This window comes from Labrus mixtus, chromosome 19 (genome assembly GCF_963584025.1).
Source record: "Labrus mixtus chromosome 19, fLabMix1.1, whole genome shotgun sequence".
Lineage (NCBI taxonomy): Eukaryota > Metazoa > Chordata > Actinopteri > Labriformes > Labridae > Labrus > Labrus mixtus.
Genome location: NC_083630.1, coordinates 19,215,041 through 19,281,883, shown reverse-complemented (window position 1 = coordinate 19,281,883; position 66,843 = coordinate 19,215,041). Strand labels below are relative to the sequence as shown.

Genomic DNA, 66,843 nt, shown 5'->3' with positions numbered 1-66,843 from the left:
ATGACAAAATCCATCGATCATGTCTTCTGCCATCCACTAATTTACATAGTTTTACATGCAGCAAATGAGCGCACAGACGAGCGGTTAATAATTTACACGCCGTTCTCCCTTGCTATTGCTGATTCAAGGTGTGAGCATGCCGGGTTTATTTTGCTAATAAAACCGAATGGCACAATGAGAGGATGGAATTATCCTGGTTGTATTTAATTGAGTTTGACCAGGTCCCTGCTCAGTGTCGGTCTAATCTCCCCCCGGCACTGTAGTCTCTCTCCCGGGGAGACAGGGGGAGGCCGATAAACTTTGAAGCCGGCGCTGAGAACCTGCTCACTGCACCCTCTGCATTATTCATGATGCGGGGACTAGAGCATCTTCAAATGGCCTGTCATTTCCTTTTACCCTCCATCACAATGGCCATATGCTGCACACACAAGAGGAAAGGAAAGAGGGGGGTGGGGCGAGGGGGGGGGGGGGGGGAAGCAATCTCCAGCTAAGCCTGGCCGAACAGGAACACATACATACTAACGGATACATTCACAGGTAAACCCACACACACAAGCGGAAATGTACAAGTGGGAAAAGCTCAGGGAATTCAAAAGCGTAGTGGCATATTTCAATCTTGTTTTGCCGTTCAAAAACTAACCTCCTCCCACGGCTTCCACCCCACGCAGCTACTACTGCTGCTGCTCAAGTAAACATGATGATAGTCCCGAATCCCTGCCAGACTGGAGTCAGCGGCGGAAAAGTTCCAAAAGGACAAACAAAAGGAAAACTTTTCAGGCAGATCTTCAAAGATCCTTGACATGTTTTTTTTTTTTTTTTTTTTTTAACTTTTCTTTCTTGAAAGGTAAGATCTGTTGATAGAACTGTCCTCAGATGTAAATCTCTCACACCGCCGGGCTGTTCGTTTTTTTTTTTGTTCCTAAGCTGAACAAATTGTGGAGGCGTAATCAAGGGTAGTAAGTAACACGGTCTCCAGTTTCCTCCGTTCTTCTCTCAGCTCGGTGACACTCTGTCAGCCACCCCTGAGTCCTTTCAGCCGACGTTCCGCACCTTATTTGTGTTTACCGAAGTTTGTTTGCGTGACAAAAAACACACACACACACAAGGCAGGAACGTCCCTCGGAGGTAATTGGGATTGCCGTCATTTGGTCTCCCTAACGTCTGCCATTCAGCATTAACATATCATTAGCTCTTTCTGGGACCGTTCACTCAGAAAATGAGAGGTCTCTGTAGACCCACAGCTCCATCAGTATGGCACAAGAGCGGTTGGCACCTTTCTCTTTGTAGATCTCTGGAGAGAGAAGCGGAGCAGAAAGACACGTGGGAGTCAGAAGGATTTTTCAGGTGCGTCCTGATTACTCTGATTTGGAAAGACTCACATTAGAGGCTGCAGTTTATGCAGTATTATTTTATTTTTTTCCTCGATAATTCATGATCTGATTTCCCCTGACCTTCACCTTGAAATCGAAACACGCAGCTGACAGATTGTGGAACGTGATAAAATAAAAAAACGAAACATATATGGTTCCCGGGGGTTGACGTGCCATTCTCTTAAAATACCATCAGCCTTTTAGTGATTCCTTAAACGAGAAGGAGAAAAAGATGTCCTTGTTGACTGTTGGAGATGCACCGCGCTGCCTCGGAAAAAAAACCTTAATGACAAAACATCTGGCTCATAGTTTTCCTGGCCGTGCTGGAATGGCGACAGCTTTAGCATTTAGTCTTCGTAAATACCTTGTTTTGACACCTTTAATGGCGCGAGGCTTAAACTGTTTTTGTTGTCGACTCACACGCTGAATGGGAAGCTGCTGTAAACCGAAGCTGCTCTTCCTTCCAGGTAATTAAGAGGCTGAAATGAAATGCAAATACAGACGCCAACGTGCAACGCAACAAATAAACGGACTAATAGGAGAAGTGAGGCTCAAGGTGTGCACGTGTGCACCTGCAAGGTCAGGTTTGGTTTACCTGCTGCCCATTTTTCCTTCTGCTGTTATGCATTCAAAATAGAAGAAGACAACAAGTCAAAGCAGAACAAAATCCATTAAGAAGAACATTGATGATCACCAAAACATGACACTTGTTTTCCTTTTTTTTTTACCATAAAATACTTTTTTTTCTCCACAGCATGGCTAAAGGATGCTTTAAATGCCCTTCCTGCATAAGAAAAGCATTCTGTATTTCACAAGTAAGGACCACACCACATCCACATGCGTATTAGATATTTAATGATATATCCTATGAATGATGAGCAGAGGCGCTGCTTGTCAACAGGCCAGGCAGGCAACTTCTCGGGACAACAGACCATTAGGGGGCCCCAAAGCAGCGGCCGAAAATGTGCAAATTTTGCAACGATGGTAGGAAACCTTCTTAGGGGATCCCCATCTGACATAACTCACTCTGAGCTGAACACTGGTTGGAGGGCCCCCCCCCCAATTGATGTTTGCCTAGGGCCCCCCCCCCCAGACTCTAGAAGCGCCACTGATGATGAGACAGATGAATGTATGTTAAGATAATGATGACGATGGAAGAAGATAAGATAAGATAAAGATAAGATATACTTTATTCATCCCAGCAGGGAAATGTAGGTGTTCCAGCAGCCAGCATACATACAAACACACAACACAACACATATATACTTACATATCCCACCCATACAAAAAAAACATGAGCCCACAATACATAGCCAGGATAAAAAAGTGGTATGGTTGTCAGTTTGGCTGGTCTGGGAGGATGGACTGACTGCAGGGCAGAGGGAGACTCAGGATGGGGGTTCAGTCTCGAGCGTAACTCTGCCTGAGCTGATTACAGCCCAGACTGTGTCTATTAGACGAACGAGGTGAAGGGATAAGGAAGGAGGGTGAATGGATGAGCGGAAAGGAAGGGAGGGTGGGTCGAAGAACTGAGACAAACAGAGTGTAGCGGGATGGCTCAGTATAAGTTGGCTTGTCAGGTGATTGAAGGTGTTGTTTGGGTGTTGCCCCAAGTTAATACATTAACTTCATTTCTTACACAGACAACACAAACACAGCCATTCTCATCTGACTCCTTTTAAAGCAGGAAATATACCAAGAAAGATTTTAAAAATCATCTTTCTAGTTAACTTTATGCCTGATGTATTTTTTATTCCACTTCAAAAATGGAGGACTGGGAGCTGGAGACGGATTCTTGACTCTTAATCAACAATACGAGAGACAAAAACACCTCCAAATCTCTGATAACCCGATAATGAACTCGATAATTGCTCCCTTTAGTCATTTAGGTATTCATTTACTAATGCTTTCCTCTCTGCCTTTTTAATGCCTCCTCATCTTCCACTTTTTGAGAAACTGCTGGAGTGGAAAAGTGAGAACAGAAGCTATTTGGTGATGAGTATGGAAAATCTCCCTGGAAGGTAAATTAAAGGGCGGAGGGTTTTATTGGGATCATGGTTTATATTGTGATTTTATATATTATCTTTAAAAATCAATCAGAAAATCTTTATGGATCCAAAAACACAGAAATGACATAAGCTGTGAGCCTAAATCCTCGCAGAGATGTTCTGATGTGGATTAAACAGAATCCATTTCAAGCGAGGGGATTTATGTCCAGTAAGACTCTTTACTACTGTTAACAAATGTATTTCTTATTCTCAATAAAAAAATCATCTGAATCAGGAACATGATCATGACACATTGCTTTATTTTGGTGTTGTCGTGTATCAGATGAGAAAGACGAGTTTCAGCAGCTCAGTGCTCCTTGTAGGAATCAAATAAGAAAAACATCCTCCATGTTGCTTTGTAGTTGGCAGCTAAATGAAGCCATCAGTCCAGGGGACACGTTTGCTGCTCCTGATGGGCGTATCAACACATGCGAGACAGTGAGTAAATATTTCCCGTGGCCGGCCATTAGAAAGTCACTGTTCGGTGGTAAAGGCTGTCTAATCCCTGCTGCTATGTGTTTCAAATTCAGCAGACAGAAGGAAGCTGATCCAATTCCCCGCATCCTGCAGGACACAGATCTGCATTTCCTCTGCACTTTGATGAAACAGCAGCCAAGCTGTCCGCCTCCATTAACAGCCCCTCTGATTTTACACCGCGCTCTGACAACTCCGTGTGTGTGTGTGTGTGTGTGTTTGTGTGTTTGTGTGTGTGTGTGTGTGTGTGTGTGTGGGGGACTCTGCCTGAATGTGTGTCTGCGGGTGCATATAATAAATATGTTTGAGTGCATACGCCTGTGATGTACGTCTTGGGATGCGTATGTTTATGTTGCTTTAAAGCTCAAAGCTTGAGGTATCATGACCGGGGCAGCCTGTGGTTATTTTTAGAAAACCTGGACAGCCTGCAAAATGTTGGGAGACACAAAAATACGATCCAGCAGAACTTATATGGGTAAAGATACAAGTTGGAGCCTGCAGCATGCAGAGGAACTCCTCTGACTTTATGGCAGAGTGTTTATTTCTTATGATGAATCAGAACAATTCGCATAGTAACAAAGGGAACTAGCTTTGACGTTGGGGAAAATAAATGTACAGAAAGGAATCTAAAAGGAAGTGTTACTGGATGTTGCATGCTGTAATCTAAGGAGTTAGTATTAATTCTTTAAAGACTACAACATGTTCCAATAAGCTTTATCAAAGCTGTTTCAAAGTCAGGAATTATGGACCTTTGTTTCTACCTCCTTTGCTGTATTTGCAGGCTTATAGTCACAACATGTCTCAGCCTTGCATGCCATGTATTCTTGTTTTGAAGTCAGGCTACTCAGATTGTCAGTTATGGGGGGGAGCGGGAGGGGGTGGGGGAGTGGTTTTGACGTCATTTGCATTCAGAAGGCTTTAGGGTAACGTGTCCCTGGATGGATGCTTGATAGAACTTCAACTTCAGAAAACATGCAAATGAAAAAAAGCTTAAGAAAAGAAATAGAACCAGCTACACTAATGTGAGAACACACGACCTGTTAATAGACAAAAAAACGAAATCAGGCACTGCAAAAACAGAAAACCATACGGGATAAGGTTGGACTGTTTTAAGGGGACAATGAAAAGTGATGCACACAGCCTGGACACTCCTTGTGCTTTAAGAGTTATGGCCCATAACGCCTCTAAGTCAGCTCTCTTTAATTGATGTTGGAAACCAAGCTTAAGTTCACCCACATTTTTTTTTTAGTCCAGGCAATGCTGGTCACATGCAAACTATTATCTTTGTGCAACTTGCCATGTTAATGATTTTTTTTTTTTCAATTTGCATGTAGTGTTCCCTTGCATTGCATGCACCTCCAATGGCCGCCCCTAGGGGTGACCTCGCATTATGATGTTATACTACTAGCCTATATAATGTTGATCGATCAATCAATCATTATTTATATGGCACCAATTCATATCAGTGTTATCTCGAGACACTTTACAAAAGATCATATGGGATAATATGCAGGAAGGATTTCTCCTTTGTATTCCTCGCATTCCTGTTGTCCACACTTCCTTGCAGCTGAGGTGGAGGTCGGAGCAGGCCGTGCATGAACGAGGACGGGAGTGGTTGTGGGATGACACAGTCTGATGGTGGTGGCTGGGCGTCAGGATGATGGAAATTTGAATTTGTGTTGTATTTTATTGTTAGTAATTATCCAGAAAGTTCTTTGACGAGACCTGGCCAAGAGGAACACGAGTTCATGTTTAAATGCAGAAAAACACAAAAAAAAACAGAGACCACAACAATCACGCTTAAATTGAGATGCATGCCCGTTTAATGGAGCCTTACTTTTTTCAGAGTGAATCAGACAGTTTAGATGTCGAATACTCTGCAAACGATGCAAAGCGGCCTCCTGGTGAGGAAGTCACTTTGGAGAAGAAAGCCAAAGACTGAACGAGATCAGGGTCGGAAGATTAGATACAGTTAGTGTGAGGGCAGTTCTCCCAGCGTGGCTTCGTACACAATTATGTACACTGAGAGATGGCCAGCCTACTAATTCTGAGGCTATTAAACTGTAATGAGTTTTGATTCTTATGTACTCCTCTTTTTTTGTGCAAGGTCCCACATCTTCCTCAGATGCTTCCACTTTGTTTCTGCAAACACCTGTATGTAAAGAGCAACAAAGTCACAGTGAGAGTTTCAGTTTAGAGCAGTTAAAGATTAAAGCATCACTAACTACAACTCTGGCAGCAGGAGGCTCGGTGTACTAACAGAAAACAAGGCTGTGTTTTTGTCACGTGCTGTCACCTTTTACTTCACGTGTTATAAGACAGAGACAGGCTAATGTAAAGCAGCCCTCGTGTTCTTTTCTTCTTCAGGCCACATCCTTTCAAAGCTGTAAGAGTACAAACATGGCTGCTGGCTCCAGAGCTCAGACTAAATGCCAGGCAGGCCCGTCGTCACGGTGATGCAGAACAATGATCCACGCAGCTTGAAGGGCAGGAGTACCAAAGGAAAAAGGGCATATTTTTGTTCCACCGCCATGATGACGTGTACACACAGGATGGTTAAGTACGATAAATTGGCCCGAAATTGGCCAATGAGTTCAGACGTGCTTGTAATGTGGCGTAAATTGTGTGCCCTTTCAGGCAGGGGGAACAAACCTGCTCAATGTCAGCGATCTCTCCCACATGTTGAGTGCTTAGTTTGCCATGCAGTACAAGATCTCCAGGCCTGTTTAGTATTCACCCACTTGAGTTTCCTAAAGGTTACCAAACCTAATTAGACATTTATGCAGGATCTTCAAAGGTCCCCCCGTTATTAATGATGTGCTACTTCTGAGGACTGCATCGATGGCTTTTTTTCTGACTCGGAGAGCACGCGCCTCACAATATGTGCATACACAATGGAGACACACAGACATCCAAAATGCAGCAGGAGGCTGGTGGCTGGCGGCTGGCGGGTTGTGATTACTAAAATTGCTTGCGTTGAGAAGCACACTAAAGTGCACAGACACACAATCAGAGTGTACTCATTATGTTCCCATGCTGTGGTTAAAAACAGGTTCAAGTGCACCAAAGGAAGGCTGATCGACATGAGCCAAATATAACACAGAATGTTATGAAACTCGGCCTGGTAAAGCCCCCTTCAAAATAAAAGCATCGAGTCTCGTTCATTTGTTCTATATTTACTTGTTTGCACTCCCAAGAGTTAAATCCTGAACAATGACCAATTCATGACAACTTGTGTTTATGGATTAAATTGGCTTTGAAATGCTTAAAAAAAGGCTGTTTCTGGGCTGTTAATCGGCTAGTCTGACGCCTTTTCCACGGCAGGGGTAACCCCTAATTTTCTGCTTTACTTTTTTTTTGGTCATAGAAACACATCATACTTTATTTCAGTTTCATAAACAGCTGAAAACTCCTCACAGGATCATTGTATCAAGACAACTAAAAACGCCCATTTCTTTAAAACGTTGAAAAGAAATGAATCAACTATTTGTTTCCGATTCAAAGAAATTGTTTATCTGTTTTATTTTAAAGTGCACACAGCAAAAAACACACTCAGGATAAGAAAAACTTCAACTTCAATAATTATTCTGTTTGCATTCTTCTCATGAAGAGGTTAAAAGATCCTTCAAAAATGGTCAAATTTAAGAGTTAAATTTTCAGTTCAGCCTGCAGAGAAGGAGCAGGACCCTGGTCCATCCTCTCCTCCCGGCCTGAATAAAAAGTAGATGAAAAAGTTTGATAAATAAAACCTTCTCCCTAAAGCCAACAGACACCTCCAGCTTCTCTTTGCACTTTAACACGGTTAGGGGGAGTGTGTGTTTGTGTGTGTGTGTATTTCACAATTATGCAGACATGTTTACATCCAGTCTCAGCGAGGTGAAAGGTAGATGTAGTTGACAAGACACCCCAAATAAAATCCAGTTCCCATTTATTATTTACATTCGGACTTTAATCAATTATGAATGACAGCTAATTAGTGGTGTGCAGAGGCCATCGCTCTCTGCAATGTCAAAGTCGACGAGATGTACTGTACGTCACCGAGTGTGGACATTGACGGAAAACCTCTCAGCACTTTACAGATTTGGGTGTCTTTCTGCTGAGGAGACTTCACTAATCATCTGTGAAAGCGTGGAGCGGCGTGCGAGCGCGTGTGCATGTATGTGCGAACGCCGGTTGCACACGTTTGATAATAATAAGGCAAGTGAAAATGAAGAGGAGCTAAACTATGTAAGTCATTTCTCATTTCCTTGCTTCGCTGCCTGTCAGAAGAAAAGCCCTGCATTTTGAATGATGGCTCCGACAACAAAAAGTGAACAACAAACCCTGTGGCTGTGAGGAGAGAAATGAAGGGAGGAAAAGTAAGACGGGAAGAAAGAAAGATACAAGAGCACTAACATCAGTGACTAATATACTGGTTTTAAAAAATGACCAAACCAGCAAATAAACAAAGCCAAATCCTAATATCAATGCCCTGATAATACCACTGGTCATGCCCTGAGAGTGAAACATGATAGAGAAAAAAATATCCTACAGTTGGCACTGGTGGAGTTTTGGAAGGACCTTTCAAGGGGCTGATTTAATGTTCGAGCATCAATCCTTTAGCAGCACCAGGGCCTTGACAGCAAGTGAAAGTAATCTCTTCTTTATTAATGGGACTTTTCACTTTGGACCCGAGGCCTTTTGGTATTCCATAATAGTAGTTTCATAGCACAGAGCTAAGGTAAGAACAATATGAAATCAGATCAAGTGGATGTGTTAGGTATGATAAGTGGAAAGCATATCTTTCAAGATTTTGCAGAAGAAGAAGACGAAGAAGTAGGAATAAAAAAAGATGAGAGAGTATTTTGATTCGATGAAGGAGTCTCGTGCGCAGATGTGTAGAGGGAAGACCTTTCCTGTGATGAGTCACAACAAAGAAAAACACATTATTAGGTGATCCAGTTGGAAATGTGTTGTTAATTTAGTTTGTGTTTTGTGTCAGTTTGACCACTCTCTTCACACAAGAACTGCTGTAGTGTCCTTGAAAAGTAATAATGTACAGCGTTCAAAGCCAACAGATTCAAATCGTTCATGACTTTTTTTTTCCTGTGATCGATATCACAGCATTGACAAAGTGATGGTAACATACTTCAACCATAGATTCGACATATGACAAACTTTGTTAAAAGCTTCTTCTTTTGACCCATGACTCACTCCTTTCTTTTCATGCTGTTTCCTAGAGTTTTTCCCTCACAGCTTGAGTCCCTGAGATGTTCAGTAAAGAACATTCTTAGGATGTTAGAAAGCTCATACCCACACTCAATGGATTGACCCAGATACTCAGCTAAAGAGACTCCAAACTATATCAAGCAACTTGTATAGTCGCTAAAAGCTCTCTTGCAACCTCTGACCTAAAGTCCCTGAAAATGTGGCTATACATCTCAAACGCTGCCATAATCAATGCTATGTACAATAAGATGACCTTGATCTATTGAATGTCCTGTAAAATGTATTCTTCTTAGTAAAGAATATATATGCAGTTACCACCAGCATCTGAAGTTCCTCTTTATCCAATGCAGCTTCTTTCAGCTCCTTGTTTTGGTATTCCGATGTCGATTTCACAGTTTTGGTTGTTTTCAGCAACATCATGCAGATACCGAACATTAACCCACCATGAGCAAAACACTTGGCGTCCTTTTCACAGGCAAAAACCTTGAGCACAACCAGGCTGATGTTGAGCATCCATCTGCTGTGACTGTGGGTGCGGCTGTGGCTCAATGGTAGAGTCGGTCATCGCTCAACTGGAAGTTCAGGGGGTTCGATCGCCGGGTCCTGTAACCACATGCCGATGTGTCCTTGGGTAAGACACCAAAATTGCATCCGCTGCTACTTCAGGGGCGTATGAAATGTATGAATTGATTAGTTAATACTGATGGACACTTTACGTGGCATCCTTTGCCATCAGTGTGTGAATGTGGTGTGAATGGATAGGTGTGACCTATGGTGTAAAAAGCATTTTGAGTAGTCAGAAGACTGGAAAAGCACTAGACCAGCTCAAGTTCATTTACAATTGGCTTGGAAGTGGAATAGAGGGAGATATGGATGCATTGTGATTGTTTAGGATTCAAGGAGAGTGAGCTATATGAATATTTGGAGGGTCTTTTCAATGGAAACCAATTCAGCAGCTCCACCATCTTTGATGAATTCTTCCGCCTCATTAACATCAATACTAACTTTGAGGCCGAACAGCGCTTGGACGACTCATTTATGTGAATGATTTATCCAAGTACAGAGCTAGTTACTTAAATAAATGTGCTCCCCACATAACAAACAGGAAATTTGAGAAGCGTCGTGAGTACCAAGGACACTTTGTCAGAGATAATATTCACTGTGATGGGGATTGAAGAGTCTTTAGTAGGAGGATGACCGCCATCCATAACGCCGCTCTATTGCCACTTGAGTAGCATCATGAGCCGTGCTGAATTGCAATCTAATTTGTCAAAGGAAATGCCAGGGAAATGATGGCAAAGTAGATGTTGATGTGTTGAGGCGGTGGGGTTATCTTTTCGTTACTGGTTGGCAGTGTAATTACTGATTAGTGCTGTACAAGCGTCCACACAGGCTAGCTTTGCCAAAATGTTTCTGTTGCTCAAACATAGTAAACCTATGTGCCTTAGTCTGAAATAAAAACCTTTAAGGACGTCTATGTGTGGCCAACATCATTACGACATCACTCAGCATGATTCAGCTGATGCCAACAATGTCTCTGCTGTTTGAGTAGAACAAAGTTTGTGCTGACTTGATGGACAGTGACACACTCTGGTGTTTCCAGAATGAGCTAACACATGGACCCAACTAAGCTAGCTATCATACTTTTGGACCGTCTCGAACACTGCTAGCATTGTTAACCATTTAGCTAGCTGGTTACAACATTTTGACTGTTAGCCTTTGCTTATAAGCCTTTGTTCTCATTTTCGTCCCCCAACAGAGTTAAGAAACAATAACCCCATTTTGAATTGCATCGCTCATTCATGCTAGTGTTGGGATGGGTTTAGAAAATGGTCGATTTTAAATTATTGTTTTCTGCCAGATCAACTTATCCCTCCAAAGACTTTAAATGTGTTAGCTTTGCCAGTTGCAATTTGTAACAAAATATGATGCTGTTGGTACTATGTCCTCTAGCTTATTGTTTTTGTGGTGTTGAAGTCAGATGATTTAAAATGAAGAGCACTGAAGAGAGGACTTTCTTAAAGGTCACAGGGATTTCTCATGAAATGGGGCTCTGGAGAAGGGAAAAACGTGATAGTCAATGTTTACTTCTTTATGTCTTTTTAAGGTGTCTCATAAAGAGTATGTCAGGTAGGTTACCTTGGTAAGTTATGTAACTAGTGTACTGTACACAATTTGTTTTGTTGAAACCCAAATCATTGTGTTTTTTTTTTGGAAACTTCACCAATTATTTCTAAGGCATGGGAAAGACCTGCTCAATTATCCTCATGTTATAGAGTAGATTATTGTGCGTCAATGAGTCGCAAAATGTGAACTATTTGACTGCCAGCTGTATTTTTAAATGCAACTGGATTTTGCCTGTTTATTTTCAATCACCTAAAATTCACAAAGTAACTCTGACGTTTTAAATTTGATTCAGTCTTTATATTATTTTCACGTATACAGCTCTAGTTCAGCACTGGTGCCAGAGTGGTATATAAATGTTCATATTTGGAAGCGTTGTGCCACCGACTCAGCTGCCCTTTCAGATTAGTTGGGAGTTAAAGGGGTTGGCCAGGTGAATCAACCCTGAGCAAAACCTTGAGCACAAATGCTCCTGATAATAATTCACTTGCCTCAGGCATCACAACAACTGTATTGTAAACAGGGTTGCCTATTAGCCTCCAAAACAGCCACCAATTAGCCTCTGAAGGGCAACAAAACAAGTTTCCAAAGTTTTTGCATTATTACTTATTAATTTCATTTCAAAGTCTGACAATCCCCAAGTCTCATGGCAATGAAGGAAAGCTCATTAAAGGACCAGAATAGAGAAGGCTCACATGAAATAACTTGCAGGAAATGTATTCTGTAAATCCTGAAATATTAAAGTTTGCATAATCTTTTAACACATTGGCTGTCAGATTTGACTCCAGCACACATGGGGCTCACATTTGGAGGTAATTGCTGCCAGTGTCAGTGTTGCTTGCATCTTTTACTGCCTTGGGTGTGTTTTTAGATTGATTATTGGGATGTTTAAGCACACTTTCTTCATCCTTATATAATGTCTGTCACATTCCCATTCAATTGCTTGTTATTTGACATTATTGGGATCGCTGATTGATCGATATAGAATTTAAAATATGAGATGAATCATATTTAGAAATGCATTCTACTGTACAAGATATTATATCTCCATCTTCTCAAGCAGCTTATCCTTCTTTATATTCAACAATGTGTACAGAATTGTTTTCATGTGAATTTCTAATGCTCATGCTCCCCAAGCATAAATAAATTAGAAGCAGGACACAAGAGTATAATTTCCATGAGAATAAAAAACAAATTTTGACTATGAAAACATTGGGGTTTCATTCAAAAGTTGAGGCAGCTTTTCTTATTCAGGAAGTCTTATTGAACATCAAGATCAATACAAGTTAGGCCTGAAAAAAATATGATTAAAAAATCAAGAAGTAAAACTTTAATGCCCATCAATGAGTTCAGTTTGTTCTGGAAGCTTGTTCCAGTCGTGGGAAAAAAACACTCAAATGAATTATTGATGATTTGAGATGTGAGGTGCCTTCCGCTGTACAAAAGCTTGTGGGTCTGGTTTTCTAAGGAAGCATGTTTGCTTGAATTCTGCAAAATGCTTCCAAACCTGGTAGATCCTCCTACCTCCTCTTAATGGTCTCATGAATTTGATGCATCTATTGGGAGATACTTGATCTTTTTCTGGTATACTAAGTTATGGAAATATGGATATTGAATTAGACACTTTGGTAATGCAAAATGACTTCACTACCAGAGCTGATTAACTCAGATCTGCAGAGTATCTCTACCTGGGTCAGATTTAGGTTAAATCACAATTCCAAACCCTAACAGAATGTATTTGTGACATTGTCAAGACCATATCCTCGACATTGATTTTGGTAAGCACCAGGCTTTGATTGGTTATAAACCTATACTGGAACTATCACACCAATAAGGTCAATGAACCAATCCAACCAAATGGACCATGTGGGTTTGAAAACACCCAGACGCAGGGCCATTGGAGGGAATTTCAAGTCCTATGAAAAGCCATTTGACGAGTGCCAACTTGACTCTACTGCTATACAGACTTGCATGTTTGATGTCCTTTCACAAACGAGGGCCCAGTTTTCTCAGTTCTGATTTTCCTCCCCTTTTACTCTAAAAGTTCCTAGCCCTGAAACCCAAATAATTTATTCAAGAAGTCCTTACTTTTTTAACTTTATTTGAAATTGCTGCAAATACGAATTACCATGCACAATTATTGTCTAGATACACATTCACAGACTCTTGAGTTTGACCGATCAAACACTACTGTGATACTCAGAACAACGTCCAGATCTTTCTCTGTTACAGTCTATAATTATGTTCACGATACCAAATGGCACATGAAAGATTTGATCGCTCTTCAGCCAAACCTTAAGGCATACATGTTCCTAATGATTTTTTTAAATGGCTTTCAAAATCCTTTCAGGCATCTTTTCAATCAGCTCTCTGTCGGCCAAATGAGAGCCCCCTCTCAAAGACCCTCTAGTGAGCATTGTGGTGCTTTGTGATGAGTTTGGCACCAGGTTTGAAAGGAAGAGCTGAATCTATAACCTGTGCGGGCGAGCGGTGGACAGAGACAGTTGACGGAGTGGAATCCTTCACATTGCTGTAATGGGTATAATTACACAAAGAAAAAGGCTGTTAGGTTAAATTACCCGTGATATTCACCATGGGTAATGACAGAAATTCAGAAGGTTAAATGACACCAGGAGCTGAATGACTTTTGACTTTAAGGTTCTTTTGAAAAGGGAATTAGAACAGAGGCTTTATGGGCAAATCCAATACCCTATGTTGGACTGTGGAGATTGCTTTGAAAGAACTTTAAAAAGGCCTTTTTTGTGAACACCTGTGTCTTTAGAAGCCATTGTGAGATGATTTAGTCTAAAAAGTGCTGGCCGGATAGATTGTTTCCAACAGCGGAAGCTATTTGAAGCTCACTTTGAGTTGCAGAGATGTCTGGAAATTGTCCTGCTGTGTGGCACGCCTCCTCATACAAGTAACCGCGGCAGCAAAGAAAAAGCTGAATAGACTCCAGCAATTAGTTGTTTCCTGCATATTGTCTGTTACTTTTGAGGCATTCCAGCTACTTTCCAAGTCATTTTTTTCCTATTAATTTCTTGAGTTTTTTCATCGCTGAGAAGTACTTTCCTTGTGGTTCAAACACTGACCTTGGCAGACAGCAAACAGCCCAATTAGTGCATGAGAAGGTGAAGGGGGGCTGGACCTGTTCCCCATGCAATTACCTCGAGTCACCCCTCGAGCAGCCACCCACACAACTAACTGTGGGCATGTAGTGTTTGCCAATAAAACTGTAAATGACCATGAAGGAGGAAGAGAGCCAGGGACTATATATTATTTGTTTTCTTCCCCAGCACTCAAGCTGTTGTGATTCTGAAGAGTTTCAATTCTTTTGTAAATTTCCAATCATGCCTCAGCCAACATATTTCTCATTTCCTAACCACCCTCAGCTGGAGATTTGTTGCCAGTCACCCTTGTGCTCTTTCAGTTGCTGATTGGCTTACTTGTGTACTCTAGTGTGATGTGCCCTGTGGTGATTTATTTAAAGAGCAGAAATCCATATCACACGGTATAGAACATATCAAACAGCTGATTTTTTATGGATATCCTACTTTTCTGTATATGAACTTTGATATATGTGTGAATACGCCTAATCAGGGAATAAAGTCTATCCATACAGAGGGAAGTACTGTAAACATGCATGTGTATAATTTCATGTTATAAATACAGCACACACACAGAAGGAACGGATTGGAGCTGACAAACCACATAAAAATGTTAAAACATGGAAAAGTGAGTAATTCTACAAAAAGTAAAACCCTCACTTACATTGATGGTATAATATACCTTCAGGAGTACCCACTTTGTCCGTAGGTGCCATCTCTAAATCAGCAGTGACTTTAACAAGCTTGTTGCTCAACAAATGAGTTGATACCTACCTCAAACTTGGGGACAAATCTTAGCAATGTTGTAGCAAGATATTGGCGTACAGTAAACGTTGACCAAGTCAACATTAAATGAAAGTTTCACGTTAATGTTATTGACTTCTAGCAGAGTCCAAACCACCTGTTTTCCAGCTGGTGTTAGTGGAAAACTAAAGTAAATCTACCCAGGACAACACAGCAGAGGAAACTAGCTAATCATAGTGGCAGAGCAACCAGTTAAAAACCCATATAATTGCTCCACGTGCAAAATGTTCTCTCTTTCTAACTCGGTTTTGTTCTCCACCAATGGAGAACTGAATCAGAGCTGATTAACTCAGATCTGCAGAGTATCTCTACCTGGGTCAGATATAGGTTAAATCACAATTCCAAACCCTAACAGAATGTATTTGTGACATTGTCAAGACCATATCCTCGACATTGATTTTGGTAAGCACCAGGCTTTGATTGGTTATAAACCTATACTGGAACTATCACACCAATAAGGTCAATGAACCAATCCAACCAAATGGACCCTGTGGGTTTGAAAACACCCAGACGCAGGGCCATTGGAGGGAATTTCAAGTCCTATGAAAAGCCATTTGACGAGTGCCAACTTCACTCTGCTGCTATACAGACTTGCATGTTTGATGTCCTTTCACAAACGAGGGCCCAGTTTTCTCAGTTCTGATTTTCCTCCACGTGCAAAATGTTCTCTCTTTCTAACTCGTTTTTTTTCTCCACCAACGACAGATAAAGGACGATGTTGCATCAAAAAAAGTAATGTTTTTATGACTTTTATGACAATTTGCCATATCTAATAAAAATGTTGCATTGTTACGTAAAACAACAGGAAAAGATTGCAGAAATGTTTGCTATACCAATTTGAAAAATTTGACTCACTGTGTTGTCAATCATGTCGCCATGCCCCAATTGGTCAAACAATAAGTTGCATCAAACAGAGAATTGTGAACGGAGGCAAACTGCCCATTTTAAAACCGATGAATGATACAGGTGAGATAGCATGGATGACATTGGTTGTTCCATATGAATGAGTACAGAAGAGAGATCCTTTCATTTTAATTTAAGGCACTGACACAGTCGAACTTAATCTTCAAGCAGAGCTTAAATTGTTATAAGTGCACTTTAGCGTAATTGTAGATAACATACTAATGGTTTAAATTATGTAATTCATGTTTAAACAGAGTAAAAAAAAATCACCAGACAAAATGGATACATGCCATTATATAAGGGTTAATTATAAGCATTACATTGCTTAATTGCTGAGTAACTTTGGAATACTGATAGCGCTCCTTCTCTGTATAATAAATATGAAGCTCCAGCCAGTAGCCAGTTAGCTTAGCTTACCATAAAGATTTTGAAAAAAGGGGGAAACAGCCAAAAGGAAGAACAGCCCTTCTATAAGATAACCCCTTTTAGAAGATGGTGTCCTCCTCTCCTCCCCCATACCAAGGGGTGAGTCTCACCAAGCAGGGTCTGGAATTACGAACAGGTTGCTCTGGTAAAAGCTCCAAAGAGTCCAGCGAGCTCAGGGACCCAGTGGGAGAGCCTGACCCCTCGTAAGCGTAGGTTCTTAAGCAGTCGAATGGGGGAACGTAGGGATCCTGATCTGCATCTGCCAGCCTGTCCAGGATAAACTGCCTGAAGACATCATCCTCCGGCCCGATGAGGTGCGACTCCCGGAGGGACATCCGTATGCTTGCTCGGACGTCCTCCCTCCGCAGCCTCCTCTCCTTCCTCCTGGGGTGGGGGCGCAGCGGAACCACAGGCTGGCAGAAGTCCAGGTTAGCTCTTCCTCCCCCGAGTTCCCCGTAATACAGCACCTTCTGCGACACCGTCTCTGGCAGCTCCAGCTCCTTCACCTCCACCTCCAGGCCCTCCTGCTGCTTCCGCCTGTGTCTCCTCAGCATCAGCATTAGAACTGACAGCACTGCAGACACAACACAGCGGGAGATCATTACAGCTAAACACCAGGGCATGAGCTTTGTGAGGGAAAAAGCAGCCCGGGTGTCGGAGCATGGGTGGAAAATAATAGCAGCCAGATTTGTTTTTCTGTGCTTGTTGTGGATGCATAACACAAAACGAGTGTTAATTAGGCTATGAATTATTTTTTTAATTTCACCTTGCACACAAAGTTTTTTTTTTCTCTCCATGTGGCACAGAATGCTGAAAGAATGCTTGATTGTTTTCACGGGCTTTTGTGCTCATCCGACACAATGTTAGCATAGCAGGTATTGCCATTAATCTTTCATGTGATGGGCATAGGGAGGACACAAAGCAGCCGAGGTCATAATAAAGCTCTTCACTATGCAAACCCATCAATGTCCCAGGGTGGCATTGCTGCTGATGTATTGCAACCAATACGCTCATTACCCGACATCATTGCTCTGCAAGCGTTCAGCATTTTAAAAGTGTGTGTTAAAGGCACACTGGTGAGTTTTTAAAACGGGGAGTCAAATGAAAGTGCAAATTTGTTAATGAAGAATCCTGCTGTTCAGCACACGTTTTGATACTTGCCAAAATGATGTGAGGCTGGAACTGCTTAAGCTCAACAGATCCGCTGAAAAAGAACGACCTTCTTCTTAACAACAAATGACAGTGAGAAAAGCATTGTTTTATTATCTCTCTAACTCCAGAACTCAGAGAGACATAAAGTAACTCTTCAACACTGGATAAGTTGGTAAGCTCAGCCGTCAGCGTCGTGGTAAATCATCACAGATGCTTTATTATTCAAAGCTAAAAGTGTTTGTCTTTTGGAAATATCACTCTACATCACCAGGGAAACTACTTCTGAAGCCACAGTGCAAAAAAACAATCATCTCTCTAGTACTCTTCCAATGCTCTTGTAAACAAAACAAACTACATTTGCAACATGCCTCTTAGAGGGAATAATCATGTTCAGCCAAACGTCAGTCTTGTCAATCTCCCTGACAACCCTTGCCAAAAAGATCAGCAGAACAAGATCTTTGGTGTTTGAAGATGCAGCTCTCCAGGAACACAACCCTCTGGATAATTCTCTGTAATTCTTTTCTTCTTCTTCCGTGTTACCATTGTTTCAACAACCATCTGTGTATCTGCCTTTTACTCTCGGATTGTTCTGGACCTTAAGAAGTTGTTAAAGGTCTAGCCATGTATAATTACAAAAAGAAATCACCTCTCGATCTGATCTGATAGTTTGAACACCCTGTCATCTGGCAAGCCTGTCGGGTTTATAAATGGAGCCCAGAATAGAATTAAAAGATTGGAAAACATCTGATATGAATACATCAATAAATAAAATGAAAATTAAGTTAAAAAGAAAAAGAAATCAATATGAAAGCTCTGTTGACAGTAGCTTTAGCCGGGGTGCTAACACTACAAAATGTGAGCTGGGACATATTGTTTAGAATTGTACATAAAGTTGTTGTCGTCATCTTCAACTTCCTGTCTCTCTTTTCTATCAATGACCAGAAATTCATTCTGCTCGTTGACACTAACTGATGACTGATGTCTATTTTCTAATTTAAAAAAACATGCAAATACTGTATACTTCCATGTAGCATTAGCAAGCTAACTTTGATAGCATTAGCCTGCCAGATGATTTTACTGCTGTAAGACTTCATGGAGCAACAGTCATACAGTTGATTCAAGGTGTAGCAGCTTCTGGAGTTTCATTGAGGAATTAGGTAAACAAAAATGAGGAAAATAGAAAAACGATATCAATGGGGAAAGATGGAAAAATGAGTAAAGTACGTTTCATATTTCTCAAATTCGGTTTCTTACTTTATACACGTATAAGTTTTATTTATTGGTTCCATGATGGCTATGTGGTTAGGTCCCGCCCAATGTGTGGAAGATATAATCCTTCAAGTGTGCGGCCCAGGTTCAAGTCTGACCTCTGTCTTCTTTCCTGCAGGTCATTCCCCACTCTCTCTCCCTGGTTTCCCACTGTCCTATCAAATAAAGGCAAACCCCCCCAAAAAAATAAATATGTAAAAACAGTATTATTTATCAATGTATTCATTCACTTATTCTTGTATTCAGTTTAGTTTTGTGACCCTAACAGTTGTCAGTTTTGGGCTCCATATTTGTACATTTTTAATTAAATGCACTAATCTGCAGCCTTAGTTTTTCATTTTCTTCATTATAGAATCTTCGATGATAACAGATGGCTAAAACTTCCAATGGACAAATCTCCAAAAATAATTCTCAGCTTTATTTTTAAAGATCTCAATTTTATAGGCTAATCATTTTGATTTGTGGACTTCAGTCGGACAAAAACACAAATTAAGAGCATGCTTGCATACCTGTGAGAGTGACCAGGCAGACCAGAAGCCCTAACAAGGTTTGCAGGCTGACACCCATAGACAGAGCGAGGGCCTCCACCCCCCCTGTGGGACAGTGTCCGGCCGGCTGGCAGCTGCACACGCTGATGGTTAAAGTGGTGGTGCTGGAGAGGGCTGGAGAGCCGCTGTCCGCCACCACAACAGGCAGGAGGTACTGGGTTCGATCCTTGCGGGTGAAAGTACTCCTGCGTGCAACAACGCCGGCTGTATTGTCTAAAAGTGAAGTGAATGAAAAAGCTTTTCAGAATACTTGAAAAATAAATGAGCACACTGACTCCAATGTCTGCTAGATTTTTACGCCCCCTGTGGACAGAGTGACACCTCTTTACGCTGTACATGTGTAAGTTGTTTACTTTTCAACGAAAAAATCAAATATTTTTTAGAAAGTAAAAGATATGACTCATCAAATATGTTTCCAGTTTGAAACGCAGATAGCCTAGCGGTTATGTGTAAGTTTGAGTCCGACCTCGGCCCTTTGCTGCATGTCCTCCCCCACTCTCTCCTCCCAACATGTCATGTCTCTCTTCAGCTGTCCTGTCCACTAGAGGCAAAAAGGCTAAAAAATTTTAAAAAAATATTCTGCAGTGTGCTGTTAGTGACTGAATGAAACCTACCCAAACCGGCTGTTTCTGGTATTAAAAAGAATCATATAGAAATAGTCAATCTTGTCACTAACAGTCTTCCTCGCTCCAGTAGCTCATAAAGTGGCATTAATATTAATATCAGTGTTTTTCATAACCTGCAAAGAACTCCTGGCAGGCTGACAGGAGCTTTACGAAGAAATTTAGGTAGATTGATACGTGATGTGACAAATATAATGTGATTTAAAACACAACTCGAGCTTTCTGAAAGTTTGTCGAATCTCATTTTCTGTGTAAAGCAAATTAAGGAAAACTGTTTCAGCTTTGGCTTCATTTGTAAGACTTCTTCAGTCCACTTAAATTTTTAGAAGTCTAATTTGCCTCTTGGCGTATGGAAATGTGTTTTAACAAATGTGTTCCTTTTTTTTTTTTGAATCGTTATTCTTCACCTGGTTGCTGACTTGACTGTTGTGCCTGCGTGGCTAACCACCCATTCAGTACACCTGCATACGTTTCATTCTAACGTATTGGGACACATTCAAACATCCCTCTGCAGCACACTTTAACAACACTGTTCGATTTTTACTGCCCATTTTCATTATACACTTGGAAAAAAAGGGGGTTGACTGATCACTGACTACAAGGCAAACACACTCAGATCACTCGCTCTAGAGGCTGTCAGCCACAAAAAGTGCAACCTACTGAGGCTTTTTCTTACAAAATGTGCCACATTTACACTTAAACATGCAAAGTGTTTTAAATTAAATTTGTGTTTAATAAAAACAATTCAAACAGTTGCAAAACTGCTCATACAGGTTGTGTTTTAGACACAGTTTATCATCATCATTCCAGCCACCAAATGAGACTTTTGATGTGGCTTTATCTTTTTTTCCCCCTCCATAAAACTTCAAATAAGTAATATGCAAATGACAGTTCTTGGTCAAACAGAACAAATGCACAAACCAAGGTCATTCACAAACTGGTTCATGGCTGTGAGAAGAAAACAACGAGATGTTTTACCTCTTTTTATACAACAGCTTTGCCTGCTTTTTGACAGTGAATCTCAGACGGACTTTGTTGTCGTATCATTATCGCTGTCATATTAGGATGATAGCTGTCGTAGCTTCCAGCCAGCTGTTTAATCATTCAGTGTCTATGGAGTTACTGTCATCACCTCCACGTTTGTCAGTATCGGTGGTCTTCTTTTATTCTTTGCTTTTGTGTGTCTTAAACAAAAACTAACACCGAGGGGGCGCAGGGGAGGCTGTGGCCCAGTTGGTTGAGTCGGTCGTCTCTCAACTGGAAGGTCGGGCGTTCGATCCCCAGCTTCTGCAGCCACGTGTCTGAAGTGTTCTTGGGCAAGACACCTAACCCTGAATTGCTCCCACTGCTTCGTTGGCAGCGTATGCATATGTATGAATAGGATTAGTTACTTCTGATGGTCTCACTACAAAGCAGCCTCTACCATCAGTGTGTGAATGTGTGGGTGTGACATGTGATGTAAAAGTGCTTTGAGTAGTCAGAAGACTAAAGTGCTATATGAGCTCAAGTCCATTTACCATTTACTTTACAACACAATCAGAAGATATGGGAGTTTTTCTTTGGCTGAGCATATTTACCAAAATGTCAAACATGCTCCTTAGTTGTTAGACTCGAGGCAAGAAAGCCAATACCTATCCCTAAATGTTAAACCATTACTGTAAGTACACATCAGTACATGAATAAGAGAAGCTCTTTCAGTCTTGACGGAGCCTGGGACAAAGTTGCTACCAACAATCACGAGTGAATAAATTAAAAAAAGTTACTGAGGTATCATACGTGGAATATTTCATTAAACATAACCTTGATTATCTCTGATGGTGAAGTTTGGATTGATGTGCTTCTCAGGGACCATGGAGAAGTAGAAGTGGTGTCCCTCCACGGGGTCGTCTGGATCAACAGCATTGAGCAGCTGAATGAGCTGAAACACAAAGAGACCCATTACTGGAAATTACACAAACAGATTCCCCAGAAAGTCGACGTAATCGTATGCGGCCTTGGTATTTCCTTTCTGGGAAATGTGAAGAATCTCATTCAGCAGCTGAAAATGTTATGGATTCATGCACAATAGACCAATGGTCCTTTATGAGTCCTTCACTATTTAGGAACAAAATAGTGGAATTGTTTTCTCACAATGTGCCGCAACTTTTACGGCTACCATTCATTGGGTTTATAATTTCCGCACTTTCATGCATTAAATCCAGAACATCAGTGCATCATAATATACATACTTGTCCCGCCTGTGTCCCCTCGCAGATATATGGCTGGTAATCTCTTGCAAGCCTTGGCACATTGTCGTTTATGTCCAGCACTTTGACGAACACCACCACAGAGGAGGATAAATGGTTCTGCGCTGCAGTAGTGAAGATAGACATTTGCTGAAGTCCACTGGGTGTATGCATCATAAATGTTTTGTAAAAGCTCTGACAAAATAATACTTAAGACTGACGAATGTTTCTCCTTCTTCAAACACAACAGTGGAAGTAAAAATGAAAAAGGGCATCTACTTTTCCCTGCTCCTTTTCAAACCAACACTAATAATAGACAAAACAATCATCTTTGGTGGGAATTTGAGGGTTAGAATCATTCTAGTCACGTTTCAAAAATACTTCCAAAGGCCCATCAGATAAACTCATTGTTCCACCATCCCATACTTTTGGCGATTTCACCAAGCTAGTCATTGTTCCTAGCTAGCATCTTGAATGCTAGTTTGTTCCTCTTTTCTTACAAATTCACTTTTTGTCAACAGCTCAATAAATTGCTCAAGCTGAAAGTTTTTCTGAATTATTTAAATAATTGTATCATTTTTTTTTAGCTAAAGAAGAAGAAGAAGATGTACTTTATTAATCCAGCGAGGGGACATTGAATTTGTACACTCTGTTATTGAGACATGCTACACACACAAATAGGCTGAAATACACACACATGCACAAACAGAATCCTATGGACACGCACTGATGGAGAGATGTCAGAGTGAGGGGGCTGCAAGAACCAGAGTGACAGAGCTGTTGGGTGTTCGGTGCCTTGCTCAAGGGCATCTTGGAGGTGCTCATGAATTGAAGGGGCACCTCTTCGGCTACCAGACCAATTTTCAGGCTCATCTACACGGGGACTTGTACTGGTGACCCTCAGGTTCCCAACCCAGGTCAACCATTTAAACCTTCTTGTAAGATATAAACAGTTAAATTCAGCAACTTCATCAAAACTTTAAGCTAACGTTCTTAAATCTTTGATAGTTCTTCAGTTTACTTTTAAAAAACATTTAAGTTATCTGTTTGTACAAGTAACTACTACTTAAAATTAAAAATGTTGACAATTCATTACTTCTACTTTCAGATTTGTCAACTGTTCATTATTTTTCATCATTTCTGTTTAGCTGTCTTTTCTATATATAATTTAAGTTAGCACAAAAGTTCAATTTTAAATTTGTCAACTGCAGAAGTGAGTCACTGCTCAGCTGTAGACATAGATTACATCAACACATTGCAGTGAATCATTTCTGGACGGGTTTCAGGGCTGAATGCGGATAAATCTGCCAGCATTTTACCAAATCAAAAACATTCTATTGTACAAGACATGAAATTCTTCTTACTTGTTTCTCTGGCTTCAACAGTAACATTGTGCCAGTTTGAAGTCTCTCGGTCCAAAGCTTTAGCGACAGTAATGGTCCCATTGTTTGGGTCTATCTTGAAAGCTTTTGTTGTGTCGCTCCTTTTGTCAATCGAATATCTGAAGGAAAAAATCACAGAAACACATATTTAGCAGGGAAGGTTGTTTTCTGGGCAACAACAAAGAAAACGTTGTGATACCAATGGGAGATTAATTAGGCAGACATCTCAAACGTTTCAACCGATGACAGATATCCAACAAAGAGAGAACACACATGAGCTATTGTGACACAGACACGGCAAAACAGTGAAAACAAAGCATCGTACGCAGATGGCAGAAGTAAAATTTTCTAGTTTAATTTTTCAGTTATATTAAAGGAACGTTTTTGCTATTTAGTTGGCAGAATTCTAACATTTTTCTAATCAGGAAATATAATTAAAAAACAGTTTGATTAGAAATCTTGCAAACAACTCTATTCAGTCTTTTTAAAAGTGATTAAAAGTAGGTCTACACATTTCTATAAATGGTGAAGCTTTGTTAGCTTTACACACATTCCTGAGGCTGTCATGTTTCCTTCTCTGTAAACCTTTATATGCATTAATTATCCACTCACAATGCACCAAAACCTTCTATTTAAATGTCATATTATGCAAAAAGTCTATCTACAAACCCCCCAACTATGAGAAAAGTCCATCCTCGTTGTCTTTTTCCTGCTCCACTTTTCAGAAAATGTGTGCTCAAACAGGCCGTTTGGAGAGTTTCCCTTCGTGACATCACAAAGGGCAGTAACCCCTCCCCCAGGTGGGTGACACTCCCACAGCTAGGTGTTTGTTCTGCCCTCTGAGTCTGCCTTCTAAACATAATCAATAGGGCATGGAGCGAGAAAGCCAAAGACATCCAAGCCCTTCCAGAGAGGGGGCGTGGTCAGACGCAGCTCATTTACATTTAAAGGTACAGACACAGAAACAGCCTGTTCTGAGCAGGGCTGAAATAGAGGGGTTTATAGGCATGATCAAATACAGGATCAGAGTGGATTTAGAACAAGAAACTTCACACACATGCTTTGGGGAGCTCTGAGACTTATTTTAACTTGTTCAAAAGGAGAATAATATGTGACCTTTGAAGAAATGTTTTTGGTCTTTACACCACCATACTTTAAACACTCATTAATATAAGTGATTAGAACACCAATTTAATCTAGTAATGAATCATTTCTGGGAGCCTCTTTGCTGATAACAACATGGAAATAAGCCAATTTGACCAAAGCAAACTTCATCATATTTAGTAGAGCTGTGGAAACCCCTAAAATGTCAGTCTGAATTTATTAATCAATGAGACACTGTCACCAAAGGGACAGTAATAGACGCTAGGCTGAGGATGATATGCAGCACCTGCCACTCTTAAGCTCTGTCGAGATGGACTGCAGGCACCACTACTGCTGCTGTCTCCTCTGCAACGTGCTCCACTTGCAAATGACTGCAAATCTCAATTCCATATGCCACCTTGTATGGTGCTTTATTACATTCCGACGTCCTAGCCACGTCGCTTTGTGATAATACCACAGCAATAGATAGAAAAGCCTGTGAGGTATAAAAAAAAGAAATCGTCATGATTTATTCAGCAGGGCTCATTTCCTACTAAAGTAATATGAGATAAATATGACCATGTACAGGGTATCCAGAGATCAAGGGTAAAAATGGATGCACCGAGCCAGTAACACTATTTGAAATGGAATGATTTTTCACCCTGTGGAGGAAGCTGTCTAGGACAGGCTGTCTGGGGACATTACGCCCCCACCAGCTCGGGTATCTACCTCGTCATTATCATACTGGCAGTCGGGTGGCAGATGCCATTCTTCCTGCTTGAGACATTTCACATTACCTGATGGGATTGTTGACTGTGTCAGTGTCTCTAGCACTAACACTGCCAACCACCGTTCCCACAGCTGCATTTTCAGGGACTTTCCACTCATAGAGCGGCGAGAGGAAGACGGGCGGCTCGTCCACGTCCTGCACAATGATCTTGAGCGTCGTCCTGTCCGTGAACTCCTCCAAAGGCAGAAAACGAGTGTCCACGTGATCGTTGACCGCCTCCGCTGCCATGACAAAACGTCTTTTAGTTTCATAGTCCAACGGCTGTGGAGGAAAGACATCCCTTTTAAAATTCATACTCATGCGGTTGCTCTTCAGCTAAAAAATCTCATTAGGCAAGATTAAAGAGTAATAGCTTTCCAAATATGTATTGCCAACTCATACTTAAGACAGCTGATTATTCTGTTGGGAGCAGGATGCATCCCAGACTAGATGTTAAAATTGTTTAGTCAATGTCAATAAGCTGCCAGCTGTGAGCACGTACTTAAATAATGCTGCGGTTTCAATAAACATTATGATGCTTGTAATAAGAAAGCAGCATGCAAACCATTACTGCATTCCTAAAATGATTCACAGACAGAATCAATATTGTTTTTCTTTTTTTATAAATTTCATTATCGAGTTGAAATCTCCAGGGCTTTAAAGTAGAAGCACGGGCCTTCTGAACGAGGGGGGAGAAGAGTATGAAGTCTGAGAGGACAACAAGATTAATTAAACACTTCAGGTTGAGTACTGCGTTGAATAGAAAAGTACCATGCACCCTCTTTCTATTTAACTCATAGTGAACTACGGCACTTGAAAACGCAGCGCTCAGCTCTGAACAATCACAGAGGGTCAAATCTAAATGAAAGAATTACAGCCAATTAGGAAAAAGGATTTTCCAAGTCTTTGAAAAAAAAACAATATTTAAAAAATATATTTTTTTAACTCAAGCTAACTTCAGAAAGTAAATAAGAAGTATGGGCTTCCATTAACTCTAATTACAAGCCGCACTTGTGTATTTGTTTCTCTTTAATACCGGAGACAGAAGCTTAGGAGTGGAGGAAAGATGCACCCATGAGCACATTGCACACCAACAACTATAAGCAGGCAGCAGAGGGATAACATACATCGAGCTGAGACATAAAGAGCGAGTCATGCAGCGTCACTGGATCAAAACATTGACCGTTTATCAAGGTAGATCAGAGCAGCAGAACAGACTAGCATGAGTCAGCAGTTTTTCTTTAGTTTCTCGCCAAAGAGTTTAGGAAAAAATATGTCAGTAAGTACGAGTGCATATGGCTTTGTTTGTTGAGTATGTTAAGTAAAATAGATAGTTTACCAAGTTAAATTTATTGCAATGCGATGCTGATTCTGTTAGCCAGTTAGAGGCATTTTCTGTTCATGTGTTAGCATTAAGCTAACAAACTAGGATATCCATGAGAATTGTATACTTGCGATCTTTAAAAGACAGGAGGGTCAGAAATCTAACTAAGTCAATTGTTATGACTGTCTGTCAATCAATCTACACTCCCCCTCAGCACCCGCGGGGGAAGGGTCCCGAAGCGAAAGGTCAAAAAGGTTGAGAACCACTGCCCTACTCAATAACATACAGAAATCGGTATGCGCTAGTGACAAACAGCAGAAACTGGCAGATGTCAGCACTGATCAGTTCAATCATTGAAAGTAATCCTTGTCTGATGTCGTGTGGTAGCAAACTAGTTAACTTTGCACATGTGCTCAGACTGTGCTCGTATCGTCTATGACCTGTAGAGGTGTTGATACTGCTGTTCCTGCCAGGTGTGTGTCTGTGTGTGATTATTGGGTCCCTGTGCCAGGCTGTTACACTGCAGCGTCTGGTAGCCTCATTAATTTTTAAGAATCTTATTTAATTTGTTTCTTTTTTTTTCCTACCTGTGTAGCAGTGGGTTTAAAATTGCTTGTGCTGCTGTGTGCCATCTGTCTCTGTGTGAGCATGCTTGCCTGGTTATTGAGGTGTGCCAGGATACGTCACTTTGCCCTTTATCAGGTGTAATGATTGTTCAAAATGTAGTTCCTGCTGGTATCTGTAATGTCAGGCACACCTGATTTGATATGATGTGATTTGAGGGCAATATGATTGGTGGCTACTTATCCCTAAGTGAAAGTACAACAATTATATCGTATATCTGATTTGTATTTACCTTGGCTAGCAGAACCACTCCCTCCTGCGTCACTGGGTCTGTTTGGATGATAAAGGTGGAGCTTTCCTCCAGGTCATCCTCCAGGCTGTAGGTCATTCTGGCGTTGGTGCCAGTGTCTCCATCCTGTGCCATAATTCTGCCCACAGTGGTGCCCAAAGCTGCATTTTCAGGCACGGCAAAGGTGTACAGGTCTGGTTAAAAAAAAAAAAGAGTCATGTTGACACCATCAGCCTGAACGGTAAAGTAGGATATGAAATCTAGATGATAACAAATTGATTTATTTGTAATGCAGTGATGAGTTCAGATAAACTTACTAATCGCCTTTGAGGGAATTTAATTTGTTGCAATAATTTGAGAGTCAGAGTTAAAGAAAAGGGTCATCAAGTGATAGATAATAATAAACTAATAAATAATAATCATTTAGAGAAATATATACACTAAGCACACCCTCTACTTATTGATAGATAGGACTTTGGTATTTGCACAGAAACGCAGACTAGCATATTTCAACACACTTAATTAGCGCTTTTCACACATGCACAAAAACTCCTGTAAACATTTCAACGTTTTGGAGGTGAGCTGCAAATTGAACACAAGGCCGAACTTTACTTCAGCCCCGACTTAAACCAGATTTTTTTCCCCCAAGCCATCTAGTTACATTTCTGCAAGAAGTCGGGGTAGTGCAGCAGGTAATAATCAAGAAAATTCAGCGTCAGTGGATGATGACGTCGTTTATATCCTGCAACCTGCAAGCTACTGGTGCAATCTTTGTGCATGTAATGTAGCTGCTTCTCACTCTTTAGCAGAGAGAACTCTCATGATTCCCTGCCAGCCTCAACGTCATCTTTTGTCATTGTAGTATTGATTGAGAGCCCCCTGGTAGTGGAATCTACATATTGTATCTTTAAATATAATATGTAACGTAAATGTAACCAAAAAATGATATACTGTCTCGTGTGTGTAGAAAAAAAATGACAACAAAAAGTTTCTTAACTAAATCATCCCTTCAGAACTTGATGTTAAGTTGTTAATAGATAGTCGAGTGAGTGTGCTGGTGTGTAGCGTGATAAGAAGGGAGAACATTGTGTTGGAGAGTCAATTTGTGTGAGTCAGTGATAAACTGTGGCGACTCCACATAATCCCGGCGTAACTCTAATAAGAAGATGAGAAAATGTGATTGTGTCTTTGAGGGACTCTATTTGGATGCCTGCCACAACTGGGAGGACTCAACAGCAACCAGCTGCTTGAGAGAAGAGAGAGAGAAAAATCCCTGCAGATAATAATTTGCAATTATGTGACAAAACAGAGGGCACAGTTCAAAGTGAAGTGTGGTCATACAATATTTATAAGGCCTGTTGCCTGAACATGGAATCCATGGGATACAGTAACACCAGCAGTGAATGTGAATGTGACATTAATAGTTAAAAGTCTCATCCTTGCTGTCTCATTTCTGCAGAATTGATTTCCTCCCAGGGCATTCATTTAGTGAGGTTTATTGCTGAGAAGGCTAGGTTTGTTTCCAAAGGTCATGACAAATGTCCTTTCATCTGTGAATGATTAAATTCATCCAGCGGGGGACACATGAGCGTGTGAGCGTCCCCATCCCCTTTCCCATTTCGCTCTCTCACGCGCGCATTCTTCGGCTGTATCCTTTTAATTTTAGCTCGCCGTCTGAATAACAAGATGCGTACGGCCGAATGCGGCGCTGGCAGCGGGAACCACCCACCCGTACCAGAGAAGTGTGATCAAATAAATGCCTCATAGGTATAATATTAAACACGTCCTCGCAGTCTGCAACGCTTTGTACTCTTTCATTGATTCCCTGAGTGTGTGTGTGTGTGTGTGTGTGTGTCGCCGTTTGCATCACCACCACTAACTCACGGTGCTGGAACGTGGGTCCGTTGTCGTTGACATCAGTGAGGCTGACGGTGACGGTGGTGGAGGACGAGTAGCCGCCGCTCAGGCCGAGCATATCCTTCACCTGCACCACCACCAGGTACTCCTCTCTCGCCTCGCGGTCCATGTTTGGCCAGGATGTTACAATAATCCCTGCAGGTGTAGGAGAAAGACACACAGATGAGATATACACGAGGGACACTGGGTTTATTAAGACACCGTCAAGTGCATCTGTGGGTCAAAAAAATGAAAATTGAAGTCAAACTTTGCCTTGAGAAGTCTTGAAGAGAGCTGCACACTCACTCAAATAACTTCAAGTCTGCAAACTTGATCGATACCTAAAGAAATACTGAGAAGGCTTTCAGATTATTCAATGCTACACTGTCTGGTCAAAGTCAAAGCTCTCAGCAACAAGAAACAGACAGAAACATTTTACACTGAAAGTTAAAATTTTAACAGCTGTGTCATTGAGTCTTTACCCAAGATGACATAAGTTTTTTTGCAGTCATTCACTTATTTCACTTATAGTAACTTACTGTTGTATCATGGACACATTTGAATAAGCATTCTGGCATGGCATCATTTTCAAGTATAAGGCATTCGTTTGGGGAGGGCAATAAAAAAAGACCAACAAAAAAACTGCTTGTCTGCCTATAAAAACATTTTAACATTTTTTTGGGATTGAAAAAGTGGTATTCCATTAGAGAGAGAAGTCACAAATTAGAATTCACCATCATCACAGAGCAGCCATGTTCCCCATCCCCCACTCATTCAACATCCCCCTTCAGATGGGAAGCTCAGAGTCTCTGAAAATATCGTGCTGCTGTGATCAGTATCTGATTGTTCTACTTCACATGGTTTTGCAACTGAACGCAAAAATGCAAAAGTAAAAAAAAAAACTGCATTTCCACTCGAGACTGGCAGCACAAGTCAATGATTCTACAACTCTTGCCTTTGGATTACATTAAGCGCGCGGAGTTATTCATAAATTTGCATAATACGTGGCATGGCTGAGTTGACTGGCAGGTGGACACCTTGTAGCCGTTTGCCAAGAGGCCAAAGAAGCCTCAGTGCATTCTCTTTGTTTGTTACTAGATTTACCACAATTGGTAGAGTTTCCAAAATGGCAACCCCCATCGTTCAGCTTCACAACGCCTCTAAAGAAACCAATATGTGATGTCGGCTTCATGTTTTATGGGATTTGTTGAAAATCACAAAACTATAAAATACATCTCCAGACTAATGCTCGCAGGTTAACTGAAGCCATGAGCAAAAAGTACAACTTAGTGGTTCGAAGTCATCTGCTGCTGCCCACTCCTCACTAAAAACTTACTCTTGCCTCCCTAAAAAAAAAAAATTGGATTTGCCCTTTTATTTACTGGATTTATTCGCATTTAAGAAATTGCCGCCAATAATTTCCTCCCCCAACTCCTCACAGTTCAGGTCAGCAATGTGTGTGGGAGGTGCTGAATCTGACCCCGAGTAAATAATGTACTGTATACGCACAAGCATCGGAATAAGTTGGAGCCGTTTCCGGGTGTAAACACTGACTCTTTTCCCAATGGACCAAAAGAGCGGCTAAATCTATGAAGCGTCGTTGTAAGAGATAAAGTTGGGAGTTCATACAACTCTCAGAGTGAGCAATAGTGTCCAACTTGTCAAAAGTGACTTGGTATCAGAGGGACAGAGTCTAAACACAGGATAGCTCACTGTCACAAAGGCCTTACATTGTCAACATTTGTGACATTTTATAAGCCAAGTGCTATCAAGTCCAACATTATATCCAAATAGTTCACCTCAAACTGTTTCTAGAAGAAATCTGTATACGACTAAAAGACAGTTATCAGTATCTGTTGTCAGTACCTGTCTTTGGCTCCACAGAGAAGTAGGGTTCCCCCTGCAGGATGGTGTAGATGAGCTTGGCATTGTTTCCGAACATTGGATCATCAGCATCTGTGGCTGTCACCTGGGCCACTGTGGTCCCTGTGGGGGGGAAGCGGATCACACAGTCGGAGTTAGCTCAGGCTGCAGTTCCAGTCGACGGGGAAATAAAGTGATTATGCCACAGTCCCGCAGGGTCTGTCTGTCTGGCTCTGGGGGGAGGGAGAGCAGTGCAAATGGAAGAAGGGAAGGGTGGGGGGGGCGAGGTTGTGGGAGGGTTATAGCGGAGGGATGTTGACAAAAGGAGTGGAGGGGGGGGTGTTTGAGGGGGAGGCGGGGGGGAGGGGAGCAGCGTTGGCCTTTCACAACTCCGGAAGGCGGTGCAGGTGTGTGTGACAGCCTCTCCAGCCCCACAGCGATGTCTCTCTCACGATCCACCTGCCCCTCCATTTCTCTGCCTCGCACTCTGATACAGTTTCACCTCTCTATCTTTTTCGCACTTGCTACCCTTTTCTCCGCCGACCATATCCTTCTTCTCACCTTGCTTTCCACGCTATCTTTCTTTTCCCTCAGTCCTCTTGTCTATCTTGTTCTATTTTCCCCCCAGAAAGCACTCTGTCTCTCTCTCTCTCTCACAGGCAGGGAATTTATCACAGGATTTCTTATTTCCAGTAGCCCACACTTCCACCTTACCCTCTCACTTTCTCTTTCCAAGTCAAATGCATTATGATTTATTATGGGCAAGATATTATGCTACAAAAGCAGATTACATATAAATTGAAATGGTAATGTTTGTGGTATGAAAGGGCAGTGGATATAATAACATTATTTTAGAAATTTAAGGCACCAGAGCTACCCTTCAGAATCCAATACTTTTGACTTCCTGAGTGGGGACAGATGACAGACATTCATATAACCTCTACTCATTGTTTTCTGGGAGATTTAAGTTAATGAAATTCAATTGCGAAGTAGGTTATATCCCTTAAAACTATAAAGCCAATAAGTTGTTATCTTTTCAATAAAATACAGTTGGCTATTTGTAAGTGAAACAGATTTCTTCATGAGTATTACCTTTAATCCACATTTCCCTGACAAATCAAAATGTCTGAGTCTAAACGAATGTCAATGTCTGGACTTGGATGAAACCACAGTAATTGTATTTTATGTGTGGTATCGACGAGTTGACACACACTTGAATTCTACATCCTGACTCACTGTTACCAGTGTCTCATCTTTCTGCAACATACCCGTTGGACACATCTCAGGGATGCTGGACACATATGGCTCGTTCTGGAACTGGGGGACATTGTCATTGATGTCCTGAACCGTGATGATGAACTCAGACTGGGGTTCCTCTGGCTCATTGGACCTCCTGTTGATAGCCTGGGCTTGAAGGACGTAGAAGGCCTTTTCCTCTCGGTCGAGCTTTTTCAGCGCCCGGATCTCCCCAGAATACTCATCTATCTCAAAGACATCGCCGGCACCTTCTCCTGAGAGTATGTACTTGATAGAAAACTCGCCTCGGTCTGAGTCAGACTTTAGCTGCATAAAAAGAGGAGGGTGAAATTAAAGCTTGTTTTTATTTCAGAGGTTACCAGACGACATGCACTGACTGAGGAAAGTACCGTATCAAGGACATGGAGGACGTTCAAACAGAAGCGGTACCTGGCCAATAACTCGCAGAGTGGGATCTTCCTCGGGGACAAACAGCTGTTTCCAGATCCAGCCTCTCTTCAGGCGGCGATGCAGATGAGTGGACCCCTGGGCCATTTGTTGGGCTTCCAGGCCCTTAGTACCTCTTATATCGCTCAGCACCCCGCCAGGAATCATAGAAAAGACCGTCACCATGGCCAAAACCCTGGATATGCTCATTTTTACTGACCATCCGTGCATTTCCATTTGAATTTCCTCTGCACTTCCCATGGTTTTTTTTTTTTGGAAAGAAGAAAGAGGTATCACTCGTTCCAGTGCTACCAATTCTTCATTCGACAGCGCAGTAATTCATGATCCCGGCAGGGCTGTATCCCATCTTGTTAAGACGTGGTTTGTATGCATGCTCATGTCTCTGAAATAAAAGTTAACAATTTAATTAATGACTGCAGTGAGGATTTTTAGCAGGGCACAGAGATTGCAAACGGAATAAAATTGAAATCAGTATCAGTCTAGGATAATGTCCAAATACACAGTCTTTCATTTTACGAAGATATGTAATATGTAAAACAATTAATATGCTTTAAATGACAAAGCCACATTTAGAGGCTGTGCATTGATATCTGACATTAGTGAGAGGGTTTTAAGTTTGGTTTTCAGTTTGAGTTAGAGCATGCTGTACATTAAAAAGTTGAGTAACTTAGTGAACGTGTACTTTTTTGCAGTTGCTTCACAATGTAAAGATCATGTAGGGTAAATATTTGATTACACAGCATGGACATTACTTGAATGAAACAATATCCAAAAGTCTTTGTTTGATTCACCATGCCCAAAAGGCAGGTATGTTTCACAAATGAACTGTTCAAATAGTCGGCTCAAAGTAATGAACTGTTGGTGAAAAATATCGGATGGAAGGTTGGAATTGTTAAGAGTAAACTGCAGCTTGTCGGATTTTTATTATCGGACCATTATGTTAAGCTGAAGTCAAAAATGTAAGAAGTAAGGTCAAACATTTCAACCATTTATTAACTGTATTTCACTTTGATTTAAGAATGAATGGCCGAAATTGTTCAACGTTAGCTTAACATGATGTGATGGATGGTTAAAGTCATTGTTAGCGTCACTAAAGGGATGGTTGAAATAGTTTTCATTTCATCAATACGGATAAAAGTTTGTCTTTCAGCTTACTGTATGTTGGACATTTTAACCCTTTTTTTAAATAACTTTCAGCCTTTACTTCATGATAATGGTTTAAACATTTAATGTCAGCTATACATAATAAATAGCTGAAATAGGGAGGTTAGTACTGACAGAAAAGGTTGGGGAACCACTGCTCTAAATAAACTTTATAATGATTTAATTTAGCGTTAGTCAAATCCATTGCACAACAACAACTTAGACATATAGCACATTTCAGCATTAAAAAGCCAGAGCCGAGTTTCATTGTCTTGCATCCTGCAGTCCTGAACTGGCAGCTGAAAACAGCCCTCTGTTTTGTAATTCAGACAAGGCCTGGTATTGTGTTTCACGAGGGGGGAGCAGGGCCTGAACATCATTCTTTAAGCATGACACTGCACTCTGCAGATGACTAATGAAGACTTCTAATTAGATCAATGTCTCCCCAGACATGGAAAACAAAGACACACATGCCTCTGACAAACCATGAGTCAAATCAATGCTCCAATTATAATCAGGACCAAGATCAGGGCCAAGAGTGTAAGGACGGAGAAAGTCAGACGGAACAGCAGATTAGTTTGAACAACACAAATACAAGAACTTGAGCTGACGTCACTGCTGAAGACTTTAAATGAAGAGATGTGTCAGTTAACTCTTTATATCTGTATGTATCTTTTTTTATACATGTTCATTTTCTTTTCTTTCTACTAGCAGCAGTAATTATCATCTGTCAACTTTGTGCAGCATGTCACTGTCACAGACTAAAATAAGGCATGAATCACATTGTTGTCATCCATTGTTTCCAAGAGGGATCACTGGTGTCGAGGCTTGATTGACATCACAACCTTTTGCTCAAAGGAAATTATCACTTTCCACTAGCACAGGAGAAAGTTTATTTTCAAAGTATATTTCATGCAGCGTAGGTGTGTTTCCTTGACTTGTCTTTCTACTCTTTCTTTCATACATGTCTGTATGTGTGAATAGCAACACCAACTATTTGCCTTGACATACTGCAAGTCCTTCAACCCAACTTTGCTGCTCTTCAGTCAAGGTTCAACCATGCATCAGCACTCAGCGGGATCAGTTGTTATGAAGGGATTGAGGTCACATCAGCAGTAATTCCAAACTGTTTTATTAGAGATTTTGACACTCTAATATCTGCACATAATGTATACAGTACCACAGCATGGGTGCTTTAAACCAAAGTGTTTCACAGAAATGCAAGTGCATACATTTTTTTTTTTACATGGGTGGTCTCGGTGGAAATTTAAAAAATCTAGTGCAGGAAGTCGTTTCAGCAGTTGGAGTAGATTCAGTATTAATGCTTTAACAGCTCATAATGTTCATGTTTAATCTTGTAAAAGTAAATTAGCCGTCAGGACCCATTTGTAATGAGCTGGTACAATCAATTACCGATGAGGGCTTTTGTTGCTGGAATTCAATTTCGATACAGTTCATGAATGAAAGTATGTGTTTGTGCTTATGTACCTCTTTACGGGGTCGTTTTCATATCTTGGAGCATTGCGGAGTGACATTCCAATTAGTGGCCAGTGAATCGTGAGCCGTTATGGTCTCTCATAGGGCTGCCAAGCACGCGCCCAAACTGAACGCCTTGAGCCAAATGTAGACAACAGCCCTAGATGATGTTACTCTAAGCAACTGCACAGCTGCCAACATGCCAAGGAGTCTGCTTAAAAAATCGTCCTGGGGGTATCAGGCTCTACCGATGTGGCTGGAGTAGTGCACAGGTCAACAGATGTTTAGGTGCCAATTTAACAAGATTGGCCTTTCTCGAAATAAGTGATGAAATTCTGGGGAAATAATGAGTATGCCCTCCTTAAAAAAAAAAGGAGGGGGAAAAAAATCCTCCCTCCAGGTCTGTATATAGCAAAGGTATTAGGGAGCAAGTAAAACACATGTCCGTGCATGACAGCTAGCTTGATGGTGGTTGACAATAATGATGATCCTGCCAAAGTCTGCTTTTAAAAGCGTCAAATATGGCAATAGACCTTTCATACTCTAAACCCATTACTTTACATTTACAGGCGTACATGTTCTGAGAAAAATCGAAAGAAAGTGAAAATAAGAAAAGAAACATCATTGAACTCTAAGGTCAATTGTGTCCTCGCAAAAGAAATTCTCATTTCACCGTGACACGCAGTACATGCAGAGTGCCCTGTGGTTGATGGCCATTCATTACCTCTAATAGGCCTTCCTCCCATTTCCAACTTCCTGTAGCCTGTATGTACTGAACGCTGCTCTACCGCATGACAGAATGACAATGAGCTGCAGTCTCACAATGTTAAGCACTAGATGCGCTGAGACCGTCACATTATTTTCCTATATGGTGATGTGTTCTAGCTAATAAAATGTCACTCTGTTGTGGAAATGGTTCCAGGGTGCCGTTAAAATGTGTCTAATGTGCCAATGCAAATGTTAAAACACGGCAATAAAGAAAAAGGCAGCTTCTGCTTGACATTGTGGATGACACGATCAATATCAATCTGCACCGCCGACGCTAACTGCTAAGGATGCTAACGTAATATGACGATTAATGATGTGGTTCTTTGTGCATTCATCTTCTGACTTGGCCTTGTGGATCAATTTAAAAAATAAAGGTAAAGTAAAAAATGTGAGTAAAGTAAGAAAAGTGTATATTTAGACTTCAAACTCATTAAATCATTATCCTGCATTCTTTCCAAAAATCCATCCGTTAAGGCTTGCTTCTCTCAGATCACCCTTCCAAGACAAACTGTCCTTAATTGGTCATTTGGGAACCTATCATGAGACTTGTTTACTGTTCGGCTCTGTGAAACAACAACGCTGACTGACACGCAGTTCATGTTTCCTAAATCAGGTCCTCAAATGAGTCCAGAGACCGAGCTCGAAACAACAGGGGAACGTCAAGCCATCATGTACTTGCTAGTAAGTAATTTGTTTGATTTTATTATGTGCACAAGTGGAAATCATGGCTGGTTAGCAGAGTGTCACGAAACTCGCACCGACAGTAATCAGTGATGGGACATGTCTTCCTTCTTTTCATGGAAAACAATTAACCGATGCCTGCCTAAAACTTTACCAAAGGATAAAAAAAAAAGACAGACACTTGGATATTAACTAGAGAGGTTTATCTTGTAAGCCTTAAGTGGGTGATAAGGAGAAGATTGTGACAAAATGTTTGACAGATTGTTTCAGGGAGTATCAGACATGGGCAGCATCACGAACAGACAATCATCATAACTCACACATTTAAAAGTAAAGTATGAAGACCCTGTGCCCCCCAGTGTTTCAGTCATATTGTTTACGGGCCTTTGGCTGGGATTGTACTGAAATGCCACATTATGTTAACGGTATCCAGACATTTAATTATTTAATTATTTCTCTCCCATGAGCTCTGGTTGTGTGGTGTGTTTTCACTGCCCTGTTTACTGCCCTCGAGTTAAGGGCGTCGAGTTATTTCACAGAGCAAAATGGCAGCTTAAACCTTATTGAAGAAAGTTTGTAAAACTGTAAAATCATCATTTAATTTGGAATAACCTCTGAAAGGAATTTAACGCTCAATTTCCAAAGACGGGTTGCATTGAAAGGTTGTGTGTTGTTGCAAACTAAAGGCCTGAATACAGAAATCGGCTTCTCAATATGGGATGAATAAAATAATGATAGAGGTCTGAGATCTGACTTAAAAAAAAGTTTTTCACAATTTCATCACGTATTTATGAAATCACTTCTGAGTATTTAAAACTGTCAGTTATTGGGACTAATGGGTTACTAAGCAACTCGTTACTGGAACACCACTGCTATTTATCATAACTAGTAACATATATGTTTACTTTTGAGATGTATTAAATCTGTTACAATTATATAAAGGCATGTGTTAGGGAGCGCAGAGTGCTACAGACAATGACGACCAAGGAGGAGACAATCCAAACAAATAGACCAGGCTTCATTTAAAACGCCGCCTGCTCCACGACCTGTTAGCCGAACTAGTAGACTGATAGACAGGTTGGTTGTGATTGACATGCCTCAAATCAACTGTTGAGTCTGTTACCTTAAGAGATGCAATCATTAAAAATACCTTTATTGAATATGACAACAGTGTTATTTGAAACGTGCGAGTTGTCCCAACACAATTCTGCCGCAAGCAACTCAAAATAATGTGAACATTAACCTGAGGATAGAAGCAGAATAAAAAGTAACGCTAAAGTTAATTTACCAAGTAACTACTAGAACTGTGCTCAAAAAAATCGATATGGCAATTTATCGTCATGTTCTCCTTGCAAATACATGTATCGATGCAGATCTTACAGAATCCATTCGGCTGCAAAGCTGTGATGACAGTTTTGAAAGACAGATGACCAATGGTGCTGTTCACAATACCACCATAGCCATAGCTCTGGGGTTCAAATATTTTAATGTATTTCTAGGGTCTCTGAGGACCTGAACTGAAGTGTTTTAAGTCGTAAGATCCTCTGCTGTTATTCTCAACAATAAAGAACAGCTGTTATAGTGAATTCTGAGTAGGTCATTATTTAATGTATATCATAAATTTGCATCGTATCGCGGCCTCTGTATCGAGATACATATCAAATCATTGTGTTGTGGGAAATACTCAGCCTTGGTAACTAGTTGCTTTTAAAATGCTGTAACTCTGTAACTTAATGATAGTAGTATCTATAACTAATTACACATTTTCAGTAACTTGCCCAACACTGGTTATTTCAGATGGTACAACATTGCTTAAACGCCAGCAGCCCCTTTTCAAAAGTACAGAAAATGACAGATTTCTTGCTGTGAACACACAAAGACCCCCTGGACTCCTTTAGACTAGTTTGCATTCATTTATCATGAATTTCAGCATTTCTGTTGCTGCTTTTATGTTCAAACATCTCGCCACTCTTTGTATTTTATCTCTTCCTGGACAAAACATAAAACTGCCTCTGAATATCTTCTGAGTAAAGAGCATCACTTATAGCTCATATGGCAGACTTCAACACACCCACCTGTTTGTGTGATGCTGCTGTCCCTCAAGCCACTTCACCAAACGCCGTCAAGAGAGATCATCCCGGGCTGTAAAGAAACACAATCTGCTTGACTAAATACCCTGGTACTGGAAAGCAATTCAGTCGCCACAATAGCAGATGCGAAACGCGCGTGGTTCTCACAATGCGTAATCCCCCTCCGCTGACGACCTCCCCTTTTCTTCTTCTTCACTCCCCTCCTCTGCCCTTTTCAAACTTCCTGGAGAAGAACAAACACAGGCTCTATTGTCTGAGACTCGCATCTCAACGCTGCTGAACACTCGGGGCCTTCATCGCCATGCAAATGGTAGCAGGCGAGACTCACAAATGGATTTCTATCTTTTCACCCTCTCTGGTTTTTCTCCCTATTTTTGTGAACAATTCAGCGCTTATTAGAGTCGGGCCGAAGCATGCAGGGGGACGTTAAATCATCCACTGTTGGGCCTCTATTTCTGCCACTGATAGCAAGGCAACAGTCTGTTTTTTGACATTCATACCAGGGAGCATGCTGTTCCTGCCAGCCCTGTCTCGATACGGTCACATTTAAAAACTGACCTGTTATGACACAGCGTATGCAAATTGCACAAGACGCTCTTTTCTTCCAGTTGTTTACAAGTCTTCTTTACAAGGGCCAGAGCAGTATATAAAGGGTGTTCCTACTCTACCTGACCTCAGATTCACTCTTTGTGTCATGTCAGTGCTGTGATGGATGACAAGAGGATCTCTTTAGTCTCAACAGTCTTAAATTAACAGGAACCGTAACAACAACCAAATTTGGGTACAGAAAAGTGAATGTGACGGCTGAGAATTTGTTGAGGATGGACTTATAAACGACAAAATCTGTCATTCTCACATATTGTCCGGGAAACAGATTTATCTCTAATACATTTATTAAACATGAATATAGGTGCATTTATCTGTTACACTCTTTACAGCAGGTTCAAATCTTGTGTTCTGGATTAAGATTCATGTGTAAGTATATGGTAAAAGGCTGAAGGGTGTGATCTCTCTCTCATTTCGGTCCTTCTTATTTTTCAAACTGAATCAGTGACACAATTGTTTTGTGTGTTTTTCAGCGTTGTCAACTGCATCGTTTATTTTTCTTCCACTTGTCTTCTCTGTCGGTGACCTAAACATCCCCCTCTAGAAATAGCCGATAGAAAGCTGTCACTAAGGCGGTGTTAATTGCTAGGGGGGAAGAACTTGGGGCCTTATTAACTGAGATCCCAATTAAAGAGTACTAAATTGCGTGTTTGTTCGAACAAATTGCACGTTTGGTTGGTGGCCGTTTTGCAGGTGATCTACGAAGAACATTTGCGTGAATGACTGAATAACACCAGGTGCAAACCTTGTGGAGGCGGTAGTACTTAAATTAGGTTTTTGCGTGTTCTACTGGTTTACTTCACGGAGAGTTTGGACGGAAAGCAGGATGACTGCAAGCTCAGAATAGGTATCAGTGGAAGCTGCAAATAAACGCAAAATATTTTCGAGTTATAGCAGGTAAATCTGAATATTACAAAAATAAAATTTGGCTTATAAGAAAACCTGGTCATTAAACAGGACCTGTCTTTTCTTCCCTCCACCTTTTGAATGAATTGTCATACATTGCTCAGGAGGTGCGAGCTGTGTCCTCTGTGGCACCGGCGCACAGGCGTGACATTCAGGCCATTGTCGCGCGCCGTGACAGCTGGCCAGCGCTGTGTCTGATCGGACATAAATGCCCTGGAAAGCGGTATCGAAGACCGGGGTACAAGCAGTGGTGAGGTCCCCCAATTCAAGCGTCCTACAGCGTAGCAGCAATCAGGCCCTTGATGTCTTGTGAAAGTAGTTCTCAAGCTGTAGGTGAAGTTGCATTAAAGTTCATTTAAACTACATAACAAAGCAGAGCACGGTGGGGAAACATTTGTTAAAGGTTCTATTTCAGTTTACAGGTGTTAACTGTCCATATCTCTGATTTATTATGGCAGTTTGTACAAGTTTACAAGATTAAGTGTAATAACTTTGTTGGTTTGTTAATGTTAACACTGAGCTAACTTTACTGTCAGCTTTATTGTTAGCTTTGGCGCGCAGCGCTGACTAAGCTACTCCCCATCCAATTTGTGCTATCATTCAAATATTTGAATTTGAATTCCTCTTCTAATTTACACCACACACGTAATCTAAAACACATTAGGTCTATTACATTTTGCTTACTTTAATTTTTAACCTATTTGTCGGCTGGCTGGCGGGATTAACCATTGGATAGTCAGAAAACCACAACGCATGTTTATGTTGTCTTTAGTGTGACCAGTGTTTTCCCGTATCAATCTTAAAAATATGGCCAATTTAGAATACATCTGAGTATTTCTCACGTACACAAAACTGTCTGCTAAAACCCTCACTCCAAATCTTGTTGCTAACATCCATTCCTAAACTAACAGGAACAACAAAAAAAACATCTTAGCTCACTCTCACTACAGCTTTCACACTTATCTGTCAAAGGTTCCTCAAATGACTGACAGAGTTAAAAGCATTTAACCCCTTCAGTGTACTCTGTGACATGGAAATCTTATTAATTTACACTCAAACGATAACTGATTAACATGCCGTCCAGTAACCTTAAAGGCTCACAGAGGAAAGCCGTAGGTAAACCTTTTTAGTAATTGTGGTCACACCAATTACCACAAGTTTAAAGATTGTTTTGAAATTGTTTTTGGACGACCAAATAACCTTTTGGATAAAATACCAAGAGGGCCTTCATTACATACTTCCCATAAACATGCTAACCTCCGAGGGCTAATTACAAGCCTCAACAATGCTAATAGATTCAATAATTAGAAAGCTCTGAGAGCAGCAAAGTTAGCATTGTTATGGGTGTAAATGTCTCTCCAAAGTGGCCGCGCTGGCCTTCCCTCACAGCTTTGTGACAGGGTGGAATTTGTTATTTCGGAAGTTGAGATTAGTTCTCCCTGTGAACTCCTCCGCTCCCATTCTGATTCCATATCAAACAGAGAAATGTCAGGACCTGCACTGTGACATTTAAAACCCCCATTGTAGACCTTGTCTAATTGAACCTCCCTCATTATAATGATGGAGTGTGGACCGAACACTGCAAAAAGAATATCACAGATGAAAGCCTGGGTCTGGTGCCAGCAAGGATTATTTACATTCCCTGCTCTCCTTCTCTCTCCAGGCGAGGCGCTGAATTCGACTATCTCTCAGTCTCTGGTGACATTTCAGGGCTGTCAAATAATGGCGACAGAGTAATGGTCAGCATATTTGCGACAAGATAAAGGTGAGTCTGGTCAAATCAGCATTCACCGGGATGTCATGTTGTATAAATAATGCGAGCTGTAATGGGGATATACTGCTTGTATTATTCACTATCAGTGGAAGCATCACTCTCTTGACAGGAGACATAAAGAGGTTCCTTTGACATTAAACTGTTGATTTTGAAAGGCGGACATTGTTGTTCTTCACATTTTCACACAAGTAGCTCCTTTGACTAATGTTCTCCAATTACACTTTTTTTTTAAACTTGATATTTTGTGACCACATATGAGACCACTGGCAGTATGAAGTTCACAAGGTCAGGCTCACGAGAGGTAAAGCGCTGAACTGTTGAGGCTTCGTCATGATGTGCCCTTCACGGCCTGCGTTCATATTGTTTCATCGTGTTCCTGTAATTGGAAGAGGAATAAAGCGTCATTGGCATTCTGCTCAGTCCACTGTGGTGAATTTGATGAGAATGTCACATTAAAAATGCATGTTCCTCATACGTTCTTTGGCCTTTGTCTTTAGCCATGGGAAACAGCGGACACTTATGACAAATAAGGACGGAGCTGACGCCGCCCGAGGTGGATCTCTGTATTCGACAGGAAACATCAGCATCTTTTTCCACGCAGCGTCTGTCTGCCTCCTCCACATGAGACCGTGCATTTGTCAACCACCCGGGTTGAAGGAAGGGGAAAGAAATTGGGTCACATTTAAAAAAAAAGAAATTGCACAGTAAAACATTTTTTCTTAGAGAAGTAAAAACATAATCTTCACCTGGTGTTAAAAAAAGCAAGGCCTAAATGTAACCCTTTACATCAATGTTTGAATCTATATTAGTGAAGATATGTGTAATCTGTGAATCTGACAGAAAACCTCTTAAACAGCGTCTGGCTTATCACCTGTGAGATATCTCAGGACGCCCAGATCTTTCGTTTTAACTCTCAGTAAAGAGTAATAACTCTGGATAACAATATTTGATTAACATAAACGTTAATTATATAAACTAAAGGTCCAAAGGTGGGAAGTGGTGGAGTACATTTCAAGTATTTGACAAAACAGTTTTTAGGAATAAAGCTTGACTGAAAGCTTGTGCAATTAGATGCATTTATTCGTCTTGACAGTGGTAAGACTTGTTGAGCAGAGAGATTCAATCCCATGACTCCTCACGGGAGTCACACTCGGAGACAACATCGATATCCGTGACATATAAAAAGTCTGACCAAATCTAGTACCTAACCGCTAACGTTGGCGGCAGGGTTTGGGTCGTCAGAGCGTTGTACGATGTAGCAGTGACCTGCTTCGTCCTTTCAGGCGTCAACATATTGGGAGAGCAACTTTGTCTGTATGTGTGAGCATGTAAAAAGTCCAGTTAGCAACGTTAGCACCAGCATAAGTTTTGGTTACGTCTGCCATTCCACTAATCTCAAAGGTGACGTCAAACCGAGGAGCAACCGGCCCGCAGTGTGACAAAGTTAAAAGCCCAAAACTCAGTGTCCAGCTACATGTAAACACCATACACAGAGTTTCTGAAAATCTTCACCCTGGAAGGAGTTTAACTTTTTCAATGTTTGATACCGGCAACCATAGCAACTTCATTTAAATCCTCAAATGCAGTGCATGCAAACTTTCAAAAGAAATGAATGTACCTTTTCTTTCTTAGAAAGTGTCCTTGGTGTGTGGATTCATAGAACACTCCTAAGTGTATTTCTATATAGAAGAAGATAGAAGAATGTTTGCTGAATAGTTGAATGCGCAGGGTGTTTTCTTAAAGAAAAGTGTTATTTGGCAGACTTAGGCATGTGTCAGGAAAGATGGGGATGTCTGGTTTGACTTTATAAGCAATTCATGCTGAACGCTGTCACATTTTAAACGATCGCTAAAGGGCGACTATTGATTTGTTGTTTTGAACCGTAGAGCAATTTGGTAGTCTGCCATCCAGCTTTAACTCAAAATGTAGTCTTTCCTTAGTAACAGTTTGGATTATAATGCCCCAGTCTTGATATTTGTCTACATGAGGTTCAACACTTAGGCTGACTTAAAGTAAAACCACCTACACTCGCCTCGGTGCTAAGAAAGTCATATCACTGTTTTTCTATTTAATTTCAGCGAAGTTTCATCTTCTGAGAGTGAGAACTGACAGCATTCCTCAGAGGATTAACTGACGGAAAGAGCAGGCTCCTCTCTGTTCTCCTGGGAAATATAGTTTTTGAGTTGAACGTGCGGTATCCATCATGCTGATGAAATGCATAATTAATTCTCATCATTCCTGTAATCCTTCTCGAGACTTGACCGCAAAGATGAAAATTACAAGCGCAGGGCCCGTGTCGGCAGACTGGGTGATATCTATTGTAGTTTTCTCACTCGGCGGCAAAGCAATGCAGATGATGAATCGGCAAGGTTACAAAGTATTTACACAAATAAGTTGAAAACAATCGATCCGGTGCACCACACTGTCATACCCTTAGGGATGTGGTTCCCCTGGAAGAATGCACAATCCCCCTGGCCGGGGTTCATTTGAGACGCAGATTGTGTCTGATTGATCAATGAGAACCACTGCTGAGCCATCAATCTAACAGGAGTGGAATAGGAAAAAGGGAACATTAACATGTATAAGCTGCCGTGTCCCGACAATGTCCTCTACCTTGAGTTGGCGGGAAAGCAGCCACCTCTGGGGACGTGAACAAAAGAGGTATGTCTAAGACCTGCGACAAGAAACGCGTTACATAAGGACAACAGGGAGGCTGTCAACATCTCAGGCTCTTTGTGATCTCCACTCTCACAGTAGCGTCTGTCGTATATCTCTATCCTCCTACAAAGAATATCCTTTTATGGAGCTGCTGCTACTCCCCAGCACCTGCACAGCTTCTTTTTTTTTTTCTTTTTAATACACAGGTTAGAGAGTTAATTATCTCTGTAAAACGTGGATATCACCTTCAAATGCCCTACAGGTAATCATCACTGTAAGCCCCTAATGAAAGCATAAAATTGCTGGCACCTTTTCGGCCACCTCTGGGCTGCAGTATTTAAGACAAACAGGTGATTAATGAGTGATTTGTGCTGGTATTGCTGGTGGACAGATGTTCCATATTGCGGCAATCATTGGGCGGAGTAGTTAGGAAGTGTTCTTCAAGGTCTTTCTGTGACAGTGAATTGCTTCTTACCTGGGAAGATGTTGTACTACGGTTGTTATTTTGGTTATTTAAAGCTCCTGTATGGATTTTTTGACCGAATGTGAAATGGACTGGAATTAAAACCACTGCCTTTACATGACCTACAAAAGCCAAAAAGACCATCAATGACAACGTTGATAAATATTATATATATATTTTTATGATTGTAACCACTGCTGTAGGGTAGGTGTCAGCACACTGCCTAAACAGCATGTTGACATTTTCAATGCCAAGATTCCCAGTGACTAATACATCCGACTGTTACATGCACAAAGGATGAGACTTCTTGACTAGAAAACCCTATACCTACACAGGTACAGGACAAGAACAGCAAAGATACATTAAGTACTGCTTCACCCACAGGGGGCGCCACAATCGATGCAAACCAAAAGTTCTGAACAACATGTAATTATTCTTACATTGCAATGAGTAAAAGACAAGTTTGTAATCATGTTTAGTCATCTTTTGGGACTTTCTGCTTAAGAAATTAGTTTGGATGGGGATTTGATTTACAATACAGCATGTAGCATTAGCATAGCATTAGTTAAAAAGTAGTTGTGTTCAAACTTCCTATTTCATGGATTAATGTCAGATTAAAAGATGGAACATTGTAGGAATATTTATATGATCCATCTGGAATCAAAATTAGCCTTAATTAAAGAAATGTGTTTTTTACAGCTTCTCTGTAAAGGCTCCATTTGGGGTGTTGTTCATTGTCAGTTAACCTCCAAACTCTGAACACAACTCCATTATTAGAATTTAACATGCCATCTCTCTTATGAAAAGGCACAAGCGGTGGGGATTTCTAAATACTGTTGGGCTGAAAAAGTAGACAATTTGCTGGTTAACAATCTGTGTGTCAGTTTGAAACAAATTTAACAAACTAAAATCAACCTCAAAGTTCTGGCAGTTTCAGCCTTGGAAAAAAAAGAAGAGCGTAGCTGTCGCCATCACGGCTTAAAAAGTAAATCGAAAACACTTTTAATTCATTGAACTCGAATAGCTGGTGCAGATGAAAGGGTGGTTGAAAACCAAACTGTTTACAGCCACAGGCAGTCCATCTGAAGATATATGAAGTTAACGTCTTTGCCGAAGGGCATGTTGACACATGTTGACAAGTGTTGAAAACAGCATGTCTCGTTAATGTTTGCCACCCTGATTTTTGCACCTAATCTTGGAGGTTGAGTGGGTGACATTCCACTTGCCTCTCCAACCGCCCTGTCATTTCACACCGTCTAAAAAAGGTTTCTTTGCAAAACAACATCGAGAAGTTTATCTGTCTGGCAGAAATATGTAAATAATAGATAAGTTTATAAATTACAACGCAGTCTGACGTTATTACCATAAATTGCTAAAAATATGCTGGTTGAACAAATGTCAACTCTGGGGATGTATACAGAATAAGCTTAAAATGGACAGTGGAGAGATTGCAGCAGTATCAGTCTTCATAGTAGCCAGTCACAGTAATACTCAGCTTTGGCGATTATTCATTCAGTCCTGCAGTCATGCATTGGCGTAGCAGCTAATCTCTGCCCCCGAGGCACTTCTGCAGTAATGCACCTGTTTAAAAAATCCCCATCCATGTCATTCTGAATGGTGGAGAGATTAGCTAATATTTTAGGATAGTTTGGGGGATTTATTGGGCACTTGTGTGTGTATATCTTGCTGGAAGGCTGCATTGTCACTCAGTTGATTACATCCCAGTTTGCTCGGAAAAGTGAACATCCTAAAAAAAAAAAACCTGCTGTCAGTTTTTCTTTTAACTGAAAATGAAACGAGGCATATCTACCAAGGCATTCATGCAAGTTTTTCCATATTTTAATTTACATATGACTGATAACAGAATGCTTGAAACACTTTGTAATCAATCTTTCTTTAAAGCCTTAATGTGGCCTAGAGTCACAGGGCTGCATTTTATCTTTCTTTATTAAGTTATTTTAAGCTCACACTTATTTTTAGTGTGCTTCATTTCAGATCAAAAACAGAATCGGCCAAGAGAATGATTTCCCACAATATTGCAGACATAAAGTGAAGCACCTTGCTTTATGGCTGCCAATAAAGAAAGCCACAATGACAATTACAGAGTCATGCAAAGAAAAAAACAAATGAGATGTGTCGACAAAAAAATATTTTTGAAGATACTTAACAGATAGAGGAGGAGAGAGGAAAGACAAAGTGATAATCTCATTCAAAAGGTACTTTTTTGTTTAACTTTGTAAGTCACACACAGCTGTAGATTTGCACTGGTAACATTTTATCTTCAGTGGATCAGTTATATCCGTTTCCTCTTTTGAAGCCCTACTAATCCTCCTTCTTAACCTTGTTTCTCTCAGACATTTGTTGCTTTTACGTTTTCACAGTCGTTATACAGCGTACGCACTGAGATAAATCATTTCAAATTGAGCTGAATCAAATTGAATCACGGCCAGAATGTCAGATTTTATGACGCACCGCATCTCTTCTGAGCGGTCGGAAATTGAATGGAGAACGCCGCCATTAAATCTTTACACCTCTAATACCTACACATCAGCTGTTGCTTCTCTTTTGACAAATGAGGCGCTGGATTCACAGAATTAATACTACACAAACACTTTACTGTTCATTCAAGTGGTGCATTCAGAAAAGTGGCCGTATGATAGCCACAAATATGACAACACAATTAGAACTTTTATATACTAAATGGTAAATGGACTTGAGCTTGTATTGCACTTTTCTAGTCTTCTGACAACTCAAAGCGTTTTTACAAAACAGGTAACAGCTTCACATTCACACCCTGATGGTAGAGGCTGCTATGCCAAGGGGCCATCAGTATTAACTAATCCCATACACACACATTGGTACGCCACCGATGAAGCAGCGGGAGCAACTTTGGGTTAAGTGTCTCACACAAGGACACATCGGACAAGTGGCTGCAGTAGCTGAGGGTTCATGCCATCGATCTTCCTGTTGAGAGACGACCGACTACCACTGAGCCACAGCCGCACCTATAGACTATACAATATCGCTATAACATTTAACTATTGAAGTAAGATAAATCGATAAAAGATAAATATTTGGTATTTGGAAATACTCCTTTTTGAGAGTTTTGTTAACTCATGAAAAAAGCTCTTAGTTTCAGATATATTCATATAAATTTGGAAAATAAGAAAAACAAATCATATTTAATTAAAAAGTATTTGTTTAATGAATAACCCAGGAACCTCGAAAACCCTAGGAGGCATTTTTAGTCATTAAATTTATGTGTTCTCTTTGAGATGTGCCTCCGACAAGCAACAGGCAATTAAAATAAATCTCTTCATACACTGTTGGAGTACAACAGGAGGCAGACTGAATTTCACTCATCTTTTTCCAAACATGTTTTTTTTCATGGAGGTTAAATCTGTGCCCTTCAGATAACTTCTATGAACTACGTACTAACTCCTAATTTTAATGTTACAAGGAGACTACTCTAATTATCCTCACAAAATTGCTGAGCATAAAAAAACGTGTAAACCTATCACAGCCACTAGATTCTCTGCGTACGCTGCTGGAGGCTAAGCCGCTTACAAAGAGGAAACCTCACAAGTGCAGGGGAACCGCAGGCCTTGTTGACTTGACCAAACAGTTAGAACCAAAGATAAATGTGAAACGGAAATGGTCACAGCTGGAGCACTATAAGACAGAGGGCCTGATTCACAAAAGAATTGTGAAACTTTTGCACACCCTGAACTTTTACAAATGAGTTTAAAATGCCTTTATCTAATTCACAAAGTACACTCATGCAGTTAAATGCTCCCCTAACTGTGCTGGAGAGCAAACTGAGTCTCAATGCACCGGTGCTATATGCTATATGGACGACCAGTTCAGGGTGTATCCCGCCTCGATGGATGGATGCTAACATGGCAACAAAGTTTCTTCATTATTCGCTTATTACAAGTCAGTCCTTGGGTACCTGTGACTTCCTCTGTGACTGAACTCTATTTTCAGGACATCCTTAATCAAACAGACGACAGGGCTATCTCGTTTTCTTTTTTGAGTCTCGACATAAGATTGGCAGTTTAAGCCTCGCGCGTTTGCACTATTTTTGCGAAAGCTCATCTGGTGTGGGGGCTCAAACAAATGTTTAGAGAGTGGCGAGTTACAGATTTGTCTCTGCATGACACTAAGATCTGTAATCTCTTGAGGCTTTTCTCTATCTCTATCCTAATTCTTAGTTTTCCAGCGAAGTCACACACTTATGGAACTGCCCACCTTGAGGGCCGAAAAAGGCTTCCTACTGATGAGTGCTAAGGATTTGTTGTTCATTTGGATACACTAACCGACTAGGAGACAAGCCTGGGTCGTACTTCTACAGAATCCCTTTAGAAAAAGGAAACCTAGAGAGGGGGAGATTGTGGATTAATGCTGTTAGGTCGCTCTACTGTCCCTGGTGAGAGAACATAAGATCGGACTCATCCTGCCATAATACATTTAATTAATTTGATCAAAATATTACTGCATTTGAACTAAAATTACAGCCCCAGAACGCTGAATGAAAATGACTGATGACAGTGATCTTGACACTAACACTTGCAAATGTCTTGCTATGCTTTGATGATGCCCTTCACTTCCCAAACGGCAGCATTATTGACCCAGCCACATAGAAAATACATAAAGCTGTCCGTACTATTAAAGGCTTTCATCCTGGCGGTGTAAAGGAAAGGATTCTCCACTAAAAAATATCTGAATATTACTGAAGTGGAATTCTGAAAAGGTCAATTTGTTTCTCAGGTCCTGTAAAAGAGTGCCCAAAACTTGCAGTTTGTCCTAATGTCTCCGTTTTACTTCTGTTGTCAGCTGATGTAAACATGTGTTGTTTGGAAGAGCTGTAAAATGAACAAGCCCATGCTGCAGATCTACAGAGTGGTTAATGGTGGCCTCCACTTTCCTGAGATACTTTTGCCCTCCAGGCCTTCGTGCTGATCACGTGACTGAAAGCTGTAAAATTGACAGGCCGCCATGGAAGTGCATTTACAATCACAGGTCGCCTTGTCCTCAGAGGCGCTGTTTGTCAACAGGCAAGGCAGGAAACTGCTTGGGGCCCCAGACCAGTAGGGGGCCCCTGAGGGCTGACAAACCTTAAACAACAGCAGTGGCCCGGAATGGGCAAATTTTGAAATGACAGTAGAAAGCCTCCCTAAGGGGGGCCCCATCTGACAGCACTCACTCTCATGGCCCTGCTTAGCATCGCATACATGAATGCTGTGAAAACCAAAGTTTGTAAGTGAAATTCAAACGAGACAAATGAAGAGAAAGTATCCGTCTACAGGAGAGAAAGTAGAAAGAGGAAAAAAGAGGAAGAGGGGTAAGCGTCGGGACTCTGGCAGACATGATGGTTGGAGGGCCCCTCAATTGATTTTTGCCTGGGGCTCCATCAGACTCTAGAATCACCGCTGCTTGTCCTAAACCTCGCCTTGCTTTATAATAATTGCGATAGACACAAACCTTCTGAAACCCAAACTAGGATGGTCAATAAGACCCAACGATGAATGTTGGTAATGGACTAACATGTTAAGGCCTGATGTATTTATTAGTTGGTTTATATGATTATATAACATTAATTTAACTCCCACTGCCAAGCATAACATTATTAGATTATGTACCATACCGACACTTTATGTATCAACACATCCCACACCTCAACATGGCATCTCTAGTCGACCGGCCTAACAACTTAATTCAGAGTGAGTTTTTCCTTAGCCATGACAACGCTGCCAGGTCTAACACTGCACGTCAGCCTGGACAATTGATACGATAAACCCAACTGAAACTTTCAATCTCTCCCCCGCTGACAGGAACAGAGGGAGTCTGGGAGGGAGAGGAAGGAGGGGGGACTTCCTTCTCCTGATGGCCCGGTGTCAGTGGCAGCAGAATCTCCATTAGAGCAGCAAGGAAAACAACATTTCCGAGCACATCTCCTGCAGTTCAGCTCAATACTATTTCCACAGCAATATGGTTTCGGTTCAGGGAGGTGAAGTAAGGAAACCTTTGTGATTAAATGTGTTTTTGTAAAGGCAGCTTGTTGCTTGGTATGCCCTTCAGTATGTGCTAAGAAACTATACAGAAGGCAGCCTCTTAGGCTAAGGACTCTCGACTCATCAGTGAAATAAAAATAGTAATCACAGAGATGAAACAAGAAGTCAAATATTTTACACAAACAAAAATATCAGTATCAGAACTCAACTTGCTCTTTTAAAATGACTAGAAACCCTGTACCCCCAAAACTCAACATCCTTATTCAATTGTTTAACATCTCCCTCCAAAGCCATGGGCATTAATCTGCCGCTGTAACTCCCTCTCACTCCTCAAGAGCGGTTTCTCCACAAGATTTTGGAAGCTGTATGCAGGGATTTTCTCTCATTCAGCCACGAATGCATTAGAGAGGTCGGCCCCTGATGTAAGTGATAAGGCCTGGCTCATGGTCGACGTTCCTCTTCCTTCTTTAAGTGTAGGAGGGCTGCTCTGTGCAGACAATTTAAATTCTATCGCACACAAATAGGGAGAAAAGGACTGCACTTATACACAGGGGTCTCATCATGTTACAAAAGAGTCAGAAAGGGTAAAAGTACAATGGAATTATTCACAATATGGGGCGCCAGTGGACCAGTGGTTAGTTCTGGCGGCCCATGCACAGAGGCTGTGGTTCTTGAAGCTGATGGCCTGGGTTCGAAACCGACCTGTGCCCCCCCCCCCCAAAATAAAAAAAAAAAATCTTTATCCTTATGTTATCCTTTTTTAACTGCTGTATAATACAAACCCTCTACACACATGATAACTGTCATTGTTGTATATGGCCTAGCTAAATACAGAATCTGTACACATAAAAACAAGCTAACATACAGTTAATGGCAGCTCAGCTTGCGGCCCCTTCCTGACATCCTGAAGAGTCTCAGAGAAACAATGATTTTAATGTGGCACTGCTTATTTTGTGTTTTTAAAATTGAATCCTCAACTAAATGAAGCCGTTGAGTGTGTGCTCGGGAAATAGCAGGTCTGATATTTTTCTAAGATAAATCTTAGATTTTTGCTCGAAGCACACCGTTTGTTTGTTTGTTTTGCTCACGGCACATCGTTTACCTGAAAACAGTTTTCCTCTGCTGCTTTGCAACAGTTGCTGCCTGGGGTAGCCATCATTTCTGAAGACTAATGTTTTGGAGGAAAAAAAGAATAAAGTAATGTTTTTAAATATCTGAAAATGATTGTATCTGATCGTGATGGATACACTCTCTAATGCCAGATCTCAAATTTTAAGCTGTACCAGAACAATGTTGTTACTGGTACCGCTATGGATTGGAACATGAAGATAATGATCGGGTAAGGACCATAAAAAAATAACAAATAAAACGATTTATTTTACTGTTACTGTTGCTGCTAATTGTTATTTCCTTCTCTTCAAAAAGTTGCATCGATGCATTGTTGTTAAGGCCTTCAAGAGTTCAAGGAAATACAGTTTGTCTGAAACCTTTTTTGGGTCGGTCAAGGTCCAACATGATGAGCCAATCCTTTTAACGACACAGCACATGAAAAGATGCTGGGGGTTGAGAGTACATAACCACCCTGCCTGTGTCACTGTGTCCATCAGTTTATCGATCCAAAGACCTTATCAAGCAGTGTATCTGAAGCTAACAGGGTGGTGGGGATTGACTTTGCAAATCTCTACCCCTTCTAACTTTCCCTTTGATCTGCGCACGGCCTCTTTGCTCTGTGTTTCAGCACTTGTGTAATCAGCTGAGCTGAACTTGTCGACGTCTCGTTCCCTCTCTCTACATGTTCAGACTGGAGCACAGCAGGTCTCTTTGGGGTTGCCAATGTGCCACCTCAAATATATTTTACCCAATTCTGTCAGTCTGTGATTAACTGGTAGCTGAAAGAGTGCATCTTTAGTCAAGTTTCAAACCATTTAAAAAATTTAAGTCGTCTCATCAGCACATTCATATGTCACACACAGCTTGTTGGCTTTTACGTTTGAGTAATCTTTTATTGATGCACCTTGTGTAACTATTGCATCATAGATTACAAAGAATAAAAGTGTGGGAACATCAGTATCATCAGAATAAATTGAATAATTGCAATAGTTGCTCTGTCAATGGTTATTTCATGATGACAAGATACAGAAGCAGACATCATGTCTCACTTCCTCACCGCAATACAAAGATGACACGGAGCGATAACGGATACTGACAGGTCCCCATTGAATGCACGGCTGACATACTTTCAATAGAAGAGGTAATAAGCAATGATTTTAACTGCAAGTAAATGGCCTCCATTAGAGAGTCTAAAAATGAAACATCCCTTTAATTTAGCAGAACTTAAAGTAACACAGAGAATCTAATTGTTTTGGGTTTCAGTCTTTGGATTTGAGACAAGTTACATCAACCACATTAGCTTTGCAAACTTATCGAAACACTTCCCCTACACCTGACAATCATTAGTCCTATGTTTCCTGAAAGACCAGTTGACGGAGGCTGCTAATAGCGTGCCCAGCTAACTAGCTAGCTAACAAAAGAGGAGAAAGAAGAAAACACAAAGACCAACAAATGTATTTGATACCGGGAAATATTTAAATAATTTAAGTCAAATAGTCAACTGCTCAGAGGGTGACCATATGTCCCGATTTGACCGGGACCGTCAAGTTTTCAAGGTTTGTGTCCCGATTCCCCTCAAATATCTATAAAACACTAATATGTCCCTGCTTTCAACAGTCCCTGTTACGATTTTAACCAACCGAAACAATACACCGAGCTTGCAACACTGTTTTGTCTGTATAAAGTGTATGTTAATCGATGTCGTTGCCAAGGCTGTTGCTATTTTAACCAATAGAAAAACATCACTAATGCACCACCAGTCAAAGTTCAACACTGATTTGTCTGTACACGTGTCAATCAATCTCTGGGTTGCGGCTGTTGCTTAGCTAGCCTAGCTTATCATACTAACAGGACCTGCTGCATAACGACAGGTAGACTGGGTATCTTGCAGAGTTTTCCAAAAAGCGACTACAGCTTCCTTTGAAAGCCAATGAATATGTAGCGTTTTGCACACAGTGCAAGTGTCCATTTTCAGTCGCCCATGGTGGAAATGTCAACATACAAAGCCATATTAAAAAGAGGGAATGCAAACCGTACAGGCTGGAAGTAGAACTGTTGGGACCAAACGCCGCTGACAACCGACTTAAACAAAATGCTCAGGAGGAAACCTTTACCTACCACCTTGTATGACCAGTGCAGGTCACCGATCTGTGGATCGATACATGTGGGTTTACCTTGAAATTAAAGTGTCCCGATTTGTAGGTTTCAAAATATATTCACCCTAACTGCACGAGATATTCTGGTGTCTGAAACAATAAGGTTAGCTGATTTGTTAGGTCACAAGTTATACAAATAATGGCCTAATAAAAACAGGCTTATCTAGATACTGTTCTCATTTACTTGACTTTCTGTTGACTCTTTTATAGTTTGTGTTTAATGTAGGATGTTCTAAAAATTCATTAGTGAGCTGGTTTAGCCATTCCCTCTGATAGTGTTCATGGTTAAACATTCACTTAGATTTACTTACATCAGAGAAGGACATCACTTTTCAGACGCTAAATTCCTGAAATGACTAACACCTGCTCTGAGTTCAACTTTGTGAATGTTTTGTCTGCAGTCCCACTGTTTAACTTTCAGGAGAAGCACGTTTGAGCTTTGTGAATCATGTAGAAGGTGATTTCATTCGGCTGGAAATCTCCATGGGCTCATTTACATCACAGAATCGGAATTCAAATCCTCCCTTCAGGTCTTCCAATACCTCAGCAAATCCTCTGTGGCTGTGTCGCTGCAGAGACGGGTCATTTGTGGTGACAGCTCTGAGGTTTGGGAAGCGACGGAAATCTCTGTCAGGTATATATACGAGGAAGTTATTTTGTTCTGGGACACTATGATTGAATTCAGTGGGTTGTGTGAAGGCTTATCTCTGCCTTGAAGCTTCAAGTTCAGAGTATTGAGGTGACTGGTGATGTCAGTCAGATGAGATGCTGTACGGTCCGGTGTATCTCTTTTTTTTTGCATGTTTGGAGTGCCATGAATGTAATCACAAGCAAGACTCGACCAGCTGAGGCTTTTTTTGTGCCTTCAGAAATAGTATCTCTTGTTTAAAGTAATATAAGAGGAAATTAAAGTAGGACATTTCTTTCTGGAAAGCCGCCAAAATGCCCAGTGACATCTATCAAGTCACCGTTTTTGCCCACTATAATGCTGCAGCACATTGCTGTTGACATGTTAGCTAGGCTATTAGCATATTTATCAGCACACTTAAGACCCTTCAAAAGTTTAGTTTTTGAATCAGATTTGCAGAAAATTTTAAAGAAAAAAAAAAGTTCTCAAGTTATCTTAGTGATAACATTAGCTAATGTTAGCTAGCTACATAGGGCAAAACCTGCTACTTACAGTAGGGTGACCATACGTCCTGTTTTGACCAGGAATGCTCCATGTTCAAGCTATGTGTCCCGAGTCCCCACAAATATCTATAAAATGCTACTGCTATTTTTAAAGTCAAATAAGAATTTGAAGGTTAAATCTGCGTAGTTTGCACTGTGCCGTGCTAGCATAGATAGCATAGGTAGCATAGGCAGAGCTGCAGTAGTAATGACTGGGACTAGCAAGCAGCTGATGCTAATTCGTATTGAAAACAAAGTGTTGCTATAATTGTCTGCAATATAACAATGATTTATACACATTAGTTTAGAGCTAGTGACACTTTGTTTTCAATATATTAAGAGCCAATCAGGTACATCATGTAAGCATTGCGCAACAATTTGTGGAACCTGACTTGGAATAAGTCTTTGTTTACATAGACGGAGCTGTTCCTGCAAACAGTCAAGGTATTAACCCTCTTAGCCTGAGTCACACTGTTGCTGCTAATACAAGGAGAAAGGAAATGATGATTCCAGTGTTAGCTGTGTAATCCTCTTGGCACTTAGACAAACAGTCAGGGGCAGCAGGAGTGAGATTTTCCGCACAAAGTATGTTGATGGCTTTTTGTAAGATCTTTGGGCTTTGCTCCTTTGTAATCAACACCGAAGGAATGTGGGGGAAAAAAAACCGATATATTCTATATTCAGAAGTTGTGTTACCCAGAGAAGCTAGTTTTAAGCCCTGCATTGCTACAGTATGCATATTGCATTAGCGGGGTATTAAAAGCTTTGTAACCAGGAGAAAACACGGATAAAGATTAAATGGTCTCTGACTGACTGCTATTTATTTGCCAGTTTGAGATTTGACAAATATTCAATTTGCAATGGATCTGATATTAAAACTGAGAAAACAGAACAAATGCGTTTTAAACATAAGGTGATATTATAACCTAAACATGTCAAAGTCATTACTGTGCCTTTGATGCTACACCTCCAATCAAATATTATTCACTGCAGTACTGTTTATTGGCTGGTTGGGCGTCACTTTGAAGCTCTGTCAGTTTGCTTGTTTACTGGGTACACAACATATTGTCTTGCAAAGGAGAATTGGAGGCATATTATAATACAAGGATAATGAATGAGGGAGGAAATGCAAGCATAATGTTTCAGTCATGCTTTTATAACAACATTGACAATTAGAAGGCATATTATGGGTTGTTATTCTAATGTACATAGTCCATTAGACATGCTGCCTCAGTGAGGGCATGCTGAGTCATATTTATTTTGTTTGTTGTATGAAAAGAGAATAGGTTTATTGTCAATCAGGCATGATTTCTTAAATCTGTTCATGGCTGCCAAACTTTCAAAGTCATCAGCCAGCGCTCGGAATTCTGTGGGGGAGGAGTGAGTCAAGGTCAAGCTCAGTGATCTCCCAGATGTTGTCGTAGGAGCTGAGCTGAGACGGTCTCAGCACAAATGTATCAAACCTGTCCTGTTTCCACCCAACACAGTTTTTCAGAGATCACGTTGGCTAAATGGGATTTTATTTTTCATTATTTGACTCGTACAGTTTTATTTTTTAAAGCTTTGGAAGTAGATTGCATTTTCTAAAAATATAAAGGAACATCATTTCATTGGACAGGAAGGATATTAAAAAATATCATCTGAAAAGTTTTCTTTGAAATTACGTGTCATGAGTTCAGCATGAAGTTTTTAAAACTATTGTTGTTGAACTAATTCAACGACAGTCCCTACAATTCATAGTTTTGTTCAGTGAATTAGTTAGAAGTTTAGAAAAGAGGGGGAACAGAAGTAAGATGAGCAAAGTAAAATAAGTTAGATAATTAAGCACAATTAATATATATAAACAAAACTGATATTAAAATAATCCCTAAACTAAAAAAAAAAGGTTTTGACTCATGTCTCATCTATTAACATAACGGAGATGGGGTTTATAACCTATGCTGCAGCCAGTCTGTAGGGGGACCTCTAAAACATTTTGGCATCACTTGGGTCGAGGTATTCTGCTGTCCATTTTAAATACAGTCTCTGTTTTATCTGCTGCTTGTGCTCTGAGTATACCACATTCCCATGCTGAGGATTTTTGTGTTAAATATGTGCTACCATTGATTTTGACTTTTGGTTATACTTCGACCTACACTTCTGCCGAGCAGCTCTCTTTGTCCTTCACTTCAGCCTCTGCTGCACTCACTTCCTTGAATGTTTTTCTTCCCCTCTTCAACTCTCCGGCCTCCGTCTCTTCCTCTCTCTCTCTTGCTCTAAACACAGCTGCTTTATGACAGGGTCAGCATCCCTCTGGGCACAGTTACTGTCTCTCTCTGCTGCTGTGATTTACGCTACAGAAAACTGTGTAACAGTCAGTTTTTTTTAATTCAACACAAACATTTCTAAAATAGTATTTTCTGAATAGATGCAGCAATAATTAATGAATAGCATTAAACAGGAAGTAGCTAGCAACTCCGTTTTCTACACAACACGGTCGACACATTTAACTTGTCTACAAGTATTAAATGGAGAAAAAAGAATGGCTAGCTGTCATGGGCTACCGCTTCTAGCTAACAAGCTAGCTTCTTTCCTGTGTTTTGGTTTAATGTCAATTCTTCAAAAACATTCAAGCTAAAGTCTGATTTTACGGAAAGCCTGTACTTTAAAGGACTTTAGGATATGTTATTATCTCCTATCTGTTCCTACTGATGCTACATGATTTACTTTTTGCTTTAACATTTTGTTTCTTTGTAGAATGCAAACCCTAGTTAAAAAAGGATTGCAGTTTGCTGGACTTTTTGACTCTTTAGAAAAGATCAAAAACATGTAGATCAGCTGTATTTGCAAATCCACTCACTGCAGTACTTCAGAACATCCAAGTAATCAATGCACAGTAACAGGCTGATCAAAGCACAGAGGTATTAGGCTTAGTACATACACAGGTTTAGACAGCTGAAAATCCCCTGAATTGTCTGCAGCGCTGCAGAGAATTGAACCAAATGTAAGAAACACTACCCATTATTATGGTTTTCATTGACAAAAAAAAGTTACATTATTTATTATCTAACTGTGGTCAAGACCATTAGGAGGTGAATAAGACAAGCCTAGAATGTCAAAAGCCCAGTCTTGACATCCCTGGCTCTGTTTTCAGAATCTGCTCCACGAGCTAATCTCAGGATAGCTGAGCAGTGCTGAGGATGCAGAACAATTCAAACGTCCCAAAATGTTCCCTGCTTAGCATTAGCATACAGCAGGATGCCACCATATTGCCCCAACAATGACAGTGTGTTTGTAGATTATTTAACATTTGCATAAAAATAAGTAAGACTGCAAATGCAAAGCCTGCTATTTCCCCCCCTCACATGAGGGATCATCCCGGAGCCATGACAAATCCTGAGCTTTGTTCATTGACCCTGTGGGGTCAATTACGTTTGCAGCGAGAAGGCACGGAGAGCGCCTCGGGTTCACAAGACGGTAGTGTTGGAACGATGATCGATGGCGGGGATGCTTATCAGCCACAGTGTGTTACAGACACCTAATTGCAATTGATCTTCTTCCTGTACCATTAATTGTAAATCCTCTCTCAATCACAAACTCCCTACTACTCATGTTGGACTCCGAAACTAAAACTTCATTCATCAGTGGGCTCTACATCGGTTATCGATACAGACTGTACCAGAGCTAAGGGACACTCGTCTCCTTCTCACAGTGTTCAGCCTCCCTCTGTCTGCTGTATGCGGCGCCTGGACGGTTTAAAGGTCAAGGTTAGGTGGCTAACAGCTGAGTGCTCTCTCTTCAAGATGTCAACACATTGACTCATGGTGTCAAATCACTAATAAGAAAGCTAAATCAAATATAATATAATGCTTATTTAAGATTGTGTTATTAGCTACGCAAGCAGTTTACCTCTGAAATCTGAACGTTAGTCCACAAATTTTACTAAACTGAAACATCACAACAAATATTTCTTTAGGTGGCATGAATACGCTCATGGTCCCAGAACTACTGACTCAGGTTAACCCCTGACTTTGACTGCAGGGCCCCTATGAGGCTAAAATATGGTCTTGGTTTGCTAACTGAAGAAGTATTTGTTGTACAGCAAGGCAGGTATTTACTGGTATTCAGCAAACTTAGAGGATGAAGCCTCTAAGCCTCGACGATATGTCTTATTTCTACTTTGAATATGATTATAACCACTTCTACTTTAATTAGTAATATATGTACTAATATGTACGGTCTTTGTGAGTATGTTTTACTGAGTATCTTAGTGCAGCATAAGAGAGTCCCTACGGCTGTTGAGTCTTTATAGTGCAACAACACAGACATGATGAACATGTATAAAAAACCTTAACTCCAGAATCCAGTGTTAGTTGTCTTGACATACATCTGACAAGGGGCAATCAGTGAAACTGCTTATTTCTAATTTAATTTTCCTTCAAAAAGCCAAAATTACTAGCCCATGGCTAACTCCTGTTTAGAGGCCCCACTGCTCCCACATTATGGGTAATGTAATTCCAAAGCTTAGAGCACAAACAAAGACAAACAATATTAAATATACATCCGTTTATGAGTAATTGGAATAGCCTTGATAGGAGGCAGCTTAGGGAGCCCATTCTAAAATCTGGCCAGGGACTACAGATGGAAACTATTAATATGCACAGTCCCTGTAAAATAAAATAATGCCTGGTAGCATTTGGTGTGATAACATTGTAAGGGCCTGTGTCCACTAATGGAGTAGCTGATTACCAATGTTTGCAGCACTCAGAGTCCTGAGGACAAAAACACCCTGAGCGTCAGATGGTTCCAGTTTACCTCATGAGACTCGTTTTACTGGATGAACAATTTACAAATGAGTCATTCACATTATTTTGACGTTTTCTCAGATAGATGTCCTATTAGATGTCCGTCTTTTTCAGAGAGATGGTAGTAGCTCAGAGCTCAGTACTTCTCTGAGCTCTGAGCTCCTACGACCCCAGTAGCTCAGAGAAGTACTGTGTCCAAGTTTACCGCCTAGCACAGTTGCTAACATGGCGGTAAACTTTTTTTTGCTTCTCACTATAGAAGAAGAAGGCTATCCTCAGCCATATTAAAAGTTTACATTAGTGTTTATTTATCGAGGGGTTAAAATGAAAGGAATAGCTCAACATTTAAATTGATGATTAATCATATAACATACTGCTTGCGTTAAAGAAATACATTATGCAAACATTTCTGTCTTTGCTCTTCCCAGATCAGACTCTGTATTCTAAACACCTCCACCCAATGAAACCCTTCCCCAGAGCTTTGTTAGAATAAACATAATAAGAGACAGGCCGACAGGAGGTGTATAACTATAAGTCTAACAGCTATGAAAGTGCTCCTTCCCTCTGGCACTGGAGTGTACATAACTAAAGAGCAGATTCTCAGCACATAGAGAGGCTTGCCCAAAGGATAAACTCCTCCAGGAAGCCTTGAAAGAAATTGGTTATTAAATAAGGTAGAGCGGAGATAAAGATGTCAGCAGTAATAATGCTTTTCATTTTTGACTCTGATCTTATTTGTTCAGAGGGGAGGCCGAGCCGTGCAGTCTCACCGAGTTGACACAAGGGTTTCTCCCGTTGCTGAGAGACTGATCTGTCAGCAGATACATGGCAATGCCGTCTTTGTCGCCTCTGCCCTGGTGAGGACAAACTAATATAGTGGAACTGCATAGGTGGCGTTTTCTCACTAACACACTTAAAACTCCATACATACACACAGACGGGACTTAGTGCTCACGGTGACAGTCGGTGCTGATGTTTACCGGCTGTGGAGGTTTCTGTGAGAGTAGCCCAGGTGCTCTGGGGTCTTACACGTCCCAGAGGTAAACAGAAATGATGGCACATATTGTACAGACGACCATTTGGTCATCCTTCTGTAAATAACTTAGATCTCTGTCGGCGCTCGATGTATTCTTTGAAAGCCAAGATTTAGAAAAACTATGCAAATGTAGAATATGGAGATGGTACAGAAAAAAATGAACTGACACAAATACAATAAACTGATTTAATTCTATTAATGCTTTGTGTTGGATAAACATACAACATAAAAGTACACATAATGGAAATCACCTGGAGACACAATTACTTGGGGAAGAAACTAATTAAAGACATCAAATAATTAAGAACATTTACATAATTCTTGTTGAAGTTCTCCAGGAAAGAGTACAAACAGGAACGCAGCAGCGAGAACTTTTCGCTGCTAATTGCGGTTGCAGGAAACCACAATCATCTCTGCCTTTCACGGAGCGTATTAGCCACAAAAGGTCACTAGCTCCATTAGCTTTTATATCTGTGATAGTCAAAGCCTGAACACGGAGCCTGAACTGGTCATTCTGGGCATTCACTTTGACAAAACATACAGGAACACGGCGACATTATGCTAAATTAATTAATCTTGTAGATGTAGCATCCAAGGGTTTTGGATTTTTAGAAGTTTAAACTGAAACCAAAGCAGTCGAATGCAAAAGTCCTGCATTTAATCCATGCCTTCACATGGCTATGTTGTTAAAAAGGTTACAGAGTGTTGTTACTTTTCTGTATGTTTGGAGGCTGTAGCTTTTGTTACTGTTGGAACACTCATGCAAAGACAACTTAAAGAATAATACAAACTAAAGTGAAACCCAAAGTGGGAAGGTGCATACTTTATTCGCTATAAAAATGGGGCTTAATGTTTTTCATATGTTGGATTTTTAGCATTGCCCATTGACTTGAGTGTCATCGACGTCCCCCATTGGTTTCTGAAGGGCTGTTTGGAAGCCCATCGATGGCGGTCAACATATTGAAAATGCTTACTTTATCAAACTTACAGTTAACCCAACAATAGGCAAAGAGGTGGAGATGAGGCGTGTCTTAAACCTCCTAACAAACCACCACAACTTGCCCGCTTGCAGTCAGATTGTCCACGCCCTTAATTATACATAACTCGTATCTTTCATGAAATCAAAACGTGTGAATGAGTAAAAAAAAAAATCAATCCCCGTACAGTGTGTGCCAACAAAGGCTGTAGACATGATTATTTCTGCTGTCAAAATGGACATTTGAAAATGGGGTTTGTATGAGACTTCCATGTCTCTGGGAGCTAGCCTCAAGTGGACACTCAAGGAACTGCAGTTAATTCACTTTTGCTTTGGCTTAATTTTTCAACACCGGAGGTTGTGGAGTTGTGGAATTTACAGAAAGAATTCAGTGGACACGGTAGCTAACCCTCCTTTATCTGTTAACTAATTTTTTTTTAAAACAGAACATAAGGATGCACTGACAATTTGCATTGCCAATGTGCATGCAGGTTTTTTCTTAACATGCACAATATAAAGTAATACCAGGACCCTCTTTGCTCCTGGCGGTTAAAATACTGTTGAATAATCAGATAAACTCACCCGATGAAAATGTTGACACCTATTTGAGGAATTTTGGGAGTGTTTCACATTTTTAGATCGACTTTGCGCCAGAACAGCTGGACAACACGTGAAGGCAGCTGTTTGAAATTGTTCTGATGCGGAGGCTGCTAACAAAGCTTCGCCCTGAAGCTTTTTATTTCATTTCGTCTTTTGTGGGTCTTATAGATTTTGTTCAAAGGACTCACACACACACACACACACAGCACTAAAAGTATGTTGCTTGTCATATTTATTTCATATATGGCTACTGCATACCTAAGCCTCAGATCATGTACTTTTAACAAATAAATCCTGGATATCTGGCAGAGAAATGTTAATGTTAAAATGAAAGTGTTGTGAAAGTAGTACCACTGAATATGGGGGGGGGGGGGCACTTAAAACTAGGCCAGGCGTTATCTCTGCAGCAGGAATAGGAGCTCAATTGACAGCAACCCACCTACAGGGAGCGCTCGTTAATCGTCTGTCAATGACATGCAGGCTGGCTGGAGTTCAATATTAAATGGACTCTCTCACTGGCACACTCTCAGCCTGCCCACTCTCAAATTTGTGCAATAGACTGTAACACACAAAAACCACATGGCTGAAAACAAACAACAACTGCAAGCATAAACACAATCCAATGTGAGAACAAGCCAGTTCTATAAAAATATTTATAATTTATGTTTCTTACTTCCATTAATTTTCTTTTGGGTATAATGAACAAAGGGCCATTTTTCTTCAGATAACACCACTCACATAAAATGTGAACAATGCGGCTCAAATTCAGTTTACAGCCCACTCCTCTTTAAGTGGACTTACTGTGACATTATAGCCTGCTCTGATTCTCCATAAAGCAGGCTTTCAGTATTACAATCCCTTTTCATTCATTCTCAGATGTTTTACAGGCTGAACCAATTTTATTTGCAGTTTTAGAAAGTTTGTTCTGGTCTTTGTTTTTAATATCAGCAGAGAAGTTAGCATACATCCTCATACATGTACACATATCAGGAAGTGTCAATTTATCTCATACATCGTGGATATTTCTCAAATTGGACAAAATATCATAAAAGGCACATCACACATTTTTATGATGCTATAAATCATGAAGATGGTAAACAAAAATGTCTCATCTTAAACTCTTACTTTCCCTGCTAAAATGATGTGCACATTCAACCAACCATGGACCAACCCCCCCCCCCCCCCCCCCCCCCCCCCACACACACACACACACACACACACACACACACACACACACACACACCCCCTCCCTTAACCTGTCGCCCGAGTATAAATTATTTCTTCTAAATAGGCCTTTAAAAAAATGTGTTTAAGAGGAACTTGGCCTAACTGGGGCAGAGACAAACTTTGGTCATTTAGCTCTGCCAGGTTTAACTAAACTAATAAGATTACTTGTGCCTCTGGAGCAGCTGCCTCTGAGAAATGTTTATATAACTAAAACTCCAATTTACTTAATGCAAATAAACCTCTGCTCATTGTCTCTGCAGGCCTCCCTCGGCTCTGTCCTCCTCCCGACCAAACTTAATTTGTCTCCGTGCTGCCGGACCACTTCATCCTGAAAGTCAATAAAGGCTAAAAATGTTGGAAGTTGAAAGTAAAAAACGATGCATTTAAATGAAATACTCAAAGGTTATTATTGTCCACACCCACTTGACTTGCAATGAAGTTAATACAATCCCAAATTTAGCTCCTATGTTATTTATACTTCAGGATTATCACAACCGCTGTAACTAAATCACAAAAATAGTTTTTGTAGAAAGGAAATTTCAACTATAAGGTGCTATAATGAATATGTGTGTACTAACACTGTAAAACATGTGTTTGAAATGTTCCACATGTAGTAACAAACTTTAGTGTCAACTTAAATCAATACATACTAGGATTGATAAGAAAACATTAATTAATATCCTCGGGGGGAAGTTCAGTTTTTTCCTCTTATTTAACATGCTACACACACATAAGCCTGTTAAACACACATGCACAAACAAGATCCTACAGACATGCAGAAATGGAGAGATGTCAGAGTGAGGGGGCTGCACACGAAGCAGTTAGGGGTGCTGTGTCTTGCTCAAGGGAACCCAACCAGTCCAAAGTCCCATACTGGTCTATGGCAAAACATGAACCAGCAACCCTCTGGTTCCCAATCCATATCCCTGCAGACTGCCGCCCCTGTACATGCAACTATCTGTTCCATGCACACTCAAGGCTTGAAACTGGAAAAGAACATTAGGCAGAGCTCTTACCAGTATTCAGAAAAATATTCATCTTACCTTAAAAACATGTCAGTTCAGTTTATTGCAGCCACAGCGTATTTAATGAACTGAACACACTACGCTTGGAAGGTGTCGGTCAGTAATGAACTCTGACTAGTTTACAGTCTGTTGAACACAGAGATGTCAACCTATGTTGGTTTCGCTGCAGCTCTTGTTAGTAAAGCCTTTATTGTAATGTCAGATTAACTAACCACACATTAAGAATAACAAGCATTGTTCAGCATGTACAGTACTGCTCGTGTAGGGGGTAATACTCAATCATCTTGTGGATGCTTGAAAAACATTGCACCTTGTTAGAAACATAATGTATAGTGAGGGCACAGGTTAAAATGTTTTATCATTATGGGACCTTAAAAGTAAAAGATAACAACAAATAATGAAAAGTGGGTTAAAGGGCCGCAGTAATCATTGATCTCATTTATTTGCGAGTTAATGGTTTCTCCTGATAACTGCCTCAGCTCATTATCAACATATGACAGACTCTGTACCCCTCTGCTTGGTGTGAAAATCTCACAACAAAAGGTTGAAGGACATCACAAGCAATTTGCAATGTTTTTCCATTGGCTTCAGCTCTGTTTACAGGTTGTCAGAGACAATAGAGCTTAATTAAAAAAAACATGGTTATCAACCTCATTAAGACCATGAATTTAAACAAGTCAACTCAGGCATCTCATTTAATTAACCAGCTTTTAGAAAGCAGCTTAGCACCACCGAAAAGTAAATCTCTCCAAATGTCCATTTTCTTTCTGGTGTTGCCTTCTTTCCCAATAAAACCAAACCAGAAAATGTGCGTCAGTTTTATGTCTTTGCAATGATACATAAACCAGAAAGTGTGTGTACATAAAAGTCCCCACATCAACAAGAAACCAGAAAGTGTGTGTCAGTTTTATGTCCCTGCAATGATACATAAACGTATTTGCTTTTACATATACTTGCTTGTGGCATGCAGTACTGTATTGAGTCTTATATTCTATCTTATTCTACCTCTACATGCACAAGAGGAA

General features: G+C 40.7%; 1 protein-coding gene across 2 annotated transcripts; it reads right to left on the bottom strand.

Annotated features, from left to right (window-relative positions):
- Positions 1–16,135: 16,135 nt before the first annotated feature.
- On the bottom strand, positions 16,136–39,489 carry cdh19 (cadherin 19, type 2). 2 transcript variants are annotated; one of them, XM_061064432.1, is made up of 13 exons: positions 39,299–39,489; positions 33,138–33,537; positions 32,720–33,014; positions 31,455–31,574; positions 29,577–29,744; positions 27,696–27,886; positions 25,544–25,797; positions 23,646–23,782; positions 22,285–22,406; positions 21,857–21,974; positions 19,395–19,646; positions 17,626–17,668; positions 16,755–17,038 (listed from the first exon to the last, which is right to left on the bottom strand). In XM_061064432.1, exons 2-13 carry the CDS (start codon positions 33,393–33,395, stop codon positions 16,894–16,896), a joined length of 2,103 nt encoding a protein of 700 aa, XP_060920415.1. In that variant the 5' UTR covers positions 33,396–33,537; positions 39,299–39,489; the 3' UTR covers positions 16,755–16,893. The 2 variants fall into 2 exon arrangements, with proteins under 2 accessions (XP_060920411.1, XP_060920415.1); XM_061064428.1 differs by lacking the exon at positions 17,626–17,668 and having other exon boundaries at positions 16,136–17,038; positions 39,299–39,485.
- Between the last annotated feature and the right edge of the window lie 27,354 nt (positions 39,490–66,843).

Excerpts from the sequence above, each read along its gene's own strand:
- cdh19 (XM_061064428.1), bottom strand. The coding sequence starts at position 33,395 with ATGGGAAGTGCAGAGGAAATTCAAATGGAAATGCACGGATGGTCAGTA. Across the intron at positions 21,975-22,284 it reads AGGGGACACAGGCGGGACAA|CTCATTCAGCTGCTCAATGC; the intron begins GTATGTATATTA and ends TTTGTGTTTCAG. Across the intron at positions 19,647-21,856 it reads CACCATCAGAGATAATCAAG|ACAATACAGCCGGCGTTGTT; the intron begins GTTATGTTTAAT and ends CTTCACTTTTAG.